Source organism: Leptopilina heterotoma, unplaced genomic scaffold (assembly GCF_015476425.1).
Source record: "Leptopilina heterotoma isolate Lh14 unplaced genomic scaffold, ASM1547642v1 Lhet_10, whole genome shotgun sequence".
Taxonomy (NCBI): domain Eukaryota; kingdom Metazoa; phylum Arthropoda; class Insecta; order Hymenoptera; family Figitidae; genus Leptopilina; species Leptopilina heterotoma.
Genome location: NW_025110813.1, coordinates 2,027,696 through 2,096,073, shown reverse-complemented (window position 1 = coordinate 2,096,073; position 68,378 = coordinate 2,027,696). Strand labels below are relative to the sequence as shown.

At 24.6% G+C, this 68,378-nt stretch overlaps 3 protein-coding genes across 3 annotated transcripts; 2 read left to right on the top strand and 1 right to left on the bottom strand.

The window, feature by feature from the left end:
- Positions 1 to 7,687: 7,687 nt before the first annotated feature.
- On the bottom strand, positions 7,688 to 59,959 carry LOC122498494 (muscle segmentation homeobox-like). Its single transcript, XM_043606255.1, has 3 exons — positions 58,213 to 59,959; positions 14,885 to 15,081; positions 7,688 to 9,925 (listed from the first exon to the last, which is right to left on the bottom strand). The coding sequence occupies exons 1-3, from the start codon at positions 59,159 to 59,161 to the stop codon at positions 9,680 to 9,682; spliced, it is 1,392 nt and encodes a 463-aa protein (XP_043462190.1). The 5' UTR covers positions 59,162 to 59,959; the 3' UTR covers positions 7,688 to 9,679.
- Positions 24,487 to 30,251, top strand: LOC122498538. The gene is made up of 3 exons (XM_043606315.1): positions 24,487 to 25,142; positions 25,220 to 25,402; positions 29,793 to 30,251. The coding sequence occupies exons 1-3, from the start codon at positions 25,124 to 25,126 to the stop codon at positions 29,927 to 29,929; spliced, it is 339 nt and encodes a 112-aa protein (XP_043462250.1). The 5' UTR covers positions 24,487 to 25,123; the 3' UTR covers positions 29,930 to 30,251.
- LOC122498517 lies at positions 39,202 to 40,705 on the top strand. The gene is made up of 4 exons (XM_043606289.1): positions 39,202 to 39,419; positions 39,679 to 39,744; positions 40,107 to 40,232; positions 40,314 to 40,705. Exons 1-4 carry the CDS (start codon positions 39,332 to 39,334, stop codon positions 40,433 to 40,435), a joined length of 402 nt encoding a protein of 133 aa, XP_043462224.1. The 5' UTR covers positions 39,202 to 39,331; the 3' UTR covers positions 40,436 to 40,705.
- Positions 59,960 to 68,378: the final 8,419 nt, after the last annotated feature.

Genomic DNA, 68,378 nt, shown 5'->3' with positions numbered 1-68,378 from the left:
CCACAGACTTCTAATTAAGTGAAATATTGATTCACTGCGTATTTAAGTTGTATTCTTTTATTCATTTTATTTTCCTCAGAAACACCCTGCCTGTGTATACATATATATAAAGTCATACATTTTTATATCAGCGTATATAACTAAAATCGAGTACTACACTGAATCACGAAAGTATAATATACACTCTACTCTTTCTTGTGTGCGCGCATCACTTTAAAAAGTCATCACTGTCGAATCGTGTGAACGTTACCTGAACCTGACGAATCTCTGATAACAAAAAATATCATCTCACACGTAGAAGGAAGAGTTTGGATGTATCTCAGCGGCGTTTAAGAGATCCTGCCTTGCATTTAACGACCTTTCGTCGAACTCGCAAAGCTACTGGCTTCTCTTGTGAGTATATATATATATATGTTTATATAAAGAGAGAAGTGCACAGCGATGAGTTTTCAAAGCTCCCTGTGTTCAATGTCGCGGCGGCTATTTGGTATTCTGCGCTCGTACCCTCGCATAATTGGCCGCCAACTACCGACGCTCCTCCGGGTATCGCAAAGACAAGAAATTATTCTTTAATTAATTGTCAGCGTTCGTATGTGGCCACCGTTCACTCTCGTATTTGTGTTTATACATTGCGATTATGTGTTTGCCGTTTAACTGTTAAAAGCTATACGTATATGTATATATTTTTCACAAATATATTCCCATAATAAATATATTATGCGCTACAAGCGAAACATTTCCGAAAGTTGTAAAATTTTATAATATTTCACAAGAAATTAGTAACGAAAATATTTTTCATTCATTTTGCGGAACTTATTGTGGAGAAATAACTTAAATATTCCATTCGTATTCCTTGAATATTTTTATTCATTTTTCACGTTATATTTCTGCAATATTCTATTCATTATCCATTAGTGTTCTTGGAATATTCTATTCATTTTCCATTTAGAAAAAATTCTATTCATTCATATTTCTGGAATATTCTATTAATTTTCCTTTAGTATTCCCGGAATATTCTATTTCATTTTCTACTAATAGTATTCCCGGAATATTCTATTTAATTTTCCACTAGTATTCCCGGAATATTATATTAATTTTCCATTTGTATTCCTGAAATCTATTAATTTTCCATTATCAATCACGGAATATTTTATTCTAGAAATATTTTATTCATTTTCCACTAGTGTTCTTTGAATATTCTATTCATATTCCATTATAATCCATTAATATTCTATTCATTTTCCATTAGTATTCCTGGGATATTCAATTCATTTTTCATTTGTATTTCTGGAATATTTTATTCATTTTCCACTATAGTATTCTTGGAATATATTGTATTCACTTTCCTTTAGTATTCCTGGAATATTCTACTAATTTTCCACTAGTATTCTTCTTATACATGATTAAGGTGCTTTTGGAATATTTTTTTATATAAAATTTGAAGTGAAAAGAAGAAAAAATTTAAAAACATTTCAAGATTTTACCTTCAAAATATTCCAGATTATAACTATTTTTTATATTATCAATAGGTTTTATAATTAAATAAATAATAATTTTGTAAAAATATTCCTACAATATTGTTTCTGTAATAATATAGAATCATATAGAATAAATATTTTGAAAACTTTTGGTTGTTTTATATTCAAAATATTCCAGTCGTACATTTTTGTAACAATTTTTGGTAAAATATTAAGAGCAAACAGGAGAAACATTGCAAAAAGATTCATTAAAATGTCAGTGAAGTATTCCTTGAATATTCCTGGCCGAATATTAGAAGTGAACATTATAAATTTTGGAAAATATTTTTTAAAGTATTTAATGAATAATATTTCTAGAATATTTTTAATAGAATATTCGGAGTAAACAGAGAAAATATTGCGAAAGTATTCTATAAAATATTTGAAGTATTCCTCGAATATTTTTTGGTAGAATATTGGGAGTATGCAGAAGAAAATATTGTGAGAGTAATAAAATATTCTCAATTATTATCAGTGTCTAATTTCGATTGTTAATAACGGGATATACAATTGTTTCTTTTTCACAATAAACACCGGAACAATCAATAAACAAAAAAAATAAGACACATGAGTTCCCAGACAACTCGTCTACAAATTCCAAGGCTTTTGAACTCTTTTTTTTTTTAAACAAAAACGGAGAAATAAGTGGACTTTGTGGGACACTATTTTATCCTAAGTAGACACTGATGAGACGAATCACGTTCAAAAGAAAAAGGAAACATATATAGGAGACTATATACTCTTGAGTTTGTACTAAATCTGCGCTCCTATATATATCTATAAAAATCTCATTAACAGTGATTATTCATGAGAAAAACATTACTGTCACGAAAAAGTGAATTACAATTTGTTAAATTTACATGATAATTAATTTACTTTAATCATTTATATGTCTACATATAATGTGTCAGTTAAAGTTGATTTATAATTAACATTTTTCTATTTCCAACATTTATATTTATTTGTATAAATTAAGTGGAAAATTGTATTTTGTAAGATTTCTCTGTTAGTTGAATAAAATAATGAAGAAATCGTAAAATCAACAGGTTTTCAATAAACATTTGTGTGGTGATAATTTGTATAAAAAGGGAAAAATTAGTAATTATTGTGATGAAAATAAATAATAATTATTTAATACCAGTTTACGAACCGAAATATGTGCAAACATTTTTTCACAATATAAATATTATTTAAAAATAATACTAATGAATATTATATAATTATAATAAGAAAATATTTTTTATGGAAAAAATTACTACTTGAATAGTTAATTTTTATTTAAAAATTTATATACTTACATTTAGAAATTTGTCTTCTAATAATGAATGCGGGATGAATTCTTGTAGAACTGATAAATTTCTCTGTTAACAACATTCGGTCGCGTTTTTCAAAGTATTCGAAAATATACCTAAAAAAATACATAACTTTTCATCAACATTATTATTTTGAAAGATTGTATTTTTACTCTTGGAAAAAATTAGAGAGCTAGAATTTAAAAAAATTTTTTCTATAAAATAAATTCCTAATTATTAAAAAAAAATTGAATACGCTTCATTTAACAGAAAAAATATTTAAAATTCTAAACCGAAAAAAATCTCTAATTAATCATTAAACGAAACGAAGAAAAATAAAGAATATTATCATTAATATAAAACATCATTTATATTTAATTTTTCAATGTTTATTATAAATTTTATTATAGAAAAAAAAGAAAAAATTGTCGATATTCGTTTTTTAATTATTATATATACAAGGTAGAAAATTTTAGGAGTAATAATTTAATGAAAAATTATATTCAATGTTACAATTTAATGTGTTTAAAAACATTAAAAAATAATTTTCTGTCTCCAAAAGATGATAATATGCCGATAAGATATATCTCCTGTAAGATAGAATTTTTTATGTTGCTATTGCACAAGTGAGTTGTTGAAACGTGTTATTTCTTATCAACTCGTGATCTTACATTTAAATTCGAGATTATTATCACATTAAAGCAAACGTTTAAGCTTGATGTTGAAAAATCGGTTTATGTTATCTGTCGTAAAGTTCACCTCTAATTTATTAATCCATTGCAAATGAAGGAATGCAACTTGCGGGATTCTTTTTCGCAGAAAACATTTAAAAGGACTTTTTTTCTTCATTTCAAACGCGCTTTTATATTAAAAACAATTATAATATGTAAAAATGTATATAAAAACGTATAAAAAAGTATAAAAGAATATTAAAAAGTATATAAAAAATTTTTGGAAATCTAGTCATTTTTTAACTCAATTTTATTTAGAAAATAATCGAAAAAAATGTGAATGTAAAAGAAAAAAAAATTTTTAAATATATAGTTTTTGGAAAAAATGTAAATAATTTGAAAGGAAAAATAAAGGAAAATAAAAGAAATAATGCAAAATAGAAACAAAATAAAAAAATAAATCAAAATAAAAACCAAATAAGACAAAAAAAAATTTTTAAATACAAATAAGAAAAAAAGTAGAAAGAAATGAAAAGAGAAATTGATTTTTTACAGTAGAAAAATAAGAAAAAAAATATAAAACAAGGAAACTAAAAATAAATAAAAAAAAAATAAAACGAAAAGATTTTTTTTTCTAATAAAAAGAAGAAAAAGAGTTACAGATTTTTTAGAGTAGAAAAATAAATCAAAGAAATATAAAATAAAAATACAAAGAAGGAAAAAAAATTAAAAAATACAAAAAAGGAAAAGAGAAACTGATTTTTTATATACGCTGGGAAAATAAATCGAAAAAAATAAACTAAAATGAAAAATTCCATTCAATATATCATGAATCAAAATGAAATTAACGATCGCTGAACTTAATCGTATTTTGATAAGGATAATTATACTAATTTTATTACGCCCGAGTCGCCATAAAATATTCTTTTAATAAAATATCGAGGTAGCGGCAATTTTTCTCGACGAGGCCTCTCGGCGCGTTCATCAAAGCGATGAAAAGGTTCGCTCCTAATAAAGTTGGAAAGTAATGCTGTAGGCAGGTTTTTGTCGAAAATGGAAGATGACCAAGAAAGAGAGAGAGAGAGAGATAGAGAGAGGGACCACAGAAGAGTGTTCGGTAGGTAATTAAAAATATGTTAATTTGCCGCAACCGCTAATTGGTTTTTGACTAAATTTTTTAATTAAGTCTTAAAGTTGATTGGGGCGGCAGCACACTGATTTATCGAAAACTTTCCGGAACCCCTTCACTTATATTATCTAATTATAAATAAAATATCTCAATATAAGTGTTGAATTTTACTCTTTCTCTGTTCAATATCATTAAATTAATATTGACTCAACAGTGAAAAATGTGCTTACATTAAATGGCGTGTTGGCTGAGTGAAAAGAAAATTAGCTCCATCTCTTTATTAATAAAAATTGAAGAAAATTTCCTGAAAATTATTAAACATTATATATATTAAATATTATGTATTTTATATCATTATTAAATGTTAAAATTATAATTGCATTATTAATTATTTAGTTATAAAAAAATATTAAAATAATTATTTCCATATTTTATTATTACTATAATTGTATAATTATATTATTATATTCTAATAATAATAATAACAATAATAGTAATAATAGAATAAAAATAATTGATATTGTATTTAAAACTAGCAACAATTCGCGCGCGGCTGACTTCTCGCTCACTTTTTTTAAATAAAATTAGCAATTTTAAAAATAATAGAACTTAAGAATTTTTAATTCAAATTTTTTTAAAATAATATTATAATTATAATAATCATAATATATTCTTAGTTTCTGACATAGGGAATTCAGGGAAAAGTCAGGAATTTTTATTAAAAGTACTGAAAAAAATTAAATTTTTAGAATTCATAACAAAATTCTGAATTTTTGTTTGAATCATAAACTGTAAAATTACCACGAATTTTAATACAAAAACCTTCAATTTTTTCAATTTCTGACAAAAATTTATTTTTAAATAACTTAAATCTTGAACAACTAAGTATCAGAAAATAAATAAATTATTTAATGAATAATTTTACTTAAATATTACAAAATTAATTCAAATTTAAAAGAGTTACGTTTACAATTTTCATAAATAAATGAACTTCAAATGGTTTCAATTTGAATTTTTATAAAATTTCAATGTTGAATGAATTTAATTAGAAATTTTAATGAACTTAGATTTTTGAAAAATTTTAATAATGTAAAATCTTCTAAAATTATAGTTAAATTTTTTTTTTTATTTTTTCATATATTCAATTAATTATTAAAAATAATGGATTTATAGAAAAATTGAATTTTGAAGAAGTTACAAACGATTGCAGAAATTCAATTATTTTTAAAAGTAATAAAATTCTTATCACAAAATTCAATTATTGTTCCAAATTTACAAGAAAATCTCAACAAAGTGCCAATTATTATCTTTATAAATATAAAAATTCTTCTTCAAAATTCGATTATTTAAAAACAATTTTAATAAAATTGTACGCAAACAATTAATTATTTTCATAAATAATAAAAATTTCACAGGAATTCAATTATTTACAAATTTTTTATAAGTTTCTTCTCAATAATTCAATTATTTTCAGAAATAATTCAATTATTTTACAATTTAATTATTTTCAGAAATAATTGAATTATTTACAATTTAATTATTTACAAATTTTTTATAAGTTTCTTTTCAATAATTTAATTATTTTCAGAAATAATAAAAGTCATCACAGAATTTTAATTATTTTTAATACAATTTTAATCAAACTCCTTGAAAAATGTAATTATTCTAAATTTTTTTATTAAAATCCGTCAAAAGAATACAATTATTTAAAAATTTATTAATATGATTCCTTATAAGAATTAAATTTTAAGAAACATTCAATTGTTCAATAAATAATTTACTTTTCTATTTAAATAATTGAATAAAATTTAATTAATTTTATAAAACATGAATAAGTGGAAGACTCGGAGTGATCGATTTCCTCATGTTTTATAACAATTTTCTTAAAGTTGATTAATTTCTAAAAGGTTTGAATTTGAAATTTTTGAAAATCTTAATTCCTATATAAAAATAATAATAATTAAATATTTAAAATATTTAAAAAAGAAATTATTGTTTTCGAACAATTTTACAATTAAAGATATTCGTAAATAAATCAAACTTTTTTTAATAAAATTTTTTCCTTTATATTCTGAAAGTTCAAAAATTGTCAGTTTCATTTTCAATTAAATTTTGTAATTGACAAATATAATTTATAAACATTTTTTCTTTTATTCTTAAAAAGCTTTGAATTTTATTAAAACAATTGAAATTATGAAATAGAATTGATGCAAATTATTTCCAAATGAAAAAAGTGAGTTTGTAAACAATATTGTTATTGAGAAATGCAAATTATGCATAAAATGGGTATATTTTCTAATTCTTAATCAAAATTTTTTACCAATTAACAATTTTCTAGTATTTTTTATAAAAAAAAGGAAGAATAATTTGCATAATAATTTATATCAGTCAAATGAAATTTGTTATAGAAAAAAGCATATAATAAACAAAATGGGTATATTTTTCATTTGTTAATTACCATCTTTTTTTAAATTTTCTAATTTCTAACATTATTTTATTATGAATCATGAAAACATACCTGCATATTTTCGATTTGTCAAACAATATTTAAAAAAAAAACAAAAGCATAAACATAAACTTACTTCAAACTGCGGACAGAATGAATGAAAGGAGGGCAAGCGCAAGTACCGGAGTGGGGGAAATAAGAGCGAGCGAGAAGTTTTCGTTTTTCCTTCTCACTCTCATTGTCGCTCCAGCGCTTGCGCTCCTTTTACGCATACCTACCACTTTCTATAAGAATATTGTAAATGTACTTTTATTATAAAAATTTCAAAAAGGAATTAAAAATAAATAATCAAAAAATACTTCTTTTTTTGGCTGAAATTATCTAATTTTATACAGAAAGAAAATTTTAATTTTAATTGTCTAAAATAAACAATAAAAAAATTTGTTTCTTTTAGTAAAGTTATCCAATTTTACAGAAAGAAATTTATAATTCTTTAATAATAATTATAATAAACAATAAAAAAATTCTTTCAATTCGGTTAAAATGGATAATTTTAATGAAACGCAATTTTTTAATTCTTTTGGAATAAATGGAATAAATGTGTTTTTTGCAAAGAACAAAACAAGAGAGAATTAAATATTGAAATCACTTTTATTTCACTATAACATCATTCATGGATAAATTATCAGTTTACATTTATACAGAGCTTTGTACAGGAAAGAAATGTTCATAAAATTTTTTTTTCTTTTATTATTATTAATCTTTCCTGCAATTTTTGTATTTGTCTGTTCATTAATCATCATACATGTAGATACATAATTTACATATCTGTTTTCCCTCACGCACACATACACACTTATATATACACAAAAGAAAATTATACAGGATGTTTAAAAAAAAAGAATTTTGTGACGAAAACAATTTTTCTTTTTTTAAACAAGAGGTAAAAAAAATTTATTTTTCTTAAATTTTTCCTTTAATGGAGAAAAAAAAATATTTATCTATTTTTGGTATAATAAATCGAAATATATTTTCTTTCGAAAGAAATGAAAAATTTTCCACCCTGCAAATAATAATCTATTACTATATTTTATAATCAGCGTAGAGACAATTTATTTACATATGTACATTTTACATGTACTTTGCATTAGAGATCAAGCGCAAATGCTTTTTTTTTGTAAATGCTTTCATGATCATTATAATTACTATTTTAGAGGACCATTTTGTTTTCTTTTCGATTTCGAATTTTGCAAGTTTTTACAATAAAGCAAAAAATAAAAAAAATCTTTTTTTGAAAATATTTCCTGGGAGCAAGTGCAAAAAAGAACAGTAATTTTTCATTCTCGGAAGGTTTTGAGAAAAAAAAATGCCGAAAGGAAATAAAAAGAATTTAAATCTATTTCAAATTGTGCGGCGATAAATTTTGCGTGAAAACAATTTAAGTCCTAATATTTTTGTGTTCACCCTGAAACATGTGTGCGGGACTGTCCAATCGACCAAGGCGACGTAAATACTTTCTCATCGAACACAGCTGGTCTTATGGAAGTCCAAGTCTGTGGAAGTCATTACTCGTTAGACTGCATTCGTTAACCAGGACATTAAAAACCGTATTAAAGTCACATGCAGGTATCATAAAAGACCATTTTAGTGTGTAGAATAAAAAAAAAAGAAACAAATTCGTTCGACTCGTTTTTCATTTTTATTTTTTTTTATTTGTCTTCAGTCTCTTTGGGCATACATTATTATTAGTGGAGTTTCGATTGAAAATTAAGAAACAAAAAACAAATAGTTGTAATCATTTAGAAATTCATTAATAGTTTCTTAAAAGATCGCAAAGGAAGCGTAAAGCAATTGCCATTAAAATATGCTTTCTCTTTAATATTCGAATATATTTATAATTTCCAGAGGGAAAAAACAAAATATTTGATATCGAAAAAATTCTACTTTCTCTCCTTATAGATTGAAAATGAAGAAAAATTTATTCTTCCGCACTTTAAAGTGTATGCAGTTCATAAATTGATAATACTGCTCATTTGATAGTCGTATAAATTGAGGAAAGTGGCAATTCAGTAATAATATTCGCACATATAACCGAAAAGCAAATTACAAAACTCGTTTTTGCTTTTCTTTCTTTTTTTTTAGTTTGGCGCGGTAATAAAGTGGAATAAATTGCACTTCGGGGTGATTTTAATTTGAAAAAAATCGATTTTTTTCTATAGGTAATAATCGCTTTTTCTAGAGAGCGGAGCGCGTGTGCGAGAGTCTTTCCTTCTCGCACTCATTGCCCCCTCTCTCACTCCCGCGCTTGCGCTCTCGTCTCTATTTCTATTTAATCAATTTTCTAAAATGCGTTTCAATCGACGTTCAATATCAGAAAAATAAATCTATAGAATTGAAATTTTACATTTTAAATTCGAAAAGAAATTGAAACTTTTAGTTTATCGAAGATTGTGAGAAAAAATATGCGAAAACTCCACTTAGAAAAAAAAATTATCACGAACTATGTGTAGCCTCGAAAATTAACAAGTAAATTTATATATTATCACGTTTGTTTTTGTTCTGTTTTTCTTTTTTGTATCGGTTTCTCAAACCTTATTTATTTGAAGGTCTGTGGACCTCAATTCTCAAGGTCTGTGTCCAGGAGGACCCATAAACATGGCCGCTGCAGCTGCAGCGTGCGAATGCCTTGCCATTGCTGCCGCTATAAATGGTGGAACTCCCGGCGTTCCTGGAGGTACGACTCCCGAAAACATAAGTCCCGAACCAAAACTCGGATGCAAAAGTGGCCTCGCCGAAAGCCTCAATTTTTCAATTTCCGCCTCCTGCAATCGTTTCGCCTTTGCTCTTCGATTTTGAAACCATATTTTCACCTGAAATGAAAAAAGTCGAAAAATTTATTTTCCTCTATTAGAAAAATTTATAAATAATATAAATTACTAAGTAATTAAGTTTTAATTCTTAATTTATTTAATTAAGTTTTAATTAAATAAATTTACTAAATTATTAACAGGGTTGCTGCAAAAAATTAATTTTGTTTTTCCCTGATTTCCAAACAAAATTTTGATTTTTTCCCTGACCCTGAAGAATATTCTGATTCACTCAAAAAATTATTCGATACTGAAAAAAATTATCTATTATATTTATTTACGAATTTCTAAAAATGTAAAATTATTTCGAAACATTAATGACTTCTTATTTAATTAAATATTTAATAATTATTATAATTTAAAATTTTAAGTAAAATTCATTTTTTAATCAATTTTTATTAGAAAAATTTACGAGAATTCAATTATTTAAATACAAAAATAAATAATTGAATATTTCTCAATTTTTTATGAAGAATTTTATCAAAATTTTTGAAAATAATTGAATTCTTTCGGCGAATTTAAAAAAAAATTTAAGAATAAATGCAATTTTCTATCATTTTATTTAAAATTGTATAAAAATAATAGAAATTCTGCGATAAGTTTTATTATTCATGAAAATAATTGAATTCTTGCAACGAAATTGTTTGTTTCAATTCTCGGAATATATATTTGAATTCTTTCGAGAAGCTTCATTAAAAAATTAAAAATAATTGAATTGGTGCGAAGAAATGTATAAAAAATTGGTAAATAATTGAATTCCTGTGAAATTTTTATTAAAATTTTTTTTTAAATATAATTGAATTCTTATGGAAAATTTTATTAAAATCGTAGATATAAAAAATAATTGAAATAAAGAAAATTTTTGAAAATAATTAAAATTTTGCCAAGAATTTTATTAAATTTTTTGAAAATAACTGAATTTTAGAGAAGAATTCAGAAGTTTCTTATAAATTCTAAAAACTTAATTTTTCCAGTACTTTTAATAAAAATCCCTGACTTTTCCCTGATTTCCCTGACCAATTCTAATTTCCCTGACTTTCCTGACCTGTGGCAATCCTGATTAATTAATAATCATTATTTTTTTATTTAAAAAAATCGAGTTCGTTGTGTTAATAAAAAAATATTTTTTACATTGATAAATAATTCTGTCAAATTATACAAATTATTAAAAAATAATTAATAATTTATTAAAAATAATTAGTATTTTATTAATTAACAATTATCTAGATCGTCGAGTTAATAAAACAATATTTTTTCAATAGATAAGTAATATTGTTAGATTTAATAAATCATTTTCAAATATTGCTAATTTTCTAAAACTGGAAAGCAGTAAATTACTCGCTCACAGTAATCGAATGTGCGTATCAATAAAATAAAGTGAACCAATAATGAAAAAAGCCTTTTAAGAAAGTAAAATATCTTTAATTCAATTTACATTCAATCAAATGGAAATTAAATTAGTTCCTGCGTGAATAATAAGATATTAAGATACAAATTCGTAAGATGTTTAATATTCCTCTAAACCTGAATTTGCAAATTCACAGAAATGTTTTAATTAAAGTAGTTATATTTATATATATATAGCAAAAAGAAACAAAATATTTCCGTTTTATGCAAAATTAATGGAAACTTATTTAATAATTAATAATTTAATATTTAATTACAATTTTAAGTGTATCATAGCAAAACACGAGGAAGAAAAAAAAATGTATAAATATACGAAAAGAGATACGACAATTAATTTCAATCTTGATGGAGTTTGCAAATCTAATTTATATTTCCTCAAAAAAGTAAATTTTGTAATGAAAAACTGATGAACGGGATAAATATATAGTTCATTTACAAGTTTCCACTTATTTCAATTATATATATATCTATAGTTTTTTTTGTATATTGGTATTAGTAGAAAATTTATACGTTTACTACACAGAAAAGATCAAATTATTATGCATATTTAATGATCTTCATGCGCAATGTAATATATATATATCTATATTTATAAATAAGATCTCTGCTCACTGAGTCTCCGGAGAGATAATTTTCAAACAATTTATATGAAATGGCAAACTTTGCTGATTTTACGTTTATCAGCAATGTCAATTTAGTTTCAAGATACTTTTAATCATTATCATTTTTCAACACTAATAAGTACAAAATTATACGAAAAGTCGAAGGGCATTTTCAAGTGTTATCAATTATTTATCAGACTGTCGCGCTTAATTTGACAAGACAAAAATTTACATATATATACATATCAGTAAGTGGTTTAAAATCATATTAATACCTTAGAGTTTGTATATATGTACGACTACGATAATAAATTCCAAAAAAATGAAATTTTCAATTTTAATTTAAAAAACAGTTTTTTAAATTAAAATTAAAAATTAGTAAACGTATAGATAACGATGGATAAGAAATGAAAGTTTTAACAATGACATATTATTTGATTAATTTATAATTGTTTTCTCAATTAACATAACTCTAATGGCTCTTTAATTTTCTTATTTTGGGTTTCCCCTATACTGACAGTAATTATTATAATTATAATTGATTGATATATTATCATACAAGAATTTTTTTTGTGGGAAAACCAATTATGAAAAGTTTAAAAAGAACTGATAATCTGTTGGGGAAATTTAAACTGATTTATTATTTTAAATACATTTTAATTATAATAAATTAATATATTAATTGTTATAAATATATAATTTATTGAAAAAATTGAAACAATTTTGGGAGGATGATGAGAAAAATTTATCAACTTTATTTAAAAATTAAAAATTTAATTCATTCGGTTCGAAAATAATCAGAACAATATTAAATTCAGAAATAATTCTGAATGAAAACAAAAAACAATGAAATGGAAAAAATAAGAGAAATGTAAAATAAAATAATTAAAAATTCAACAAAATTAATTAGTTATAATTTATTAATTTTTAAGTAAATTTTTCCTATCAATTAATTAACTAATTTTGTTCAACTGTTTTTTAATTTTTAAAACTAAAATTTTTCTGCTGGTGGAAATTTAGAATAATTTTTTTTATATCAAATAGAGGAGATGTAGTAGAGGAATCATGCGTGGACCAGAGAATCAATAACCGTGCTTGACCAATGAAGTGAAGATTACTAAAGCCACGATACTATTTTCTCTACTTCGGATTCTTTCATTTAATAATTTGATTAAATTCGTACAAATTTCTTTTGGGTAGGATTTATTAAAATCATTGAAATCAAATTTGGAAAAAAATATTTTATATTGTTTTAAGAATATGTCGACAGTTTTATTACATTTTTAATGAATATAATTTATAATTATGCAGAATAAAAAACTTATTTGATTCAAATATCCGATAACTTGTCGATTTTCAAATAAATAACTTTTATTTATGTCAATTAAATGATATTTACTGAAATAATAAAAATATATACTAAAGTAATTGGTTCAAATTAAATTTATTTGATTCAAGTAAATATTTATTTGAATCAAATATATTTTTTTCAATATGTATTAATTATATTATAAATATAATTATATTTATTACTATTTATTAATATTTATATTATTTATTTTTATTTATTAATATTTATAAATACAATTATTATTATAAATAAATTATATTCCACGTTATAATTATAAAATTCCAATTACAAGTTTATTGATTGTGAAATTATTGAATCATTAAATTATGAATTCAATATTACAAATTTTCTTTTGACAGTTTTTAAATTAAAATTAAAAATTAGTAGATTTAGATTAACGACGAAAACAATATTGACATAAAATGAATGTTATAAGAATGACATTTAGAGATAATATTATAATTTTTTGAGAATTCAATTATTTGATCATATTAATTTTGAATTTCATTATAAATAGAATTTTAATTAATTCTAAACTTAATTAAATGAACTTACATATAATTTAAAAATAAAATTTGATTTAAGATCATTTAAATTACCAGTTGGAGTAAAAATTAGTAAAAACAAACATAAATTAAAAAATAAAGCAAAATACAAAATTTAAATATTCCTAAATGAAAAACAAAAGTTAAAATTAATAAAAATCTAATTTAGAAATATAGGCTGATTAAATAAAATTCTCATTTAAATAGAAAATTTCATTAAACAACATATGGATTACTTTAATTACAAAATATCAAGAAATAAAATAAAAATTAAACACTGAGTAAAAATTATGTAAAAAGCAAATTTGCAAGTGTAAAAACAAAGGAAAATAAAAAAAAATTAAATTCCACTCAACAAAATAATAATTAGAGGAAATTTTTTTTCCTCCGTCAATTTTTTCAGTCCAACAATAATATTAAAATTTGATGGAAATTTTTTTTTCTAATTATAATGAATGGAAAGTTTTACTAATTCCGCGACATATTCTCTTTTCAAGAATAAATTTCAACTCGTGTTTGAAGCATTTAGAACTTGTAATGGATGCCAAATTAATATTCATTAAAATTTTATTTGGAGGGAATCACGAATTAGAATTTAACCTTTCTGGCTTGCAATGAATAGTGTTAAAGCAAAGTTTAAAGGGTGGAGGGGGTGATGATGAAGAAGAAGAAGAAGTGCGAGGGGAGGGGGTCAGCAAGGTGATTACAGTTTATCTAAGCAAATGAATGCGAGCTTAATTTCGTTTGATGCATTGTAATGTGTTTGCAAACTGTCTTCTTGCACGCTATACATATTTTACAATTGTAGAAAATTGTAGCCATAAGAAAAAATAGCGAATAATAAAAAAGAGAATAAGAAAAAGTAAACAAATATAATAATTATGTAATTAAATAATTAAGAAATTGAAAAATTGAAAATTTAATTTAAAATTACAAATTTTATTTTTAATTAATTTAATTAGAAAATTAAAATTAAAAACAATTACCTAAACCAAATAATAGAATTGAAGAAAAATATTTTGCTTTTTTGAGAATAAAAATAGAAATGAAAAAGTACCTGCGTTTCTGTGAGGTGAAGCGAAGAGGAAAATTCCGCCCTCTCTGCTATCGTTAGATATTGTTTCTCGCGAAATTTTTTTTCTAACGAAAGCAATTGTTGCGTTGTAAAAGGTGTTCTTGGTTTTCGATTAGGTTTGTGCTTTCTTAATGTACATCTCACTGGTCCGGGTCCAGGACCTGGCAATCTTAAATCACCTGAAAAAAGACAAAATTAATTTATTTATTAATTTTTTTATTTATTTACTAATTATCTATATGTAATAATTTGTTTTATATTTTATATTCTCTAATTTCTTAAAAATTATATTCTTTAATTACGTTTAATTTCTACAATAAAATATTATATTAATATTAGTAATAATAATATTTTTATGAATTAAGTAAGTAATTAAAGCAATCAATAAAGTAATTAATTAAAGTAATCAATAAAGTAATTAATTTAAGTAATTAAGAAAGTAATTAATTAATCAAAATTAAAGCAACCAATAATTTAACTAATTTTAAAATAATAAATAATTACTAAATGTCAACTATTATATGTAAATATGAATAAAAGAAAATAAATATTAATCAACATAAAATATAAATAATAATCATTTACATAAAAAATACCCAAATATTCCAATTAGTCAATTAAATAATTATCTGCATATTAAATTTGAATTTACATCTGATTTCCTGAAATTAGTATTCAACGATTGAAAATAAAAATTGAATTTTAAAAAAATCGATGAGAATTTCGACAAAAAACGAGATTTGAAACAGAAAAGAAATAAAAATTTCCCAATGAATATTGACTATTTTCACAATTATGTAAACTTCCTGTGTTTAATTCAAATTATCGAGTAATTCATGTTGAATTTTTAAAAAGGATCACCGTCGCAAATAGAAGTCGAGGGCAAGTGTTTTGCAACTATAATTAATTATGCAATAATTCGACTTCACTAAGGCGACGATAATCAAAAATTTCATTATGCATATAAATATGTAAGAGAATTCTCTCTTTTACAACTTGTCAGTCGATTTATAAAGAGAATAATTTACAAATCGTTTTACATTAAAATTTTTTATTTCAAAGAATAGTAGAGGTAAACGAAGAAATAACAAATTAAAAAAAAGAAAAAGGAAAACCGAAAGAAAGGAATAAAAAAAGATAGAATAATAAGAGAAAAACAAAAAGTAGAAGAAATATAAGAAAAAGAAATGGAAAAAGAAAAGTCAAGAAAAGAAACAACAAGAAAAAAAAATAAAAAAGAAGAAATAAAAGAAGAAGGAGAAAGGAAACATAAGAAACAAAACAAAAAAGAAAATACAAAAAGAGAAATAACAAAAGAAGAAACAAAAGAAAAAACAAACACAGAAAGTACAAAAAAGTTTTCTTTTTTATAAAAAAATAGAAGATAGAAAAATAGATAGAAGAAAAAAAATAAAAATAAAAGCCAAAAACGAAACAACAAAAAAGAAAAGAAAAAAATTAAAAGAAGAAACAAAAATAACAAAAAATAGCAAAAAACCTAGCAGAAATAAAAGAGAAAGAATAAAGAAAAGACAGAACAAGATGGAAAAGACAGAAGAAACATGAAGGAGAAGACAGAAAAAATAAAAAAGGCAGAAAAAAATAAAAAGAACAAAAGAAAAGTCAAAAAAGAAAAATCCATGAAAAAAAAGAGACAGAAAAAGAAAAGACAAAAAAAGGAAAGAACAAAAAAAGGAAAAACAAGAGAAACGAAAAATAAAACAATTAAAAATTCATCAAAGATAATTGTTCGAAATGAAAAGCAATAAAGAAATTAAATATACAGTCAGGAATTTAATTTACCGTCTTTTAATGATTTCTGTCACTTCCGTTCGGTAATCAGACATAATTATATCAATCAAGTTGGAATTTGTATCGTTTTCTGATGGGTCGAAAATTGTTACAAGAAACATACGCGGTTGACATATATAAATGTGTATATATAAGAATATGTGTCTCCTTATGTTGCTTAGAAAGTGCATAGTCTCTCGTTTAAGAATGGACAGTAAAGAAAGTGAAAACACCCAATACGGAATTTATTTCCATTTACATTTGCACAGCGGATACCTGCTAATGAGCAGCATACACATTGGGCAATAGAGATTAAACTCTTTTTTTTTCCTTTTTCTTTTTCTTTTTTTTTTTTTGTGTAATTCTTATGGTATTCCAGGATTTTCAATGAACTCTTTTGAAAGTATCATCGGGTCATCGACTATATTTCATTATACACACCATTTAGTTTGACATTTAAGGAATCGACTTTTGTCCACTTTACATTTCTAATAAATAAATAACGACGTCTCACAACATTAGGAAATTTACATTACACGATTTGTAACAACTAACGAGTATAGAGAAAAATCTCACTTTTAGTAAAAAAATAATTTTTTTTTTTTATTTATTTTTTTACAAATATTTTATTTATCTTATTTACTTTATTTTATTATTTAAGATTTATTGTAAATAATTTACAAATAATTTTCGTGGATTGTAAATAGAAAAATATTTTTTTCTATTATTTATTTACCATTTTGTATACTGTAATAATTAGGTAGTTATTAAATATTTATTAAAAATTTATTTAATACACTATAATACAATAATAATTTAATTATCTACTACCTATTAATTACAGTACAAAGTAATAAATAAATAGTAAAATTTTTTATTTTTTATATATAAATAATTTATAAATAATAATTGACGTGAATTAATAGTAAAAATCGATTTCTACTATTTCTGCTATTTTGTACTGTAATTAATAGAAAAAATCTTTTATAGTTAAAATTCGTTTTTCTACCATTTTTTTTTTACTATTTTGTACTGTAATTAATAGTAATTAAATGATTAATTATTAATAATAATTAAATGAATTAAATAAATGAGTTATTAATAATTATTCATGTTATAAATAATTTATTTAATATTTCGTTATTTGAATTAATTATTAATTAATAATAATTATTTCTAATTTAAGAAACAATCCAGTTTGTTGAGTTAACAAAATATTTTTTCCTTAATTGATTAAACCTGACTTTCGTCAGACTTAATGGTTTATTAGAAAATAATAAATCCAAATTTTATTAATTGTTGATTATTGATTGATTTATTGAAAAAAAGTAGTTCAAACGAAATGAAGTTGATTGAAACAATAAAAATTATTTTAATAAGCAAATAAAAATAAAATTAAAGAGAGTAAAAAAAATTAAAATAAATAATAAAAAAATGAAATGGGAAAATAAAAATTATTAATAACAATATTATTTATAAATTCTACACAAATACATAAATAATATGTTATTAATTCCTGAGAGTTCTGGATATATAATTTGAATGAGCATTATTATAATATAAATTGTATATAATTAGTTATTATAAAACTATAATTGTAATATTAATTTTATTGATTGCGGTATTAATTTTATTAATACTCACATTAATGATCCAATCTGTGAGATAGTAATCGAAGAATTTCTTTTACTCTCAATTTAATTTAACAATTTTTTTAGTTCCTAACGAAAAAGAAAAAAAAAAGAAAATACGCTTTTAAATGAAACAAGTTTAGAACAAATTTTTATGTTGATGAGATTGTCGTAAAAGTTTTATATCCTACGGAATCTGGTATTAATTACTTCGAATATTATTAATTTCATAAAATTAAATGAATTTCTGCGAATATTCCAAAGATATTTTCACCGACGGTAAGAATCGTATATAATGTATAAGTTCTCATGTTCATAACAACATTTGAAAAATAGAATATTTCTTTATTTTAGTCACAAAGAAAATTATTTTCTGTTCTTTTTTTAAATATGTTTTGAAATAGATAAAAAAACACAAATAGTGTATAAATAAAACTAATTTAATTTTGCCCATTTTTATTTGTTACAGAAATAAAAATATTTTTTAATAAAAGAACAAATTAGTCAAAAAGCAAAAAAAGATTAAAGTCAGTCGAGTTAGCCTTAATTTAATTAAGAAACAAGTTTGAGACAATTTAGATAAATATTAATATTAAATAAAAAAAAAATTGCCTTTCGTGGGACTTTTTTTCAATCTATTGGTGAGAAAAAAAGAAGTGGGCCGGATTTCTCTTTTGGAAGAGGATATAGACGCAAATAAAACTGCTTTGATCAAAATGAACGTTGCATTTCACGTGATTTGAATCTGTTCACGCCCTGTGCAGTGATTTATAGAACCTTTCACATTCGGTTCCTATTTCGCAAAACCTTTCTCACAAATGCAATATTTCTAAATACAAAAGCAAAAGAGCAAAAAAAAAGGAACATTTTTTCTATTAAAACTCAATAAATTCTCGCGCGCACCGAAACATATATAAAACCAGCAAACTGAAATTCGATTCAAAAGGCAAATAATTTAAATATCATATATAGCAAATATTATAATTTATTAATTAATATTCATTTTTTTCTCTCTATGCTTCTCTTATTAAAAAATAAATCGAACCGATTGCTTCTATAAACTATATTAGTCAAGCATCATTTAAAAAATCTAATATTCTTTTTAATGGAGAATTTTTGATAATTTCTTCTTGTTTATTGCTATAGCAAATAATTTTAATCATTACCTATAATGAATTTTTTATCTTTATAGTTCCAAATTTATAATTAATTTTCGAATTAAAATTATAATTAATTTTAGAATTACAATTATAATTAATTTTAGAATTAAAATTATAATTAATTTGTAGAATTAAAATTATAACTAATTTTAGAATTAAAATTATAATTCATTGTCAAATGTTTCAGAATTGTAATATAGCTGCATAAATTTACTTTTTCTGAATGCATATTTCTGTGTAAATTAGTATTATTCGAGGGGGTATATATACTCCCGTATTGGAGTGTACACTTTTCTTGTAATAGTCGTGTAATATTGCGTAATAGGGCGTAATAGTACGTTATTACGTGGGTGTAATACCTAGAAATATCTCTGTATTGCCCTGTAATACCCTGTAATACTTGGTAATAAGTGTAATTTTAGCGTAATAAGTGTATTGGAGTGTACACGTTTTCAACCAGTAAATACCCCCTCGGTATTATTATTATAATTATTAATATTGTGTGGAAAAGAATTTATCAATCAATCCAAGTCAGGTGTTGTTTTAAAAAAACATAATTCTTTTTCACGTAAATTATAAATAGAAAAATTAATAAATTAATAAATTTATATTGACAATATTATTAATAAATAACAATATTCTTCTCAGAATTTCAATTATTTTTAAAAATTTAAATAAAATTCTTGGTAGAATTTCAAATATTTTGAAAAATTTCCCTCAACTCATGAATTTTCAATATCTAATAAAATTTTCCAAAAGAATTTAATTATTTAAAGAAAATTTAATAAAATTCTACGCAAAAATTTAATTATTTTCATAAAATAATAAAAATTCCACAAGAATTCAATTATTTACAAATTTTTTATAAATTTCCTCGTAACAATTCAATTATTTTCATAAATAATAAAATTTTTACATGGATTCAATTATTTTCGTAAATAATAAATTTTTTTTAGGAATTCAATTATTTTTATAAATAATAAAACTCATTGCTGAATTTCAATTATTTTTAACACAATTTTAATCGAATTCCTAGAAAAATGTAATTATTTTTAAAAATTTTATTAAAAGTCGTCAAGAGAATTCAATTATTTGAACATTTTTTTGATAAAATTCTTTATGATAATTGAATTTTAAGAAACATTCAATTATTTAATAAATTATTTCTTTTTGTCTTAAAATAATTGAATTCTAGTAGAATTTTTTAATGAAAATTTAAATTTTCCATACTTTTAACTGTCAATTCTGTAGAATTAATTTTTTTTAAAGTTTAATTTCATTTCATTTTAAATTGCTTCAAGTTTTTAATTTTTAAATATTTAATTGAAGAATTAACGAATAATTGAAATTCTTAGAACTGAATATTGTAAACAAATGGATTTTAAAATTCTCAAGGAACTTTTGCTAAAATTATTAAAAATAATTGATAATTGAATTTCTTCGAAGAATTTTAATACAATTTTCGAAAATAATTACAATTTTCGTAGAATTTACTTAAAATTGTATTAAAAATAATTAAAATCCTGTGAAGAATTTTATAATTTAGGAGAATAATTTAATTCTTGCAACGAATTTTATTAATTTTTTTTTAAATAATTGAAATTCTGTCAAGAAATTTATCGCTTATGAAAGTAATTGAATTTCTATAAAGATATTCATTAATTTTTCATTTTTGGTCCGTAAAGTCCGTATTTTCAAATATACTTTCACTGGTTCGAGCCCTGTATTTAGTATAATAATTATTTTTATTGGAACTATTACTAATATTGTTATTATTATTATTAGTTTTATAATTTTAGGAATAATTTAATATTAATACTTGATAGTAAATATTATTATTAATTTATAATGAAAGTTCTAAATTCGAAAATACTAAAACTACAAAATTACTCTCTAAATTTAAATTAGTAAATGTTACTAATAAATTAGTATCAATGACTATTTATTAGTAAAATTTACTAATTTAAAAGCAAAAAGTCAGTCACTAATTTTAATTAGTAATTTCCTAATTCAAATTTAGAGAGCGCATACTAAAATTCTTTAGGTTTTTTATTACGAAATAATGATTTAAAATTTAAAAACGGTTTTAACAGAAAGCAAATATTATTATTATTATCATTATTATGAAAGGTTTAATAAATTTTTCTATAAAATCGTGAAAAGAAGCTAATTAAAATGATCATATCCACCTGGAGGGTATTCTCTTCTCAATTTATCCAACAGCACTATATATTATTTTTTATAGACGATAGGGCGAGGATGAAATTGATCGATAAATTTTAACGGTCCAAGGAGAACTTGTGAGCCGTTAACGAATTAATGATTACCTGTACATATAAATGTTTAAATACATATGTATTCCATAAAGTGTCTTTATATAAAACACTAGGTCACTTTCAGTAGACGGTTTAATTTATTCATAAAATTTATTTCAATTCATGAAACAATCGTTGATAATCACCTGGATGTAATATCCGAACTAATAAACTATATGTATACGAGAGGCATGTGTAACATATTGTACCTATAAATGACTGTGCTCCAATTAAGAGATTTTTTTTCTCTTCATTTTAAAATTTATAATTATTCGTATACATGCACAATTTATATAACGATTGTTGTAAGGTTAAAATTTATTTTGTACATTAAATTTCCATGTAGGAACATATTCCTTATTGTTAATAGTTTCTTTTCTTTCTTATTGTTATATTCTTTCTTTGCATTCAATTGATTGGCGGATCGTTGCCAATTATTTATAATTAAATGTAACATTTACTGTCAGTAAGAATTATTGTTGATTTGCATATAACGATTTGTGTGAAAACTAAGCGACAAAATTATTTAAGAAAATAATTATTTTTTGTTTATTTTAACTAACTAATTTTAACTAAGTAAATTAAATAAATTAATAAATAAAAAAAATCTCTAAATCTGAATTAGTTAAAAATAACTAATTATTTTAAATTTTAACTAAAATTAATTTTTAAATAAATTTTTATTAGAAAATTCTACAAGAATTCAATTATTTCAATACGAAAATAAATAATTAATAATTGAATAATTACATTTTTCTCAACATTGAATTCTCATAAAGAATTTAAATCAAAAAAATTTTTAAATAATTGAATTCTTTTGACGAATTTTAATCCAATTTTTAAGAATAATTACATTTTTCGAGGATTTCAATTAAAAATGTATTAAAAATAATTTAAATTCTGATATGAGTTTTATTATTTATAAAAAAATAGGAATTTTATTATTAATAACAATAATGGATTAATAAAAAATATTTAAATGTTTGAATAGAATTTTATCAACATTTTTTTTAATAATTGAATTCTTTTAGAAAATTTTATTAAAATAGTAGATTTTGAAAATTATTGAATTGAGGAAAATTTTTAAAAATAATTGAAGTTTTGATAAGAATTTTATTATAATTTTTCAAAATTATTGAATTTCGGAGCTGATTTTTATTATTTGTAAAGATAATTGAAATTTTGACGAGAATTTAAAAAAAATCTAAGTTCTTTAAAATTTCTAATTAATTCATTCAAAATAAGAATTTTAGAAAATTTAAAATTGAAACCTTTTGAAGTTCATATACATTTATTAACTTAATAATTAAAAAAAAATTATAATTAATTAAAAAAATTAAATTTAACATAGTTTGAAAAAATATATATAATATTTGTTGAAAGTAAAATTTTATTTATTTTTCTCTGCTATTATTTACAGCTTTTGCTACTTTATATCAATGGATTTGAAATTTGTAAATAAAAACGAGCGGTAATTTCTTTTTTTATTAAAAATTTACGAGTTGAAAGATATTTAAAAATATTTCTTAAAAAATTTTTGTTGCGATTTATTTAAAAAAATTTACTACTTTAAAACTTTATTTTTATTTGCAACATCTCCAAAATTCAATGTTTTTGTGTTTTTAACGAAAATTCTTCTAGAAATTAATTATTTTTAATAATTAAGTCATTATTTAATTACTTAATTATTAAAAATAATTGATTTCTACTATTAGAAAATTTAATTAATTTAAAAAGAATGAAAATTTTTCAAAAATCGGAGTTTTTTAAAATTTCTAATTTAATTCATTCAAAATGGAAATTTTATAAAGCTTTAAATTGAAACCTTTTGAAATTCATCTATTTATTAATTTAACAATTAGAAAGTATATATAATTAATTAAAAAAATTAAACTTAACCAAGTTTAAAAAAATGTATATTTGTTGAAAGTAGTTTTTATTTTAAATTTGAAATTCGTAAATAAAAACGAGCTATTATTTCTTTTCTTATTAAAAATTTTGTTTCCAATACATGCGTATTTGATATCTTTCAAGGAGCATCACGAGTTGAAAAATATTTAAAAATATGTTTCTTGAAAAAATTCTATTGCGATTTATCTAAAAAAAATTTACTGCTTTAAAACTTTGTTTTCATTTGTAACTTTTCCACAATTTAATTTTTTAGTGTTTTTAACTAAAATTCTTCTAGAAATAAATTATTTTTAATAATTAATTAAATATGTATTAAAAATTTCAAAATTGAAACTTTTTGAAAAGTTTATGAGGCAAACAAAAAAGACACCAAAATTCAGAATTTTCTCATGAATTCTTTTTAATAAAAATCCCTGCACTAAAAAAATGTAATTGATTCAAATAACTGATTAATTGACTATTATCAATTAATTATTTACTTAAATCAAATAATATTTATTGGAGTCAATTAAATGGTATTTGAACCAATAATTTCAGTATTTGATGCAAATATGAATTGAACCATTTAATTGACTTCAATAAATATTATTTGATTAAATTAAATATTTAATTGACAATAGTCAATTACTCGGTCAATTAATCGCTTATTTGAATCAAATAAATTTCTTTTTCAGTGTGACTTTTCCATGAATTCCCTGATGACCTGTGATAATCTTGATCCAACATTCCCTGGTAAATACTTGGTACCGGTAATTTTTTCCCACCCCACTCTTTTCTCTTCACTCGACAGTGGAAAATATCCGACCTAAGAGGCAAAGAATAAAAAAAGTTGTTTTCTCAAAATTTGAGAGTCAAAATAGGAAGATGAAGAAGAAAGAAGGAGAAAGAGAAAAAAAGTTGATTCCATGATTTACAATGGGATTCACACCACGTGCGTTTTAAACTGATGTTGCACACCACTTTCATCGCGTCACGTATAACTTAACACGTGCGATTCTCCGCAAGTAGTATATACCTAAAGAGTTTTAAAATCCCCATATGTTTTCTGTAAAAAAAGAAAAAAAAAAAAAAAAGAGTTTAACTACTTCAGCAATATCCCCTTCCCTTTTTCTTCTGTACTCTATGGACATGATCTTTGTTGAAGAGCGCATAGGAAAACTGAATGCGGAGAGCAAAATACGGACTATCGTAATGAGAAACTTGTGTGTACGGCTATCATTCCAAGAAAGAAATCTCCGCGTCCTTTTGCGGGATTCTCGACGCATAAAGTCCAACAAGGAATCCGTAGCCGCGAACCTGTCCGCAAGTGTATAGATATATATATATATGTATACTTTGAGAGGTCTAACATAAGTCTGGTGTGGTCGTACACACCAAGCATGATAGAGTCATACATAACTCAGGACATCCATAATGCAATTCAACCAAGCACGTAAAAACTGACTCTTGTTAGTTTGACTTAGCACGCACCTCCAACTTTTATATATTTATATTCTGATTTCATTTCAGAGCAATCGCGATTCAAAGATCGAGAAGGAGAGAGAAATACTATTTCTGCGCTTTTATTCCACATCGAGCGCAATTGTTTTACTTCTTGGTATTTGAAAAAGCGTTCAATAAAAATTAAGTACCAATTAGAAAACGCATATAACCTTAAGGGAGTCATGTCATCCAATATGGATTTTCAATTGTGTGAGGAAAAAAAATATATTCTTCATTTCTTTTCTTTTCTTTATACAAGGCTCGAGAAGCAGTGAAAGAATTTAAAAATACGGACTTTACGGACCAAAACTTAAAAATTACGGACCAACTGACAAAAATAGAATCAATCCGAATCAAATAAGAGAACATTTTACTTAAAACTATAGTTTTACTATAGTCTTCGACTCGAAGTCATCGATTTCTTCATGTTTTATAATAATTAATACCTAATAATTATTAATAAAAATAATTTATAATAATTAAAATCATTATCAATTCAATTATTATTTTTAAGAATTTTTATCTAAAATTCTTCTTTATATCGATAATTTTTAATAATTTTCGAAAAAGTTCTTTGACAATTTCCAAATCTATTTGTTTAACAATATTCAATTTTACAAAATTTCAATTATATTCGTAAATTCTTTAGATAAATAAATATTAGAAAATAGAAACTAAAAGTAATATTAAAAAAACTCAATTAAACTTTTTCAAAAAAATTAATTACAAAATTTAATTATTTTTTAAAATTCACGCCATATTGCTTTTAATATTCAATTATTATCTAAAATTTTAACTGAAATTCATTTTTATGAAATGAAAATAAATTTTTATTAAAAAATTCTACTATAATTCAATTATTTAAATACAAATAAAATGCAAATAAATAAATTATTGAATAATTAAATGTTTCTTAAAATTCAATTCCCATAAAAACTTGTTATCAACAAATTTTCAAATAATTGAATTCTTTTGACAAATTTCAATAAAATTTTTAAGAATAATTACATTTTTCGAGGAATTCGATTAAAATTTATTGTATTAAAAATAATTGAAATTCTGCATTGAATTTTATAATTTATGAAAATAATTGAATTCTTGAGAAGAATTTTATTAAAATTTTCAAAAATAATTAAATTCTTGTAAAAAATTAACAGGAATTCAATTATTTTAAAAAAATTTTAATAAAATTCTTGGCATAAATTAAAAATAAGAAAATTCTTGTCAGATCTTCAATTTCTTTCAGAAATTTTAATAAAATTTTTCGCAAGAATTTAAATATTTTCGTAAAATAATAAAAATCTTTGCAGAGATTCAATTATTTTCAAATAAGTCTTAATAAAATTCTTCGCAAGAATTCAATTATTTTCAAAAATATCAGAATTTTAGCAGAAATTCAAACATTTTAAAAAGTTTTGATAAAACTTTTTTTGGTAGAAATTTAATTATTTTTAAAACAATTTTAAAAAAATGTCTCGATAAAATTCAATTATTTTAATTTTAATGAAATTCTTGGAAAGAATTCAATTATTGTAATCTAAGATTTTAACTGAAATCTATTTATAAATCAATGTTTATGAGAAAATTCTACTAGAATTCAATTATTTAAATACAATATGGAGCTGAGATTTTCTATACAAAAAACAATGAAAATTTTTTTTAGGATTTTTATACATAATATTGACTGATAAACAGTCAAATCGCACTGATTTTTAATTAAAATTACTGATTAAAATTTAGACAAGTTACTGACTAAATTTAAATTCGAGCAATTTTTGCTAAAAAATTTTCAGATAATATTTGATTTATATATTTTTGGTCCTTAATTACTTGTTTTATTTCAAATTTTTCTAAAATTTAGTAAATTTTAAACTCTGACAATCAGTAAAAAAATATACTGAACAAATTTTCTTAAAATAATGATAAAAACTATAAATTAAACTTAAATTTAGTTTAAAAGTGCTGCTTAAAATTATTAAACAAACCTTTAGACGATGTTTAGAAATAAGTCATAAATTACAATAAAGAATTTTTCACTACACTTAATTTTAATTTTATTTCAAAATTTTTTTCGGATATTAAAACTACAATTAATTTTTAACTAAAAAAATAATTAATTTAATTTACTTTTTCATTTGAGTATAATAGTTTTTAAAAATAATTAACTAGACAAAATTTTTGTATACAGTAAAACCTTTGCTAATTCTTCTTCTGAACTTTAAAAACAAAGGAATTAATAATAAAAATAATAAGTGATTTTTAGTAAAAAAAAAATTAGTAGTCTTTAGTAAAAAACATTTTTTTGTTGAAAGACAACTGAATAAAAAATAATTAAATTTGACTAATTGAATTTTACTTAATTTCAAAATAAGGACATAATTTTTTATTGTCAGATAACAAATTGAAAAATAGTCAACTTTGACAAATTTAATTTAATTTCAAAATAAGATATAATTTTTTCTTGTCAGGTACAAATAAATGATATTCAAAATTGACAAATGTGATTAAATTTCGAATCGAGGAATACCAGTATAATAGAAATTATTTCCTCTCCGCTGAATTCAGTAAAACATTCCATATGTCTTTCATCATACAAAAAATTAAAAAATTGAAATTCAAACAACTCGAATCGAAAATTAACATTCTAAAGATTATCGAAAATACTAATAAAGATAATCGCTGTAATTAAGCCTCAATATATACAATGTGACAGAAAATTATCACGATTTCTAATTTTCCCCCTCAAAAAAAAATTTAATAATTTACACTACTAAGATAATTATACATCATTAGCGGTATTTAATTATTATTTTATTTCTTTCCATTATAATACAGTTTCACGCAAGTAATTCATTAGTAAAAAGTTAATTATGATTATGGGAAAATTAATTTCCGACGATACAAAGTTAAGACCAAACTTGTTTTGTCCAGATTTATGTGAAATATATGTAGGTACATTTAAGAGTTTCTAAAGACTTGTGTCTAAATATATTTTTTTTAATTTTTAGAAACAAAAACCTATAGTACACATACATATAAATATAGTTGATGAGGGTAAAAAAAGTGTAATAGGCTGTCTGAAGGAATTCGTCCTTCAATTCAGTATCAATGTGTTCATTCACTGGGTTTACTCACAAACCCTAATTGTCCAATTAGGTAGCCATTCCTCGTGGGTATGCTGCAGACACGTCGTTCAGGCCAAAAACTTTTTTGATCGATTGACCAGTCAATTTACGTCAAATGTTTTCCGAAACACAATTTTCTTGTCATTAAGGAATTTTTTTCCAAATCTTCGCGCAGACGCCGTTATTTTTATCAAATTTGGACCAATTTCTTTAAGAGGGAGAGAAAAAAAGTTTAATTGTGCCATAAATTTTAAAAGAAAAGTTCTTCTTGTGGCGTAAATTACAATTTTTTTTAAAAAAGTTCTTCTTTTAAAATGTTGTAATTATAAATTTCTTCTTCATGATAGTGGAGTGTAAAAAATTGAGTTATAAATAAAAAAACGTGGTTCAAATAAGACAGAAAAATCAATTTTTAAATATAATTCTGCTGCTTGACAATTCCTACATTTTTATTGTGGTTTTTTTAAATTAATGCTAAAAAACAATTTTTTTTAAATTAAAATTATTATTTGTGTTCTTAAAGAAAATGGATTTTTTTTATTCAAATGTTTTGCCAGAAAATTCTATTCTTTTTATCAAGACGAATCGATTGGTCTATATAAAGTATAGGTTGGAAGATAAAAATAATCTTTTACGAAAAAATAATAAAATTATTGCTTCATATTGTTTCATGATAAAATATATCTGCAGTGCCAGCTGCACATTATTAAATATTTTCAGAGCCTAAACAATATTGTTTATTTATAAAATACAACAATTGCTCAAAATTGTTTAATTTTCATTCACCAGGCTGAACATAAGCTTATTTTATTTAAATAACTTTGTTAATTAACAAAATATTGAAAACATGTTATTTATATTATTTCAAGAGTTATTTATTTATTTACTTATTTCCTGAGTTGAATGCAAAAAACAAAACTTGTTTATTTTTAATCATTTAAAAGTAATGAGCAATGAAACAATTTTGATCAATTGTTGTATTTTATAAATAAACAATTGTTTTGGCTCAAAAAACTGATTTTCTAAAACTTCATACAAATAAATTTAATGCTATCAAGTTTCAAATAATTCGGTGAGGCTGTTCTGAAACTTGTGTAAAATTTTTACAAAGTTAGTCTCATATCAGTTCCAAAATGAAATTTACTGTTTCAATTTAATGCTAACGATTATTTTTTAACTTAAAATTATTATTTAACAATAAAAATAATAATACAACATTTCTATTTAAATATTACTTTTAGGTTTATCTATACATTTATTTTAGAGAATTGCATAAAAACTTATTTTAAACCCTCCATAAAAAATAATATTTAATTATAAAAGGAAAATCATATATTTCCTTCGCATGTAGAGGCTTTGAATATGATTTTTTTGATCTATCAACGGCACTTTGTACGTAAAAATGTCATTAATAAATTACTATACATAATAAATTAACATTTGATTAATCATAAAACATAATTTGAAAATTTTAGTTGCATGTGCTGAAAAAATGAGCATGGTGGATACTCCTGCAGAAAGGAACTATCCTCGGATTATCAAGACTATTATTTTTCTGGAGGCAAATATTCACAGAACTATAAGATTTAAAATTGTTTTTGTCGCAGAATAAAAATGGCGAAACGAAATGTAATATTTATCGCATTCCAATGAAATTTTTTATTCAGCGGGTTTTAAATTTTTTAAATTTAATATCGAATTCGTAATCCAACCCCAAAAATTACACAGTAATTAATTTCAAGTGAAACTGTTGAATTTGTAAAAAATATGAACGCCTTATTGGATCCGTCATTTTGAATTTTTAAAATCTGACCGGATTCGTAATCAACGATACGAAAAACACCCAAGTATTATAATTTAATTAATAATTAACTTTAATTATTTAAATGTTAATTAATTAATTTTCTAGAGATATCAGCATTTCCTTAGATGAACCACATAAAAGAAAACTTTATTTTCAAAATATTTTTAATCATTTTTAACAATAAAATATAAATGTAATCACATATTGTAAAAAAAAATAAAAAATTATATTGTACGATTTTTTATTTGTTTTTCTTTATGATAAATTTTATTCCTTGACTTTTATTAAATTTTCTTTCTATCTTCGAAATAAAAATTAGGTGCAATAAAAAAATTCTAATCAGAAGAAAATTAAAAAAACAATTTTAAACTATTTTTAAGCTGAAGAAATAATAAATTAATTTTTTCGATTTTTGGAAAAAATTAATTTATTAAATAATTGTGGAAGAATTTACGAAATACTGAAGAAATAATTTTTAGAAATCAATTTTCTATTTAAACCTACAATATTTTATTATATCTACATCTTTTATATTTTTTCTTTTACATTTCTTATTTCAATATTTTTTTTTTGAAAATATCCTTCGACCTATGTTTGAAAAATTCCGTTCAATGAAGAAACAAAAGAAAAAATACAAATTAAATTCCATTATATTCAAATGAAAAGAAACTTCAATTTAAATTTGAAAAATGTGCTATTATAAATGAGAAAATATTTGTAAAATAATAAGTCGCAATTCTATTGTATAATTAACAAACAAGGTCAACATACCCTCATATTTGTTGAACACATCAAACTATTTATTAAAGCATCCTGTTAATTTACATAAAATGTGTAACATAAACATTTTTCAATTATAAATATAACTGAAGAATAAGTGAAAAGTAAACCATATGTTTACACGAACATAAATTTTGAAACAAATAGCAACGCAATATTTATGTATTATAATAAACCGAATTTCTTGAGAATTTCAATTGATTTACATTATTCATTATTATATCAAGTATATTATAAGTAATTAATTGACTTTAATTACTACCCAGGCGCGAAAGACCAATGCTGACGATGGATTGAAGATTTATTGAGCCTTGAACGCCCAGCCTGGGTAACCCAGTGTTGAAGCAGTCTTTATACCACTGTCACTCAATGTTGATTCAGCATTGGACACCAATGTTCGTTCCATGCTCGATTCAAGACTCGGTCAATCTTCGTGAGTGAAGCTCAAACATCTGATCTTTATTCAAGCCTGAATCAATCTTGACAGTGTGCACTTAAAAATATTAAATATAAATATTTATAAATTAATTAATATTAAAATATTTTTTATGATAATTTTGTATACTATTTAAAAATTATTATTAATTATTATTATTAAGATATCAATTGGTAAATAAATATTAATATTTATTTAGTGTATATTATTCTTTTTTAATTATTAATTTATTAATAATAATAATAATAATAATTATTATTAGGTATAAAAAAATATTAAATTAAAAATAAATATTAAATATTATTTTTTTTATAATAATAATAATAATAATAATTATTATTATTAATTATATAAGATTTATATAAATAAAGTTAAATTATACATTATTATTTTTTTCTTGCACAGTGTCAAATAATTGTTTTCAAAGTTCAAGAGTTTCGTTTGTCTGAAAAATTTTTAGTGAAAAAATATGTTCATTAGGGTGTAATAAATATTTATGCCTAGTAGTTTTACACTAGGAATAACTGTTTAGTAAATATGTATTATCAAAAAACTATTTTTTGTCAAACGCGTGCGATTAAACACAAATAACCTTGAGACTTTAACATTGCCAACTCAAGAGTTTAACGTATGTGTTGAGTTGGTAATGCTGGAGTTTCAAGGTTATTTGTGTTTAGTCGCGCGCGTTTCACAAAAAATAGTTTTTTTGATAATATTTACTAAACAGTTAATCCTAGTGTAAATAGCATTAATAAATAAAAAAAAAAAAAAGCATAAATATTTATTATTACCTAATGAACATTTTTTTCACTAATAATTTTTCAGATAAACGAAACTCTTAAACTTTGAAAATAATAATTTGACACTGTACAAGAAAAAAAAATAATATATATAATTTAACTTATAAAATTATCATAAAAATATTTTAATAATAAATAATTTATAAATATTTATATTTAATATTGTTCAGTGCACACGGTAATAAAGAAAGTGAATATTGTATCAAGATTGACCGAGTCTTTAATCGAGCATGGGACGAACATTGGTGTCCCATGCTGAACAAATATTGAGTGACGCGCCGTATATACAGAATATACTGCGCTGGCATTGAAATAGTAGATTAGGCGAGGTGCCTTCCAGCCTTCTGTGGCCGAGCGGTTTAAATGCGTGCGTTTAGGACTTCCGGTATGCGTTAGGGACGGGGTGCGTGAGTTCGATCCCACATGCGAGCGAATATTTTTCATTCTTTGTTTTAAGCGTTATATAAAATAATAAAATTGTGTGTTGTGTGTTGTGAATAAAAACTTGTGAAAATGTTTGTAAATAATGTTAAAAAGTCTGCTAAAAAATCGAGAAAAAAATGTGTCGATTAACAGAAAAATTGTCTTTTTTTACTAAAATTATTTTTTTAATATTACTATTTCAAATGACATTTATTGTTAGTAATATATTATTTATATGAAAATAATATAATTATTATAATAGTAACTTATTTCCAAACAGACGCATATAACATGAATAAAAATAATATCAATAATATTCATTACTATAATAATAATAATAATAATAATAATAATAATAATAATAATAATAATTATTATTAAAATATTATTATTATATACAATTCATATATTCATATTATATTGAATGAGCGCGAGAGAGGCGTAAATTTTGGAACAGTGGAAGCAGCCTTGTTTCAGTCCTGCATTATAGGGTTCCGCAGCATTGATTGAACATTGAACGCCAATCTACAACAAAGACTGGAGCGTCAGTCTTAAATAAGTGTTACATTATAGCTAGAAGCAACCTTCGTTCCGCCGTCCCACCAAGGCTTGATCAATGTTGACCAAGCCTCAACGAAGGTTCCGTAAAGCCTGAATCTAGCGTCAGTTCTCGCCTGGGTATTCATTAATTTATATTTTATTAATTGAGGGTTCTGTTAAAAGAGCCGTTTATAATTTTTTAATAGTTTCTCAAAATTCTCAAAATCTAATTGAAAAAATTTAGAATTTTAATTTCTTTTCAGCATTTTGTTTTTATATAAAAATTCCAAGAATATTCTTCCAAAAATTGCTTAATTTAAAACTTTAATTTTTGATTTTACAGGACGAGTTTTAGTCTATGGGAAAAAATTTTAACTGCTTCTTCAACTGGGACCTTCAATTATTTTCACTGAATGTAAATTGATTGCCACTAATAAATCATATAATTTTTTATTAATTATTTTACATTAACAACAATTTTCGTTACTAAATCTTATTAATTGATTTACATTACTAAATTATTTTTGTTTTTAATTACTATTAATTATTTTCATTTCTAATTAATAATAAAATTAATTTACATAATAAAATATTAGGTATAAATATTGATAATTGGTACTAATTAATTAATTAACAAAGTAGAATAAACAATAGATAGAAGTATAACAATTAACAACACACAATTTGTTCGACAAGAGTATAAGATAAATGAATGTAAAAAAACAATACTATTTTTATCAACATCTAGACAACAAATATGTAAATACATTAATTTTCTATCAATACAATCGCGACTAATGAATATTCATAAATCCAATTTTCAAAGTCCAAGTTTATAAATATATATATTATCTAAAAATATATATTATATATACCGACATACAGTTAAGAAAATTCCATGCGCTATTTTTATTAATTCATCCTGTGGTTATTTAATTTAACATCAATAAACGATTAGATCCTATATTTATTAGATTTATAATATTGAATTTAAATTTCAACACAATATTTTCTGTTTTACAAGCGCATATATATATACATAAACCTATATCCCATAGGGAATATTCAAATGAGTCTAACCTCAGAGATCTCGATTTAAATTGACCGCAATGCGTGAATGGATATTATGTATTTATGATTTTAAAGATAACGCAAACTGAGAATTATATGTTTTACAAAGATGTATCGGAAAATTATCAATGAATCGCTTTTTCCGTTATCGTATATACGAGAGACATATTCAGTGCACATAAAACTTTTGTATATATGTTGTCTACGCACCTAACCCATGTAGAAATTTCCCTACTTGTCCCTACCAAATGTTGGATTCTGATTAGAACCATCCTAGAAAATCTACTCTAGAAAAATCTGTCTAGAACCTCGCTAGATTCTGACTAGAATCTCTAGTCTACAAAAACTAATCGGTTTCCAATCAAATTCTAGTTAAAGAATTATTATTACTAATTTTGTATTATAAAGAATTATTATTAATTGATATTATTATTTATTATTTTAATAATTTAAATAATTTAATAACTTTATAATTTTATAATTTAAATTATTATTAGATTATAAAGAATTATTATTAATTGAAATTATTAGATAATTCAGACTAGAAAAACTCACTAGGACCTTATTGATTTCCAACTAGCGACAAACTAGTGTACAAGTAATATACATAAATTGTCTTTCTATAAATAAATATTTTTATGAATTGTCAAAAACATTTTAAAGTATAATTGCACTTACATATATTTTTAAATAATTATTTTTACGGATAATATTACAATATTTAGGTAATAAAAATTAATTATACTCACATAATTAATATTTATTTGTGTCTTATTCTTTTAATTTACTTATTAAATAAAAGATTTTTATTTAATAAAATTGTTTTATTGGAATTTTATGTAAGAATGTTCTACAATATTAAAAATTGGGTTTCAAATATGTTAAAAAATGAAATAATTAAATAATATGCAAAATTTTTTAAAAAATAATGCTGGTAAAAATTATTTAACTAGAATTTGATTGGAACCCGACTAGTTTTTCTAGACTAGAGATTCTAGTTAGAATCTAGCGAGAGCCCTACTAGAGATAGGGGCAAATGGTGAATTGCTGCACGGGATGTTATTTAAGCGGAGGTGCTTCCAAGCTATCACGGCCGGGAGGTATGTGTATCCGACTGGAGTCCCCAAGGTCCAAGGTTCGATCCCCCATGGGCACGAGATTTTTCAACTCAAGTTTCAGGTTTTTCGTGTACAACATTCATTAATAATGTTAATATGAATGAAGAATTTAATTATAAATAGGTTAAGTTGAAAAATAATAATTTTTAAAAGTCAACTAGAAAATTCTAGTCGGGGCCCTATCAACACACAGCTAGTTTTAATACTAGTTCCCGACTAGATATTCTAGTCTATACCCCATCTGCCGACCGTTATGAAAGTAGTTGGGTTCTAACGATTTTCTCTAATCAGTTCCCCACTACAGATAGGGAATTCTGGCTAGGACCCCATAAAATTCCAATCTCAATTTCTGCATGGGAAATGGTCCATATATATGTATATAGACGCATTTATATTCCTTGGCATCGCGCGCGCAAGATTACAACTTTCTTTTGGGATCGCATACACACACATATATATATATATATATATATATATATATTTGATCAGATATCAACCGACTCCTATTCATAACTCGACACACCAATATCTTGGTATGGAAATCTTTCAAGTGCCCCTTTTGATCAATTTTCAATCGCTTTAACCTGGGCCCTGGATATATATATATATATATATATATATATATATATATATATATATATATATATATATATATAGGAAAACAGACATTTCCCTAGATGGAATTCAATAGGGAAAGTATAGTTTGCAATAAATAATGTTATAATTTTCCTCGCCTCATTCAGTATTGTGATTATAGAAAAGAATTATATATATTACTTTAAATTTGTATATTCAATAAATAAAACGGAATTCAAGTATATATTTAGAAAGTTGCAAATAGAGGGAAAGGAAAAATTTTAATTTTCGATTCTCACGTTGAAAAATTTCATGGAAGCACCCCCTGGAAATTTCGTGGAAATTCTGCAAGTTTATTATATTTTAATATTATTTTAACATTTCTATTATAATTAGAGTCCTAATAATAAGCTTTATTGCAAATTTATTTGCAAAACTTGAATGAAATACGCATTTCCAAAAAAAATTGCAACAAAGCTTATTATTAGCTTCTAATTATAATACAAATGTTAAAATATTATTAAAATAATTATAAATTAATAATTTATAAAAATTATAAATTTATAAAATTTAAATATTAAATTATTAAAATAATTATAATATGAATGTTAAAATACTATTAAAATTAAAAACTTACAGAATTTTCTTGACTTTTCCCTGATTTCAGGACAAAATTTTGAATTTTTCCCTGACCATAAAGAATATTCTGATTCACTCTAAAAAATATTAGATAACTCAAAAAACTGTTCCATTACATTTAATTACGACATTTTTTAAAATGTAAAATTATTCCAAAACAACAATAAATTCTTTTTTAAATAAATAATTAATCATTATTACTATTCCATAGGAATTAAGATTTTCAAAAAATTTCAAAAAACCTTTATGAAATTCAACAACTTATAAGAATATTATTATAGAACATGAAGATATTGATCACTCCGAGTCGAAGACTCGGAGTTATTGATATCTTCATGTTTTATAATAATTTAAACATCCATAAAATTTTTCGAAAAAAAAATTAAATTATTTACAAAAATTTTAATAAAATCCTTCCCAAGAATTCAATTATTTTTACAAGTAATAAAATTTTTCATAGGATTTCAATTATTTTTAATACAATTTTAAATAAATTCCACAAAAAATGTAATTATTTTCAAAAATTTTTTTCAAGAATTCAATTACATTTCACAAATAATGAAATTCTTTGCTGAAATTTAAATATTTTCAAAATCAACTATTTTCATAAAATTTCTTAAATGAATTCAATTTTTAAAAAAATGTAATAAAACGCATTGCTAGAATTCAATTATTTTCATGAATAATACAATTCTTTACAGAATTTTAATTATTTAAAAAAAAATTCAATAAAAATTCGTTATAAGGATTCAACTATTTTCATAAATAATAAAACTCTTCAAAGGACATCAATTATTTAAAACCAATGTAATAAAAATTCTTTATAAGAATTCAATTATTTTCCTAAATAATAAAATTCTTCTTAGGATTTTAATTATTTTTAATATAATTTTATGTAAATACTTCGAAAAATGTTATTATTTTAAAAAATATTCAAAAATCAATTATTTTTTAAAATTCATGCTATAATGCTTTTAATATTCAATTATTATGTTAAATTTTAACTAAAATTCATTTTTAAATCAATTTTTATTAGAAAATTCTACGAGAATTAAATTATTTAAATACAAAAATAAATAATTTATTTACTAATTAAATGTTTCTTAAAATTTAATTCTCATAAAGAATTATATCAACAAATTTTTAAATAATTGAATTCTTTTGAAGAATTTTTAAGAATAATTACATTTTCCGACGAATTCGATTAAAATTGTATTAAAAAAGTTCCGTTTATATATTTTAATAAATAAGAAATAAATAAATAAAAAATAGATGAAATTCTGCGATGAGTTTTATTATTTATGAAAATAATTGACACCCTTTAAAAAATTGTATTATTTATGAAAATAATTAAAATTTGATAAAAAAAATATAAAAAATAAAAAAATAAAATTAAATTATTGCAATGAAATTTATAAAAAAATTTTAAATAATTGAATTTTTTCGACGAATTATTATAATAAAATTTTAAAGAATAATTAAATTTTTCTAGGAATTTGATTAAAATAGTATTAAAAGTAATTTGAATTCATGCTGAGTTTTATTATTCATGAAAATAATTGAATTTTAGTAAAAAATTTTATTATAAAATAGTAGATATTGAAAATGATTGAATTGTGGAAAATTTTTGAAAATAATTGAAATTTTGTCCAAGAATTTAATTACAATTTAATTAATAATTCAAATAATTTATTTTAATTAATAGCAACAAAATGTTATGATAAGTATGTAATTCAAAAAATAAAATAAAATTCAAAAATTTATTTTTTTTAATGATAAAAATAATGCTAATAATAACATCTATTCTGCTTATAAAATGTATAAATATATATTTTAAAAATTCTGTTGAAACGATAATTTTGAATAATTTACGTATATTTCATCATAAACGTTAATATGTCACAATATTTTATTATTTTTTTGCTGAAAATTATAATTTTTATCTTTTGAAATATTAAAATTTATTGCGCAATCTTAAATAACAATAATAATCATTAAAAATAATTTAACAAAATTACTGAAGTACTGAAATTTTAAAATTCTGAAAAATTAGATTTCTAAATAATTTTAATTGAAATTTCTTCAAGAAAATTAAGTTTTTGAAAATAATTGAAAAATTCTCAATCAATTGAAAATTTTGTGAAATTTTATTCAAATAAATTTTATATTTTACAAAAATGTTTGCAATTTTGGAAAATAGTCTTGTCTTTGAAAGTAAAATATTTAAAAAATTGCTCGAGGGGTAGAAATGTTTACTCTGAGGATTTTAGGGGGCACTGAATTAGAATTTAATGATAGATTTCAAAAATCAAAAGTTTTATATGTCTGGTCCAATATGTGAACCAAAAAAGTTAAAAAAAATTATCCAAAATTGCTTAAATCGCATTTTAATAAGTTAGAATATTATTTTTTAAACAAATTCTACGGTTCAGTGAAAAAAAAATATTCTCAATTTGTATAGCCAAGATTTTAGGCTTAAGATGGATATGTATATAAACAAGTAAACAAATATCTGCAAAAAGAAGTGTAATAATTTATTGAAAATTAAAATTTAATATTTCAAAAGATAAAAATTACAATTTTGAACAAAGAAATAATAAAATATTGTGATAATTGTGATATATTGACTTATGAAGAAATATATGTAAATTATCAAAAAGTAGGAACCTCTAGTTTCAGTATAAATAGCTCACGTTTTTTAAGTCTATCTCAATCACTTCTAAACAATTGAACGTATTCGTATATATTCTAATACTTTTTAAAAAAAAAATACATTGGTTGATATAATTTTTGTAAAATTTTTGCAAAATTAATTTAAATATCTAAAATGAAACTTATTATTTCTGTAATTTTATTTGCTTTATGTTTTGTAATACATGACAGCATGGCACATCCAGCAATTGAAAAGTATCAAGGTAATTATTTTTAAAAGTCATTTTACTCTTAACTTAAAAATAAGTATCAAATCTTCACAAATTAGTAACAAAAAATATTAATGGAATTTTGACATTAATTTGATCTAATGTGGTATTAATTCGATTACTTCGAGGTTCTAAAAAATGTTTAATTGTACTATAATATACAATAATAAATACATAACAAGATTTATATTATTTTAAAGTGAATTATTTATGCACTCATAGGGTATTGTTCTAATTTACTTTGAATTTCTAGGGTATGAATTAACTCTACACTCACAACAACAGAACGAACTTTTTCCTGGAGTATCGAAAGCTATAGGTATACTTTTAATTTTAGTTTACGAAGTTATCTTATAAACTTTAAAGAAAATATATTTTGTCAAAGAATTAAAATTTAAATTTCGAAGAGCATTTTCGAAATACTTACATGGGAAGAAATTTTATTCAAACATTTAACAAAAATATTATTAAATTTGTGCTATTCCGCTGTGATAATTTCCTAGTGACACTATTAATATTTTGAAGCAGGCACAAAATAGTCCAGAATGAATAATCTATTTATGAAATTTTGAGATAAAATATTTTTTCCGTGTAATGCCAAAAAACAAATATTATTTTAATTAGAATTAATATTTAACATAAATAATAATGTAACATTTCTAATTAAATATTTTATTTTAGAGGATTGCATCAAATTGGATTTTGATCTCGTGGTGAAAAATAATATTTTTTCAAGATTAAAGTCAGTCGATCGCTTCTCATGTAAAGGCTACAGACATAAGTTTAATGAATTAGTATTGGCACTTTGTAAGTAAAGATCTAATTAATAAATTATTATACAATAAATTAACATTTGATTAATAATAGGACATAATTTGTAAATTTTAGTTGCATGTGTTGAAAAAAATGAGCAAGGTGGATACTCCTGCAGAAAGGAACTGCCTTCGGATTTCAATGACTTTAATTTTCATCAAGGCAATTACACAGACATGATGTTTTTCAAACGTTAATCCAACTAGAGTTGGGAGTAAAAATTTCCGAGTTAAAAATTGATTCTAAAAAGGAGTTACTGTTTACGTTACCTTTTAATGGAGTGGATTTTTAACTCGTATTATTTTTACTATTTTTTACTTTTACTCCAAAAAGCGTGCGACTTTTATAGAATCTTCCAGGGAGATAAAGTTTCTCCCTTTATTATTTGTTAAGTCAATTGACCGTCGCAATTATGAGTAAAAGAAACTGTTTTATTCAATTTGAAACATAAACGAATATTATAAAAATTTTGTTTTGTCATTTCTTATTACCTTTCTTACATACATATTATAATTATTTTAGAATGTAAATTGAAATAAATATACAAAATTTAAGGATTTTCATGTGAAAGAATGTCCAAATTAAAAAATTCAAAGAATCAATTAACAATCAAAAAAAATTATTATTAATAGTATTTTTTAGCAGGACAAGAATATGAATTTTTAAGAAAAAAGTTCAGAATTAATAATAATAAAGTACATGTTCCGGTAATGTGTTCGCAGTTCGAAGTTAGTTGTTGTTTGCTTTTTTGTTTCTTAACTTTTTTATAATTTTTATTTTCAAATATTTTCAATTTTAAAATTAATGTATTGAAAATCATCAAATTGTTGTAAAAAATTTTATCAAAAAATTTGATAATAATAGAATTCCTTCAAATAATTTTATTATTTAGGAAAATAACTGAATTCTCGCGAAGAATTTTATTAAAATTTTTAAAAATCCTAATTAAATTCTTTTGAAGAACTTCTTTAAATTTTTTTTAAACTAATGGAGTTTTTTAAATAATTTTAATTGAAAATTTTGAAAGCAATTGAATTTTATTAATTTTATGAAGAATTTTATTAAAATTGTATTGAAAATAATAGAATTCTTGCGAAGAATTTTACTATTAATAAAAATAATTGAATTGTTTCGACGAATTTATTAAAATTTAAGAAAATAAATGAATTTTATGTTAATATTTGAAAATTTAAATTCTTTTCAGGAATTCTATTAAAATTATTTTGAAAAGAATTGAATTTCTCCAAAGGATTTTACTATTTATAAAAATAATTGAATTATTGCGAAGAATTTTACTATTTATAAGAATAATAATTGAAATGCTTCGAAGAATTTATTAAAATTTTAAGAAATAATTTAATTGTTATGAAGAATTTTATAGAAATATTTGAAAATAATGAAATTTTTTCGAGAAATTTAATTAAAGTTGTTTCGAAAATAATTGAATTTCTTGAAAGAATTTTATTATTTTTTGAAAATAATTGAATTCTTTCATTTTTTTTTACGATTATATTTAAAAATATTTTGAGAATAATTGAATTATTCTTAGAGAATTTTAAATTCTTGTTAAAAATTGAATTTTATGGAAATTTTTGAAAATAATTAAATTCTTTCGTGTAATTTTATTTAAATTTGATTAAAAATAATTTGACTATAAAAATAGTTGAACTGTTTTGAAGAATTTATTAAAATTTTAGAAAATAATTAAAATTTATGGAAATATTTAAAAATGTTTGAATTCATCCGAGGAATTCAATTAAAATTGTTTCGAAAATAATTGATTTCCTGCAAAGAATTTTACTATTTATAAAATTAATTGAATACTTGCGAAGAATTTTACTATTTATAAAATTTTTAGAAAAAAATTGAATTTTTTCGAAATGTGTTAAAAATTTATTTAAAAAATGAATTCTTCCGGGGAAGTCAATTAAAATTGTTTTGAAAATAATTGAATTTTTGTAAAGATTTTACGTTTTAAAAAAATAATTTAATTGTTTAGAAGGATTTATTAAAATTTTTAAAAATAATTGAATTCTTTAGTGAAATTTTATTAAAATTTTTGAAAATATGAACAGTAATAATTAATTTTGTACTTAATAAGTGAATTTTTAAAATTTTGACTATAAAATTATTTAAAAAATTTATATTTGGAAATAAAAAATTTTGTAATTTGCATAACAATAATAAATTGAATATCTCGTTTTGTTTAAATCAAATTTAAAGTGTCTTTGCTATACAGTAAAAGATATTTAAGTTTAATTGAAACACATTTTTTGGTTCATTTAAAGATATAATATATTTAATTCAAACATAAGTTATGGTTGATTTTAAATTATTTATAATCAATTTATAATTTACAATTTCAGTACCAGTTTGAAATTTGAAGAAAAATTTCAAATTTTTAGTTAAAAGTAATAAAGTGTCTTTTTCACCCCCACTGTACTATAATTTTTAAATTTTTTTCTTGAAATTAAAAAATTTGAATACACTGATTTCATGAAAAGAACGAACTCAGTGTAAAAAGAAAACCCCTAAAAATCAGCAAACAAAGACTCTCGGAAATATTTCAACATCACTTATACATAAATAATTCTCTTTTTTTCCGTGAAATATGACAAAATCCCTTATCAAGTGATTGTATCTTTACACTTATCTAATTCCCGACGACGGACTCACGAACGCCGCAGCACTCTCATGGGTGCCGAGCGAATCATTAGTACTAATTAAGCGAACTCGTTCGCATTAAAGGTGAATTAAATACATGTGTATATACTCCAACGAGTCTCAAGTCAGTGGAATTATCAGTTCAATCTCTGTCTCTCTTTCTCTCTCATTTATATGTATTTGGCATCAAAGATTTTATTTTCCCCCTATACGACAAAAATAAAAATAACAGAGTGCAAAACGCTTGTAATTTGATTTTTATTTGAGAAATAATTCGTGTTTTGAAAATGAGTATTTTTCGGTAAAGGTCAGGGAAAAGTTAGAGATTTTTATTAAAAGTACTGGAAATAATTAAATTTTTAGAATTCGTAAGAAAATTCTGAATGTTTGCGTCTTTTTTGTTTGACTCATAAACTATGAAATTACCACGAATTTTAATACAAAAACTTCAATTTCTTCTATTTCTGACAATTATTTCTTTTTAAATAACTTTATTCTTGAAGAACTATTACAAAATTATTACTTATAAATATTACTTAATTAAAATATTACTTATTTTACTCAAATCTTTCAAAATTAATTGAATTTTAAAAGAGTTGCGTTTTCAATTTTCATAAATAGATGAACTTCAAAAGGTTTTAATTTGAAATTTTATAAAATTTCAATTTCACATTAAAATCTTTGAAAATCTGAATTTTTCATACTTTTAACTAACAATTTTGTAGATTTAATTTTTTTGGAAAAGTTTAATTGAATTTTTTTTTAAATTAATTTGAAGCTTTTTTTCTCCAATATATATTTAATTGAAAAATCTCCGCAAAATTAAAATTTCGTAAAATTGAATTATTCTAAACATCTAAAGAAATGGATTTGTAAATTCTCAAAAAAACTATTTCGATAATTATTAAAAATAATTGATTTATAGTACCTAGAATTTTATTTAAAAACACTAAATAAATTGAATTTCGGAGAAGTCAAAATTTTAATTATCCTTATAAATAATAAAATTTTTCTACAAAATTCAATTATTTACAAAAATGTTAATAAAATTTTGGCGAAATTTCAATTATTTTCAACAAATTTTCTCAATTCAATGATTTTCAATATTATATTATCTTTATTTACTCTCCCTGCTCACGCAGGGTTCGAGACTCCCTAATACACATCCTCTACTTAAAACTAAAATACATTTTCACTTACAACTAAACTTAATACGCTCTACTTATATCTACTAATCGCAATCCGCCAGTGCACCGGGTTTCCGTTTCCCGTTCCAATTTGCCCTTTTTGGCTTCGTCAAAATTTAAAAACTTTACAAACTACCTTTTATATTTAAGCATTACTGCCTTACCCCAATACAAAAAACCCCTCCCTTTATCGGCCCTAATACATTCTCTCTTCTCTCATTCTTTCTAATCTTTCTATCCATTTTTCCCCTTTCCCATTCTCATCCAAAATCCACTTAATTTTATCCCCCATCCCTCCCTCCACCCCTCCTACTTCAATTTCCCCCATACATTCCTCCAAAACATGCTTCCAATCTTCTACCTGAAACCCACACATCCTACACATTTTCTCTTCATCATCCATCCAATACCTACACTCTTTCACTCCTTCACCCATTCTAAACCTACACAATCTATTCCAACTTTCATACTTTTTCATTTTTCCTAAATACCCCGGCTCCTTCTCTCCCCTCACCATCCTATACCATCTATTATATTTTGACTCCACTATCCTGCTCCACCTCTCATTCTCATCCTTTTTCTTCCAACCCTCCATCACCTCCCTCTCATTTCCGCCCCATCTCCTTCCCTCCTCCAACGCATCTCCTCTTTCTCTCTCCCATCTTGGAATATCTTTCCTTCTCATTGCTTTCCCTTTCTTAACCATCCTCAAACACTCTCTCGCGATGTCACTCCCTCTTCCCAGCTCCAACTTCTCCTCCAATCCCATTGCCCTCTTCCTTTGCCTCAATACAACCTTTTCCCTTCCCAATTCCTCCCTTAACATGTATCCCGGACAATTCCTATCTACCCCCATAGTCCATCTTAAAAACCTTTCATGCAAACTTTCAACCTTTCCAATCTCACCCCACCCCCATACTTCCACTCCATAACTAATCACCGCCCATACCAAAGCATCAAACAACCATACACGCTTCTTCCAATCATTCTTAAATCTCCTCTCCCCAATTCCCCATACCTGTCCCATCACCCTTCCCCCTTTTTCTATTCTTCTTTCAATATTTAACTCTTGCTCCCCGTTCCAATTAAACCAATAACCCAGATAACAAAACTCATTCACTTCTTCCACTCTTCTTCCATTTAGCTTCCATTCCACCTCCTCCACCTCCCCTATCCTTCTAAATCTCACCACTTTTGTCTTCTCCACATTCACACATAAATCTTTCTTTCTGACGTATCCTTCAAATTCTTTCATCAACAGTTTCATCCCTCTTTCATTCTCAGCCATCAACACTACATCATCCGCATACGCTAGTACATACACACGTCTTTTTCCCAGAATCACTCCCCCTTTACCTTTTCTTTCCATTTTCTCCTCTAAGTCAGCCATTAACAAATTAAACAAGATTGGACTAAGGGGGCAGCCCTGCCTTAACCCCCTACCCAACCAAAACTCCTCCCCCAACTCTTCCCCAATTTTAACCTTTTCCCTGGTGTCCTCATAAAATTCCTTAATTCTCTCTATAAACCCCTGCCCTATTCCCAAATCTCTCAAAGTCTTCCACAAAATCCCCCTGTTAACCGATGGGAAGGCCGCCTTAAAATCAACAAACACCGCCACTAATTTACCTTTCTCCTTTTTAATGCTTCTGTTTACCAAAAAATTTAATGCGTATATATTATCTACCGTCCCCATCCCTTCCCTAAATCCTGTCTGATTATGCGGAATTAACCCCATTCTTTCCACCACTTCTTCCAACCTTTTCCTAACCACCTCCGCATACACCTTATACCCGACAGGCATCAGAGTTACCCCCCTATAATCTTCCACCTTCCCTCCCTCCCCCTTTTTTACAATTGGAACTATTAAGCCCGTTTTCCACTCTTCTGGCCACCCTTCCCCCTCCCACACCAAATTCGCAATTTTCCACATTTCATCCCTCACCACCTCCCCCCCATATTTTAAACATTCCCCTTCCATCCCATCCCCCCCAGCCGCTTTATTTCTTTTAAGTCTGTCTATGGCTTCGCTTATCTCCTCCTTGGTAATTTGTTTCTCATCCCTCCCTATGTCCTTTCTCCTTCCCTCCCCCCTTATTCTACTCCCTACCCCTCCACTTAGACCCTTAAAATAATTCGTCCATGTGCCCATTTCTATCTCTCTGTTCAAACCTCGTCTTCTTTTCCTTTCCCTGTTTATTATATCCCACTCCTTGCCCTCTTTAATTGCCGCTTCCACTTCCTTCATAAATCTTATCCTACCCTCCTCCCTTTTTCCTCTTATTAACTTCCCATGTTCCCTATGAATCCTATTATATTCTTCCTTTCTAATTCTACCCCCCCTCCAGTCCTTTACAGTTTTCCTCAAATTTTCCCTACTTTTGACACAATCTTCATCCCACCAACCCTTTCTGCTCCTCCTCGTTCTGTTCTCTTCTTCCTCTATGCCCCCCTTCACCTCCTCCATCACGCATCTTAATCTCTCAATTCTTTCATTTACCCCTGCTTCTGCTTTAAATCTTTCCTCCATCTCTTGCATCCTGTTTTCAAAATCCACTACGCTTTCCTTTCCCCAGTTTCCCATTCTGACTTTAACCCTTTTACTTCCTATCTTTTTCTTTAACTTCTCCTTTCTTCCTTTCATTTCCACTATCAATGGAAAGTGTCCCGAACCACCCTCAACCCCCACCCTCATCCGCTTAATATTACTCTTCGTCCTCCCATCCGTCATTACATAATCTATAACCGTTTCCCCCCTCCCTATAAATGTGAACTCTCCCTCTTTATCCCCTTCAATGCCCCCATTACATATTTCCCACCCCGTTTCCTCCATAATGCTAATCAACTTCCTTCCCTCCTTGTCTATCTCCTTATGTTTGGACACCCTTTTATACTTTTCCTCCTCTTCACTCCACTCCCCTCCTCCCAGTTCTCCAGTCCAAGCATTAAAGTCCCCCCCTATCAGAATCTTCTCCCCCTTCCCTTTTTCAATCCATTCTTCCAGCTGTCTCCAACCCCTTCTTTCCCCTCTTCTTCTATAAATCCCTACTACCGTTAATTTTTCCATTCCAAACTTAACCCCCCTCACCATACAACCATCCTCCTTGTTACCCCCACCCATAAATTCTTTTATATTTAAATCCCTTCTCACCCCCGATACCATACCACCCGCACTCCTACCCTTTACCTTTTCCTTTATTGCTCCTTGACATTCCCAAATAAATTCCTTCGGCAATCTGCTTTTGACCCTTTCCCAATCCTTATCTTCAACCCAAGTCTCACTTAGCATTATCACATCCCATTTACCAATATCCTTCCAAAAACCGTCCAATGATTTTCAATATCTACTATTTTAATAAAGTTTTCGAAAAGAATTCAATTATTTAAAAAACATTTCAATAAAATTCTGCACAAACATTTAATTATTTTCATAAATAATAAAAAGTTCACAGGAATTCAATTATTTACAAATTTTTTATAAATTTCATTGCAATAATTTAATTATTTTCATAAATAATACAATTTTTTAAAGGGTGTCAATTATTTTCATAAATAATAATAAAACTCATCGCTGAATTTCAATTATTTTTACTTCCTCATAGAGGAAGTATTTATTTATTTATTAAAATTTATTAAAATTCTTCAAAAGAATTCAATTATTTAAAAATTTGTTGATATAATTCTTTATGGGAATTCAATTTTAAGAAACATTCAATTAGTCAATAAATTATTTATTTTTGTATTTAAATAATTGAATTCTGGTAGAATTATCTAATAAAAATTGATTTAAAAATGAATTTTAGTTAAAATTTAACATAATAATTGAATATTAAAAGCATTATAGCATGAATTTTAAAAAATAATTGATTTTTGAATATTTTTTAAAATAATAACATTTTTCGAAGTATTTACATAAAATTATATTAAAAATAATTAAAATCCTAAGAAGAATTTTATTATTTAGGAAAATAATTGAATTCTTATAAAGAATTTTTATTACATTGGTTTTAAATAATTGATGTCCTTTGCAGAGTTTTATTATTTATGAAAATAGTTAAATCCTTATAACGAATTTTTATTGAATTTTTTTTTAACTAATTAAAATTCTGTAAAGAATTGTATAATTCATGAAAATAATTGAATTCTTGCAATGCGTTTTATTACATTTTTTTAAAAATTGAATTCATTTAAGAAATTTTATGAAAATAGTTGATTTTGATAATATTTAAATTTCAACAAAGAATTTCATTATTTGTGAAATGTAATTGAATTCTTGAAAAAAATTTTTGAAAATAATTACATTTTTTGTGGAATTTATTTAAAATTGTATTAAAAATAATTGAAATCCTATGAAAAATTTTATTACTTGTAAAAATAATTGAATTCTTGGGAAGGATTTTATTAAAATTTTTGTAAATAATTTAATTTTTTTTTCGAAAAATTTTATGGATGTTTAAATTATTACAAAACATGAAGATATCAATAACTCCGAGTCTTCGACTCGGAGTGATCAATATCTTCATCTTCATGATAATAATAATTAAATATAAACGCACGAAGAGAGAAAAGAGTTAAAAATAATATCTAAATAATGAAGGCATTTGAATTTTTAAAAATAGTTGAATTTTCCAAAGTTTTCTAATTAAATTCTTTGATGAAAGGTATGGAGTCAAAAGTTCCAAAACAGAAGTTCCAATTCCGAAGGATCCAAATTATTATTTTCCCAAATGATATTTTTTCCAAAGTATTATTTTTCCAAAGGCCATTTTTACCAAAGTATTATTTTTCCAATAGTCGTTTTTTCCAAACATTGTTTTTTTTTATTTTTTAAATTTCAAATCAAAAATTTCATTTAACGTGTGCTCATTCCAAAATTATGTTGTGAAATTAAAATTTTTTTTTCAAATTTAAAAATAGTAAACAGTGAAATTATATTAAATTGTAAATTAGTAAAATTAGAAATTTTATTTAAACTATAAAATAGTGAACAGTGAAATTATATTAATTAAATTGTAAATTAGTAAAATTAAAAATTTTATTTTAATTTAAAATTTTATTTAAACTATAAAATAGTGAACAGTGAAATTATATTAAATTGTAAATTTTAATTATGGTAGAATTAATACAAGTCGGAAAAAAATTATTTACATATCGAAGGATTTCTGTATTACAAGCATTCAGATAGAAAAAATAATGTGAAATATTGGAGATGCCTTATTTTTTCAAACAACTCCAATACTTTTCACTTATTTAACAATTCAACACTTTTTATTTTGGAAATTTTTTTTTGGAAATTTCACACTTTGGTAAATTTATATTTTGGACATTTTGGACTTTGGAACTTTTGTACTTTGGAAAAATAAATTTTGGATCTTTTCATTTTGGAACTTTTTTCTTGGAATTTTTCGATTGGAACTTCCGTTTTGGAACTTTTGTACCCCAATCCTTTGAAAATCTAAAATTTTAATACTTTTAACTAACAGTAATGTAGAATTAATTTTTTTGAAAAAGTTTATTTGAATTTCTTTTAAAATTAATTTGAATTTTTTATTTTCTAATAAATATGTAATTGAAGAATTTTCAGAATAATCGAAATTTCGTAAAATTGAATAGTAAACAAATGAGTTTGAAAATTCTCAAAGGACTTTTTCAATAATTATTAAAAATAATTGATTTAAAGAAGAATTTTAGTTAAAAATCGTAGAAAATAAAAATTGAATTGAAATAATGAAAATAATTTTGAAGAACTTACTATAACAATATTCGTATAATATAAAATAATTATTTTATTACTCGGTGATCTTTAATTATTATAAAACATGATATATAATTTATTTAAAATAATTGTATTAAAAATAATTGATATCTTATGAAAAATTTTATTATTTATGAAAATAATTGAATTCCCAGAATGAATTTTATTACATTTTTTAAATAATTGAATTCATGTGAAAAATTTTATTACTTGTAAAAATAATTAAATTCTTGGGAGAGATTTTATTAAAAATTTTGTAAATAATTTAATTTTTTTTTTTTTTGAAAAGTTTTATGGAAATTTAAATTATTACAAAACATGAAGATATCAATAACTCCGATATCGAGTGATATCGAATGATCGATATCTTCATGTTTTATAAAAATATTCTTATAAGTTGTTAAAATTCAAAAAGGTTTGGATTTTAAATTTCTGAAAATTTTAATTCCTATATAGAAAAAAAATTCTGATTAAATATTTATTTAAAAAAGAAGTTATTGTTGTTTTTGAATAATTTTACAATGAAAGAAATTCGTAAGTAAATGTAATAGAACATTTTTTTTGTGTATATAATTATTTTCCAGAGTGAATCAGAATATTCTTTAGTGTCGCAGGGAGAAAGTGAAAATTTTGTCTGGAAATCAGGGAAAAGTGCGAGGAAAAAAGAAAATAAAATTTTTGTGGTATAACCCTGATATAAATTCGTCTCTCGAATGTATATATATACATATACGTGAGATGGTAGCATTAAACGAATTCCACTCATGCGAGCAAACGCGTTTACCAGTTAAGGTGCTATAAGGTCGATTCCGTGGTGTTTCACAGGAATAAAGAGTAGTTCTTCGTCGGGGCGTGAATGTAAATGCGAATGTTTACGCCTTGAGATGTCCTTTCGCGCGATTAAAAATGCACACACGGCACCCTTTATATTGGAAATGAGTTGTGCACTATAAACTCTTTCGTTAATGATCGCGCGCACTTTACCTTATGTTAAACATTTAGGTGTACATAAACACCTGCGGTCTTTTTAAGTAATGATGGAAAATAACAATTTTTTTCTTCACGCATGAAAGAAGAATATAAGGCATAAATATATTTTAATGTTCGTATTTTCATATTAATTGTATCAAAAAGACATTGTTGTGCGTACATATGTTAATAAATAATCACGATTCATTCCCCTTTTTGCGAGCACTATATGGATTCATTTTTAAACGTAATGCGGGCAAACTATGTATATGATAATTTTGTTATATCGCCTTAAAAGGATAAATACTTTCAGACCAGTTTTAATTATGGAAATTCTGTCATTTCACTATATATACGTACGCATGTATGTTTAACGCAAAAATGTTGTTAATGGAAAAAAAATGTTGCAAAAGTGTGAAAAATGTGTGTTGCCATCGCTTACGGAATGAATTAAGGATGGAATTTGAAAGATTTGAGTCATTTTTAAAATTTTTTTAAAACGACTCAGAGAAAACTTTGTATTCTATACTTAAATTACTATTTTCATTAATTTTATTATTTTTTTATTTGCTTCTATCTATTGGTTTATTTACCATTTTCTGTATTATTATTATTAATACTATAGCAACAATTGCTAACTTCTTGCTTCCTTTTTTTTTAAATTAGCAATTTTAAAAATAATTGAACTTAAAAATTTTTAAATCAAATTTTTGTTGAAACAACTAAAAAAATTCAATTTTGGAAAAATTACAAATAATTGCAGAAATTCAATTACTTTTAACCCGGCGAGTATGTGGTTGGGTATGTGATGCCCCACACTTACTTAAACCTTATTAAATCCAAAAATTTTCACTATATCGTTTTGGCACTTCGAGTAGCTGAAGTTATGGGTTCATAAGAGAAGATGTTGATGTGGTGATAGTGTTGTGCAAATTATGTCTTAAATTACTTGGACGTAAACTTCATTTTAGCATAACATTTTGCCTATATGTGCACAACATGGGAGACTTTTTTGCCTTTGAATGAAAGAAAATTGAATCGTAATATACTCTAAAAAGCAGTATTATACTTCTTATTCTATACTGTTTAAAGTCCTAACTTTATAAAAGTGAAAATTTCATTTTATAAAAGTTTAAATATTTTATTGTTTTATTTAATCATATGATAAATATTAAGACAAAGACTTGTTTTTGTTATCATAAATAAATAAATAATTAAGAAAATACATTTTAATACATGCCTTTTTATAATATAAAACCAGAAATTAACTTAATATAGCCATATGTAGCATTTATAAGCAAATTTACAGTCTGGGTATGTCATGCCCACCACATAGTCGGTGTAACAGTTACGCGCCACATACTCGCCGGGTTAAAAGTAATAAAATTCAATTATTATGTTCAAAATTTTAAAAAAATTCTCGTCAAAATCCCAATTATTTTTATAAATAACAAAATTCTTCCCCAAAGTTCAATAATTTTCAAAAATGTCAATAAAATCCTTGTCCTAATTTCAATTATTTTCAAAAAATTTTCTTCTTTTCAATAATTTTCAATATATCTACTATATTTTAATAAAATTTCACAAAAAGAATTTAATTATTTAGAAAATTTTTTTAATAAAATTGTACGCAAACATTTAATTATTTTCATAAATAATAAATTTTTTTTAGAAATTCAATTATTTTCATAAAAAAATAATTAAAAATTGTAGAAAATTCAAAAATTCGAAAGTAATAAAATTCTTATCACAAAATTCAATTGTGTTCAAAATTTACAAAAAAATTCTCGACAAAAACCCAATTATTATCTTTATAAATAAAACAATTCTTCTTCAAAATTCAATCATTTTCAAAAATTTTAATAAAATTCTTGTCAAAATTTCAATTATTTTCAAAAAATTTTCTCATTTCAATGATTTTTAATATCTACTATTTTAATAAAATTACCAAAAAGAATTAAATTATTTTAAAATTTGTTGATAAAATTTTTTATAAGAATTAAATTTTAAGAAACATTCAATTATTCAATAAATAATTTAGTTTTGTATTTAAATAATTGAATTCTCGTAGAATTTTCCAATAAAAATTAATTTGAAAATGAATTTTAGTTTCAATTTTAGATGATAATACAATATGAAAATAATTTTTAAGAAGTTACAGTAACAATATTCTTATAATATAAAATAATTATTTTAACACTCGATCCTCTTTAATTATTATAAAACATAAAGAAATCGATCACTCCGAGTCTTCGACTCGGAGCAATCGATATCTTCATGTTTTATAACAATATTTTTAAGGTTGATTAATTTCAAAAAGGTTTGAATTTGAAATTCTTGAAAATCTTAATTTCTATGAAAAAATAATTAAATATTTAAAATATTATTTAAAAAAGAAATTATTGTTTTCGAATAATTTTATATTTAAAGATATTCGTAAATAAATTTAACAGAACATTTTTTTCAATAAAATTTTGTCCTTTATTTTCTAAAAATTGAAAAACTTTCAATTTCATATTCAATTAAAATTTGTAAATGACAAATAGAATTTATAAACATTTTTTTCCTTTATTTTAAAAAACTTTGAATTTTATTGAAACAATTGAAATTATGAAATAGAATTGATGCACGGAAAGAAAAGGTCTGGAAGAGATATCCATAAAAATATTGTTGAGCAGAATATTGTTGTGTTATCCAATTCAATGGAAGAGACAACTTTCAGAATGGAAGCACATTCCATATTCAATGGATGAAGGAGCCATATTATATTGTTGAATCAAATATGGATGTGACATCCATAGGCATGGTTGGGCTTACAATTCATGCTATGGATTTTCACATATGGCTGCCTCATCCATATAAACTTTGGTTGGGAGATCCATAGTTAGTTCAAAATTTCGATACATGTTGCGCGCAATTCATTATCATGGCATCCATTTAAAAATGGTCGTCTCAATTTGTCCGTCGCGTCGGTTTCCTGTCACGTCTATATAATCACGTTGTGAGTTTATTGTGTATAAATAGTGTTATAATTGTTCATTATTTATTATCGTTATTGTCTATTAGTTTTTATGTAAATTCATTTTCATGAAATATGTGTAGAGTATATAAGGAATATTATATGCTCAAATATTGTAGTTGCGTGTATAGTGTAGTGGATAGCGTTAGTGTTTAGTATGCGTTAGGTCTAGGGTTCGTGTCTCCCCCATCGCTTAATAATTTATTTCGTAAATATGCGGTTATTCAATAAGTGGTGTGTATTAATTAACAAAAATGTATATAAAATATCTCAAGTGACATTGAATTTAATTAATTGAGTGATTCCAATTTTTTGTTTTCCATTTCCATTACTATGGATCACCCAACCATATAGATCTTTTGCTGCTCCAACAATATACAGCCAGCCATAGAATATGGATGGAGCAACCTTAACTATGGATATCCCGTATTTTTCAATATAATATGGCTGTGATATCCATGTATCTGGATGTGTCAACTATTCCTTTTTCTCCGTGTGCAAATTATTTCCAAAAGAAAAAAGTGAGAATTATCTACAAAAACATTAAGAAACAGGAATATCTCATGTTTTTTTCCCCAAAGAAATCGTTTATTAATTATTTTGCAATAAAAAGGCCTAAATACGAATATTAAATAAATATTATTATTGTTTACTTATTTATTTAAAACATGAACAATCTTATAAAAGAGGAAAATAAAAGTAAAAAGTATTAAATTATTGTTTGATTGGTTTAAAAAATTTGAATGAATAAAATTTGAGTAAATAAAAATTACAGAATGAAAAAATTCCCTTTCTATAAAAATAATTTTGACAAAAAGAAAAGCAAAATGAAAAAAAAAAATTTCTGTAACAAGATAACAATTACTGCTTATTCATGGGAAGTGCATGTTGATTTTGTGTTTCGATATGCACCTACTATGATAATTTCAGTGGCAGTAATCAGTGCAAAGTTCGTGAGACAAAGGGGACATATTGTATATTTGCAAGAGTTGTGCAATATCGTGAAAGTTATATATGATTCACTAACTATAGAAAATTTTAAATAACTGTCTGCGGACAGCAAATTTTATACAAAAACAATATTGTTTAAATATATATGTATATACATATGTAGAAAATAGGACAATTAATTATAAGTTATTAAAGTTTTCAAGTTTTGAAATATTAGATAATTAAGCAGTGGAATCTTTAAAAAAAATTATAAAATTTATAATTTAGAAAATAAATAGAATTTTTTGTCTTATAACTTAACATTCAAAAATTGAATAAAAAGAAAATAATAATGATTTTTAGTAAATGTGAAATAATAATAATATTGAATAAATAAGAAACAACTAAAATATAAAATAACTATAATGTAAAAAATAAATAAATATTTTTACCTAACAATTTCACATTCAAAAATTGAATAAATAAGGAATACTAACAATTTTAAACAATATATAAGGTTTTTTATAGAATTCTCTAAATATCATTAAAAATAATTGAATTATAGAGAAGAATTTTAGTTTCAATTCAGAAAATTGAATTGAAAATATTGAAAATAATTTTAAAGTAGTTAAAGTTTAGCAATTTTGATAAATTATCAAATTTCAAGATATTTAAAATATAAAATTTTTGAAAATCTTAATTCATATGGAAAAATAATAATGATTAAATATTTATTTATAAAAGAAGTTATTGATATTTTCGTATAATTTCAGAAATTTGCAAATAAAAGAATTACAACATTTTTTTGAGTATCTATAATAATTTTTGGAGTGAATCAGAATATTTTGTAGAGTCAAGAAAAAAGTGAAAAATTCTGTCTGAAAGTCAAGAAAAAATAAAATGAAATTTTTGTTGCAACCCAGAATAACGAAGAATTAAATTAAAAGATTTTAAAATCTTTGATTTTCAGTACAGGACAATTTCTATTTATCTAATATCAAAACATATTCCCACACATGCGCGTGTACCCATATGAAAAGAAAATCAGTTAAACACCCAAGAATGACTGATTAAAGAACAATAGTGGGATGTTGGATAAATGTTCTCGAGATTCGACGAACAGAAACGCATATAGCTTTATAGATTGGAACCTTTATAGCAAAGCAGGAGTAGCGACAATGTTCTTATTTTCGTGTCCGCAGGTGCCGCAAGTGTCACTCGTTAGAGCTTCCTCGAAACGAGTCTGACTGGTTGGATGCCTCGCTTAGTGCAAACATGGCTACCCATTGCGCGCGTGACTCGCGAACGATTGTCTAGGAAAATCGGGATCAACTATTATATAGAAAAATTGTCGACAGCAACACTAATTTTCAAATTGCGCAATGCACATGAATTTCAAATAAATAAATATTAAGTCTAATATAAACAATTGTCACCTTGTTCAAAAGTTGAAAAAAAAATATATATATAAATAAATAAAGTCGAAAAAATCGCACAATCCGAGCCCTGAAATTATTGTTGTCTCAATAAATAACAGTTCTAACTGATCGTAGTTTTAGTAAATTGGTAGTTAGATACCATCGCAATGATAAACTATTGTTGACCTAATAAATAACAGTTTCAACTTATGGTAGTTTTAAGGAAAACTAGTTTCAACCAATTGTCAATTTCAACTGATGGTAGTTTCAGTTAATGATAGTTTCAGTTCATTGGTAGTTTCAACTAATAGTATAGTTTTAATAAATAATAGTTTTAGTCTAAAGTTAATTTTAACAGTTTAACCAATGGATTAATTTAAAAATAATAACTACAAATAACGAATGATTATCAACAAACAATAATTTCAATTAACGGATTAATTAAAAACTAACAATTACGACAAATAACAGTTTTTACTTAATAATACTAATACTTTAAATTAATGATAGTCACTGAATAAAAAAAAGTTCATGAATAAAAAGACAGTTCATTGCAACGCAATCACAATTCAGATAAACGTCAAAAATATATATCCTTTTAATGACTGTCAATTTTAAAATTAAACCGCAAACTAATTAAATTAACCTTCCGCAAGATGAATCCAAACGATAAAAACCGCACCAATGTTGCAGTTAATTAGATAAAAATAGTTTTGAATAAGATAAATGGCACCATTTACTCATGTGTGTATTTCTAAATTGATGATCGCAACAACAAAGTCGCTTTAGATTGTATATAAACTCACATGCGACGTAATATACAATCAATAAATCATTAGATTTGTTAAGCGAAATGACATTATTTTATATATATGTTTAGCCGTAAACAACGCGCATTCAAGTGTTATAGTTGTTCTTCTATATATGCAACTTGTTCCAATTATAAACAATGAAGAAGAAAATTTTCTCTCTCTCTATAATGATTTTCTTCATGCCACGTTATTATATAGAATAATTAATATACAATAATTATAGATTATGATTCGTAAAAATATAAAAATCTCATAAAGTATAATTTATGAAAAAAAATGGGATAAAAATACGTATACGATAAATAGACTGTACAATAGATTGTATAGTAATTGATCGTTAGTTATAAAAGTGTCATATATATAATATGAAATAAGCAAATATGTCGCCAATGATGATAGTGCGCATAATTGCGCGACTTCATATATATTATTCATAATTAAATTCGATTTACGAATCTATGTTTGTGTATATGTATGTACATGTATTTTGATGCTTGGCCATTATCATTATGGACCATATGTCAAACGCTTTATTGTGTCCGCGATATAAATTGTATATACAATGAACTATATTGCAATGAGCGGCGCAAGAAAATATACGTTTCTTTCATTTCTTAATAATCGGGAATTTGTAAAATGTCCAATTATCCAAATAACGTGAGCGCCAGGTATTTATATACCGCGGAGGATATAAAAATTTTTCGACTTTCCTGTTTCGCTTTTGCGGCGGAGTTATGATGAATTATTCAAAAGACGCCTAGTTTGTTGATATAACTTTCTAAAGTTCGAAAATTACTTTACAATTACTGTAAATTTTAATGGATGTTCAAGTAATTGGAAAGTAATTGAAAACAAATATTCTCAAGGTTTTAAAGTTTGCGAATGGAAAATGCAGAACCTGCAACGGCTACGGATTTTATACTTTAATCCTAACTGAATAACAACTAAAAATTTCGTTTTAGTTGTTATTCAGTTATAGGATTTTTCAGTATTAATATTGTGTTTATAAAACGGTTTGAATTTAGGAGTACTAGCATCTTGGACTTTCTTAATAATAGATTTCTAAGACTAGAAATTAGGAGTACTATGGCATTTGCCTTGGTTTTTTCGACAGAAGAGAAATAAAATGATTTGAAAACAAAGACAGATGGGGAATAAAGAATCATTTGACCAGCAATGGTAAAGAAAGATGAGTTGAAAACAAAATGCGGAAAACTCACCGTTAGGACTCGTGGGTCCTCCATGTGACGTGTAAAGGTGTCCATGATGATTGTGCGTATGTGGGGGTGGGGGTAGCCACGCGAACCCGGCAAGTGAATGCGGAAATCCTGCGGGATTCCACCCGGGACCCCCCGAGTGTCCAAGGTAAGGCCCCGAGGACCTTTGCACCCCGGGGTGTATTGGTTGGGGAACCACGGGACTTGATTTCTCCTTCTCCTGACTCCCCAATTCTAAGTCCCTCTCAAGTTCACAGTCCGAGTCCATCACATTCAAATCCTCGCTCTGTCCCACACTTCTCATCTCGTGCTCCTCATCGAGATGATCCGTCGTTCTATCACCCTCGAGTGATCGATTCGCGTCCGAATCACTCCTGTCGTCAAACTCCCTTCGAATTGGCGACACCGATCGATTTAAAACCCTGTCCTCCTCCTGCCTCTCCCGCCTACTAAGTTCATTATTAATTCTACTATCCGGCGAGACACAACCGCTCCCATCGTCCTGGTCCCTCTGCTCCAATTCAATTCTGATCGGCGACGATGATTTATCATGATTGGTCCTCGAAAAATCCTTAACAGTCAACATCTCCTGCCGATGATGCTCGGACATTGACGTCCTCTGATGATGATGATGATGACCAAACGCCGCCACACCATGAGGACTCAATCTCGCCAAAAGTTCTCTACTCTGAAGACGTTGTTGCTCCAGGAGCAATTCACGATATCTCGCCTCCATTTCAAAATTCTTGTCCGCCTCGAGTCGATCAGACTCCGAGTCCCTTCGGCCGAACGCAGCCGTCGGCGACTTCTTCGTACTGCTCAACAGCGAATCAACGCTAAAACTTATTTTCCCACTGCGGGGCTTTAATGTCGAGGATGCTGACGTCGCGGTAGCCATATCCATATCCTCATAGGCCTCCGGCTCCTGCATTACCGTTCCTTCTCTACTCATTCCTGCCGATCGTCACCTACGCCGATGTCCATCAGCACCGCTGACAAAAATCACTATCAAGACTCGCGACAAGTTGATCTCATTCCTTAACAATAACACCAAAAAAACACCCACTTGTTAACTTTTGTCACATGACAAAAGGTCCTCTTTTTCTCTTAGCGAATCATTTCGCCAAATCCCTAAACATACCAACAATCGCCGGTTTCTTTCATCATCAATCCTTTTCTATTATCAATATTCCTCTTCAAGATTAAATCCTTTTCAATTGTCAATCCTTTCAAATCATCATTACTCCTTTCAAATCACCATAATCAGTATTCCTTTCGCATCATCATTCGAATCATCAACAGTAATCCTTTCCAGATCAGTAAATCTCTTTAATCTTATTTAGTAAGCTCCTTCAAACATTTTGGATCATCGCAGTAAAAATTTGTCCCCAAATTACGGGAAAATCACTTCAATCCTGTTTTTAGCGATAACACTATTCCACGAAGCACAATTGTAATTATAGAGCCTAAAATGAAAAATTGAAAACAACGAAAAAGGACGGAATCATATGAGAGGATTCCGCAAAACGGAAAAAAAAGAAATAAAACAAATTAGGGTCAAAAGGGTTATGTAAAATCGCGTGGTAGCCGCTACTGCCGCGGAAACGGCACTGATTACCAGGTCCCTGCTCCGGGAGCGGAAAGCCCGAGCATCGGTGTTGCTGATGCTGCACCGCCCCCGCAAAAGCCGGAGATCCAGTAAGCGGTGAATGCGGACCAATACGAACACGTTTGCGCGACTGCCGGGTACTTTAGTGAGGGGCGTGTCAGTTGATCTATGTCGACCAATCGGACGCGCGGGAAATTGAAACTTCCGTAAGTATGCCTTTGCTTCCCCTTCGTACAAGCGATTCCAGCGCGCCCAACTTGGAACTGACAAGAGAGACGAAACCAGCCGGTGGGTGATGGGGGGGGGGGGATATATTATATTGCGGAGAGAGGCAAGGGAATTTATATATATATGTATATACAGTGACACGGAGAAACCGGAGAGGGATGGATAGAACGTGACGACTCCTAATTGTCTAATTCCCGGGCGCGCAATGCGCGAATTGATTGGCAATTCTGGTTATTGGGCCCTAGTTGTCCATTTGGATTGATGGCTTCCAAGTATATAGTGAGAGAGAGAGACAGAATATGCTCTCGGCTAGAATTAGATGGATGAAGCTATGCGTTATTAATATCCGAATCTCGAGCCTCCTCATGAGAAATTGCTGATTGACGTATCAAAATCTTATTTGGCGACAAAAAGAGAGAGGCAAAAAGAAAGAAGAAAAGGAAGAGGAGGAGAAAAAAGAGACGATAAGACAGAAGAAAAGAGAAAGAAATAGAAAGAGGAAAAAGGAGAAAAAGAAATAAGAAAAGAGAAAAAAAGAAGAAGAGTATAAGAAAAAAAAAGAAAAGTAAGAAAAAGAAGAAGAAAAGTGGAAAAAGGAGGAAAAGAGAGCGGAAAAGAAAGAAAATTTTTGTTCCAAAAGAAAGAATGCAGTCTAACAAATTATGGATTTTTAGCTCCCAGGTCACGCTCACTTTAAACGTTAAAACTATATGCCCTTTCTTATGAATATATTTTCCTGATAAACCGGTTCAGGAATTTATAATTAATCTTCTAATTTGTATAAATTAATTAGTCAATTAATTTACTTTTTAGATAAGTGTCAAAAGGAAGTTTAAATATTTATTTTCGATAAAATCTTTATTATGCGGATTTGTAGTTTTTTAACGAGTACTTGTTTACAAAATTATGTTTAAAAATAGTTTCCTCAAAATTTGACAGTATTTAGCCAGTTCCGGACCAGTTTTTTTTTTTATATTGTCCGTCAGCCAGTTTTGTGAAAACAGAATTCTTGTGTTATTCTGTAAAGTAATAAAATTCTTTGCGGAAATTCAATTATGTTCAAAAATTTTTTAAATTTCTCATCAAAAATTTAATTATCTTTATAAATATTAAAATTCTTCTCCAAAATTTAATTATTTTCAAAAATTTTAATAAAATTCTTGAAAACATGCAATTCTTTAATAGAGAAATAACAAAATTCTTCAAAGGTATTCAATTATTTTCATAAATAGTCAAATTCTTTGCAAAAATTCAATTATTTTTAATACAATTTTAATAAAATTTCATTAAAGAATTTAATTTAAAAAAAAAATGTTAATCACATTTTTCGAAAGCATTCAAAGAAACTCTTCATAAGAATTTAATCAGGATTATCAAAAATTTTAATAAAATTCTTCCCAAAAATTCAATTATTTTCATAAATAATATATAATTCTTCGAAGAAATTCAATTATTATCAAATTTTTTGATAAAATTCTTTTCAAAAATTCAATAATTTACAAATTTTTTATGAACTTTTTCGCAATAATAATTTTTTCAAAAATTCTTTTTAGGAATTCAATTATTCTCATAAATAATAAAATTTTAACAAGAATTTAACTATTTTCAAATACAATTTTCGTAAAATTTTTCGAAGGAAATCAATTATTTAAAAATTCTTCGCTAGAATTTAATTATTTAAAAAAAAATTATTAAAGTCCATCGTAAGAATTAAATTATTTTTAAAAATTTTAATAAAATTCGTTGCTAGAATTTAATTATTTTTGTAAATCTTTATAAAATGGAGTTATTCGTATCAATTCAATTATTTTAAATTATTCGTAAAAATGTTATTAAAATTCGTCGAAAAATTCAATTATTTAAAAATTTGTTGATAAATAAATTCTTAATTAATTCAATATTAAATAATTCATTTATTTTCGTATTTCAATAATTGAATTCTCGTAGAATTTTCTAATAAATATTGACATAAAATCTTTGAAAATTTGATTTTTCATACTTTTAACTATAACAATATCTACAGAATTATTATTTTTTTAAATTTTAATTTTAATTCTTTCAAAGCATTCAATTATTGTGTTTAATATAGAAGATGGAAATATTTATTGTTGATCTATGATCTATTGTTGATCTATGTATTTATTGTTGATATTGTGTTTAATAACAAAATTCTTCCCAGAAATTCATTTATGTTTTGAAATTTTAATAAAATTCTTTGTAAAATTCAATTATTTTCATAATTTTTCACCACAAAAATTGAATTATTTTGAAAATTATCAAAATTTTTCGCAGAAATTCAATTATTTTCAAAAATTTTCTCAAAATAATCGAAATTTCACATAAAATTGAATTGTAAACAAATGAATTTAAAAATTCTCAAAATGAATTTTTTCTAAAATTTTTAAAAATAATTGATTTAAAGAAGAATTTTAGTTAAAAATTGTGAAAAATAATAATAAATTTAAATTGAAATGAAGGAATATAATTTTGAAAAATTTACAGTAACAATATTGTTATAAAATAAAATAATGATTTTATTACGCGGTCATTTTTAATTATTATAAAACATGAAGAAATCGATGACTATTCGAGTTGAAGACTCGGAGTTATCGATATCTTCATGTTTTATAGTTTTGAAAAAATTTATTTTATAGTTTTAAGTAAAATGTTATCTTATTTGACTCGGAATGTTTATATATTTAAATACTTTGATTGCATACTGACTCGTAGCGAAAGGATATCTGCTACCAGTTTTGAGCCAGTTTTTAACCAGTATTAAAAATTCATCTTTGTTTTTAATTGCGAACTTGTAATGAAATACTAATTGCAATTAAGTACTAGAAGTCGTAATAACAATACTAGATATATTTCTGAATATTATCGAAAAGTAATTTGATTAAATAATAATTACCAGTTTCAAGCCAGTTTGTAACCAGTTTTGAAATTCTATTTAGCTTACTGTCATGTTCGAATAAACTCTATGCTAAATAGTATATACTGATGGAAATTAATTTCCAAGTCAGTTAACGAATACGCAGTTTTGAATAATATTTCAATTGTATGATTACCAGTATTTAGCTAGTATACAACCATTTTTCGAAAGTTGGCATATTTAGTATAACATATGCAACCAGAATTTAGCTTTAAAAAATCAGTATAATCAATAATTAATTAATATATATTTTACTCGATACTAAAAAAAATTTCCATCTACTGGCGTAATCCTGGCTTAAAATTGGCTTGATACTTATTTCTACTATTTTACCATTTTCTATTAAATAAACTGCCATATACAGTTTAGTAACGAATTGTGTCTGACTTTTCTAAATAGATTTACTATAGCACAAAATTTATCTCATAATACTGGCTATGTACTAGCAAATCATTAAATTAACCTCAACTCATAAATTTATCATTATTTTCCCTTCGAAAAAATGTCCCATTATAAGTTGAAGTATTGTCATGGGGAAATTAATGTATTCAAAGTGTTATCTTCATTGCGTATGCGCGCATATATATATTATAGTACATATCTCAATTTTTTATGCCTATAAATCTCTCTCAAGATTCTTGATAATAGAGTATACACTCAAAGGCAGATAAGATTATTGACAGTCTTGTAAGACAACCTGTATACATTTAATATTTATAATAATTACATTATCAATTACAATTAAATTATCGATGAGGATTTCTAAATCTCTGTATTTTATTATACATCTTAATAATATACTTGATTTATATACACATTTAATATTTGTATGTATATTATAATTTAATAGCTATCTATATTTTCTGGTAAACAACATAATAAGTATTTATTTGTTGAATTATTTACTTATACGTACTAGTGTTTTTGGATAAATAAGAAATATACAATCGATAATAATTGCGAATAATTTTTTTTTCTTTTGCAAATTCAAAAAAAATATATATATATATACATATTACCATGTTGAAGGTTGTGAAATATATTTTAGGATTTAACTAATCCGATGGAAAAGCTGTCGGTATCAGAGAAAATGACAGCAGGTCCCGTGGGGGAAAACGAAAGGGGAATAATGCTTTGAATTTCCAGTTTCAAGTCAATCCGCTTACCTAAATCTCATTAGAATAGACCAAAAGAAAAACCGCAGGATATTTCGCTTTTCGATATATATTACAAGGGACCTTTAACAAACAGAATTGTTAACAAGTTCTTCATTATTTATTAAATCATTATATCGATATCGGAAATATTGCGCAAGATCGATTTGCATAATTAAGTGGTTCAAGTCAATATTTAGTCAGACAGAAAATAACGAACGCTCAATTCCGTTGTATTACATATAGGGAACTGTATTATCTTATGCCTGTTATTATTATTTTCATTGATTTTATTTTCATTATTGTTTTTTCTATTGATACCTACTATTATTATTAATATTATTATTATAATTATTACTATTATTTCCCTGACAAGCATAATAGATGAATAATTTTTTGGAATATTTAGGGAATATTATTTGAAATTCGAAGAATAATTGTAAGAATTAATAATTGAAAAATACTACGTTAACATTATATTTAAATAATAAGTGGGAATATTTAAAAATGATTAGGCATACTTCGGAATGCTGCAGGAATATTACATTAATTTTGTAAATTTTTACAGAAGTGGAAAAATATTTGGAAAAATATTCCATTGGTCAAATATTTATTTAAAAAAAATATTTTTTTGGAAGAGTATTCATTTAAAAAAATATTCTTTTAAGAAAATATTTCTTCAGAAAAATATTCTTTTGAAAAACAATTTCATTAGAAGAGTATTTCTTTGGAAATATACTTTTCAGAGAGCATTGTTTTAGAAAAATATTTTTTGAAAAAGTATTCCTTCAGAAAAATATTCAATTGAAAAAATACTCTTTTAGAGGAGTATTCCTTTGGAAAAAACTTCGTTTGGTCAAATATTTCTTTAAAAAATATTCTTTTGGAAGAGAATTCATTTAAAAAATATTCCTTTGAGAAAATATTCCCTTAGAAAAATATATCCTTTTGGAAAAATATTCCATTGAAAGATTATTCCTTTAGAAAAATATTCTATTGGTAAAATATTTACTTGAAAAAAAATTTTGTTGGAAAAGTATTCATTTAGAAAAAAAATTCTTTCAAGAAAATATTCCTTGATAAAAATATTCTTCTGGATCAGTATTCATTTAAAAAATATTCCTTTAAAAAAATATTCATTTGGAAAAATATTTCATATGAACAGTATTCCTTTACAAAATATTTCTTTGGGAAAAGATTCCTTAAAAAAAATATTTCTTTGAGAAAATATATTCCTTCAAAAAAAAAAAAAAAATTCTTTTGGAAAAAATATTCCTTTAAGCAAATATTCATAGAGAAAAATATTCTTTTGGAAGAGCATTGCTTTAGAAAAATATTTAATTGGAAAAACAGTATTTCGGAAGAGTATTCCTTGGGAAAAATATTCTTTTGGAACAGTATTCATTTAAAAAATATTCCTTTGGGAAAATATTCCTTCAAAAAAGATGCAAAAGTGTTCCTTTGGAAAAATATTCCATTAAGCAAATATTCCTAGGGAAAAATATTATTTTAGAAGAGGTATTCTTTTGAAAAAATGTTCTCTTCCAAAAATATTCCTTTGCGAAATACTATTCCTTTTTGGAATATTATGAAAATTTTATTTCCAAAATAAAAAAATGTAAAGGACTTTATAATAATTAATCCCAATTTATAAAAATCTCATTCATCAAATATCTTTTAAAAAATTTCCATCTTTCGCTCAAAAGCAGCTGAAATCCCCCTCCCTAATTCTCGAACGTGCGCAAGATATGATAAAAATCTTCTTCCACACACACACACACAAAAAAGGCGAACATCAAACAAAAGTAATACAAGCATGACATCCGGATTTTTTTTCCGTCACACTCGAGAAAAAGGACAAAAAATGAATGGAAGTATATTTGTAAAATGTGTCTACCATTTCTCTCTACCTACAATAAACAAACATATAAATGCGCTTCACCGAAAAGAAAATGAAGTCCGAAGATAAAGGAGTTCGTGTTGCTCGGTATGACTCAAGTATATTATACAGTATTAAAGGCGAATATATATCTAAGCGCGTGAATAGGTCGCGAGCAGGTGTGCCCAAAAAGGCCAATATATATATACATTTTTCGATTCAAAGACACTCCTCATTCGATATGTGTATATATATATATGTATATAATGGGGGAATGACACCGTGAGCGCGAGTTTGTATACATATATATATACCTATATAATAGGCTCTCGAGTAGTCTATTAAGCCTCCTGGAAACCAGTTAGAGAGTTGGCAATCCAGTTTAGGTACAAAATGGCTGTCGTTTAGCGAGGATTAATGGTCTCGAGAGTACCCCAGGGTAGTATAATGGGGCAGATGCATTCAGGGATGGGATTCTCTTTCCCCCACCATATTATCCGGTAACCTCATTATGTACACCTATCTAACTGCGAGGTCCATTATGCCCTTTTTGCGCGCTCACCGATTCACTACTGTTAAAACGCAGCCTTTTGCTTCTTCTCTCATCTCATCTAACTCCTATGTGGACACAAAATGCTCATATATAGAGAAAATTTATATTCATATACTATTATACTAATACTATACAATTAATATATACTACCAGTGTATACTGTACTGCAAAAAAAAGGGAGTTAAATTTTAACTCCCCAGGGGATTCTATAAAAGTCGCACTCGTTGGGGAGTTAATGCCAGGGGAGTTGGATAAAGCGGGAGTTAAAACTTTACACCCAAATGCTAACTCCCCAAGGAATAAATAACTCGCGCGGGTGTTGAATGAAGGGAGTTAGAAATTAACTCTCTTTTGGAGTTGATTTTTAACTCGAAAAATTTAACTCCCAACTTCCGAGTCCGTTAACTCCCTAAATTTTTTACAGTGTACTATTACCACTACTACTACACTGTAAGAAATTTAGGGAGTTGACGCGGTCATTGGAGTTGGAAGTGAAGTTTTTCGAATTAAAAATCAACTCCAAAAGGGAGTTAATTATCAAATTAACTCCCTTTTGGAGTTGATTCTTATTTTTATTGTGTATATTTTCACTCCATTCGCTTTAACTCCCAAATGGATGTGATTTTTATAAAATCCTCTGGGGAGTTTAAATTTAACTTCCTTTTTTTACAGTATACTGTTATTATTACTAGTCTTCGACTTGGAGTGATAGATTTCTTCGTGTTTTATAATAATTAAATTTTGCAAATTGATATAATCATTATTTTATAATATAAGAATACTGTACTTTTTCAAAACTATTTTCATCATTTCAATTCAATTATTATTTGCCAATAATTTTTATCTAAAATTCTACTTTAGATCAATTATTTTTAATCATTTTCAAAAAAGTTCTTTGTCAATTTTCAAATCCATTTGTTTACAATATTCAATTTCACATTTCAATTATCTCTAACATCTTCAATTAAATATGCATATTAGAAAATAAAAACTTCAAATTATATAAAAAAATTAATTAAACTTTTTCAAAAAAAGTTCAAATTTAAAAATTAAATTCAAAATTCAATTATTTCTAAAAATTTACGCTATATTGCTTTTCATATCTATTGAATTATAATCTAAAATTTTAATTAAAATTAATTTTTTAATCAATTTTTATTAGAAAATTCAACAAGAATTCTATTATTTAAATACAAAAGTAAATAATTTATTGAATAATTGAATGTTTCTCAAAATTAAATTTACATAAAGAATTTTACCAACAAATTTTTAAATAATTAAATTCCTTTGACCAATTTTAATAAAATATTTTAGAGTTATAACATTTTTCGAGAAATTCGATTAAAATTGTATGAAAAATAATTGAAATTCTGCAATGAGTTTTATTATTAGTAAAAATAATTGAATAAAATTTTTCAAAAACAAATTAAATTTTTTACAAAAATTTCAATAAAATCCTTCACAAGAATTCAATTATTTTTATAAGTAATAGCAGTTTTCACATGAATTGCATAATTTAATAAAATATAATAAAATTCTTTGTAAGAATTCAATTATTTTAATAAATAATAAAATTTTTCATAAGCTTTTAATTATTTTTAATACAATTTTAAATAAATTCCTAGAAAAATGTTATTATTTTCAAAAACTTTTTGCAAGAATTCAATTATATTTCACAAATAATAAAATTCTTCGCTGAAATTCAAAATCTGTTATTTTAATAAAATTTCTCAAAAGAATTCAATTATTTAAAAAAAAATGTAACAAAATTCGTTACAAGAATTCAATTATTTTCATAAATAATAAATTTTTTT

What these genes read in the sequence shown, in the direction of transcription:
- LOC122498538 (XM_043606315.1), top strand. An exon ending in CAATATGGATTTTCAATTGT is followed by an intron (nt 25,403 to 29,792) that starts GTGAGGAAAAAA and finishes TGAAAATTTTAG; the next exon opens with TTGCATGTGCTGAAAAAATG.
- LOC122498517 (XM_043606289.1), top strand. Translation starts at nt 39,332, where the DNA reads ATGAAACTTATTATTTCTGTAATTTTATTTGCTTTATGTTTTGTAATA. An exon ending in TGGAGTATCGAAAGCTATAG is followed by an intron (nt 39,745 to 40,106) that starts GTATACTTTTAA and finishes ATTTTATTTTAG; the next exon opens with AGGATTGCATCAAATTGGAT. An exon ending in TGAATTAGTATTGGCACTTT is followed by an intron (nt 40,233 to 40,313) that starts GTAAGTAAAGAT and finishes TGTAAATTTTAG; the next exon opens with TTGCATGTGTTGAAAAAAAT.
- LOC122498494 (XM_043606255.1), bottom strand. Translation starts at nt 59,161, where the DNA reads ATGAGTAGAGAAGGAACGGTAATGCAGGAGCCGGAGGCCTATGAGGAT. An exon ending in AGGACCCACGAGTCCTAACG is followed by an intron (nt 15,082 to 58,212) that starts GTGAGTTTTCCG and finishes GTCTTTTTTCAG; the next exon opens with GTGATTTAAGATTGCCAGGT. An exon ending in TTCACCTCACAGAAACGCAG is followed by an intron (nt 9,926 to 14,884) that starts GTACTTTTTCAT and finishes TTTTCATTTCAG; the next exon opens with GTGAAAATATGGTTTCAAAA.